Genomic DNA, 70,723 nt, shown 5'->3' with positions numbered 1-70,723 from the left:
CTGTGTCCCGCGCTGTGTCCCTGCTGTGTCCCGCTGTGTCCCTCTGTGTCTCCCCTGTCCCCCAATGTGTCCTCGCTGTCTCCCACTGTGTCCCCCACCATGTCCCGCTGTGTCCCTGCTGTGTCCCCGCTATGTCCCGCTGTGTCCCGCTGTGTCCCCGCTGTGTCCACCGCTGTGTCCAAGGTGTGTCCCGCTGTGTCCCGCAGTGACCACCGTTGTGTCCCACGCTGTGTCCCGATGTGTCCTCCGCTGTGTCCCGCTGTGTCCCGCTGTGTCCAGCTGTGTCCCGCTGTGGCCCCCGCTGTGTCCCACTGTGTCCTGCTGTGTCCCGCTATGTCCCCGTTGTTTCCCACTGTGTCCCGCTGTGTCCCTCTGTGTCCCTCGCTGTGTCCCGCTGTGTCCCCTACTTTGTCCTGGTTGTGTCCTGCTGTGTCCTGCTATGTCCCGCGCTCTGTCCTCCGCTGTGTCTGGCTGTGTCCTCCGCTGTGTCCCCGCTGTGTCCCGCTGTGTCCCAGCTGTGTCCCGCTGTGTCCTCGCTGTGTCCCGCTGTTCCCGCTCTGTCCTCGCTGTGTCCCCTGCTGTGTCCCCGCTGTGTCCCAGCTGTGTCCTGCTTTGTCCCGCTGTGTCCCGCTGTGTCCCGTTGTGTCCCCCGCTGTGTCCCCCACTGTGTCCCCATTGTGTTCCACACTGTGTCCCTCGCTGTGTCCCGCTGTGTCCCCCGCTCTGTTCCCTGCTGTGTCCCCCGTTGTGTCCCACTGTGTCCTCCGCTGTGTCCCCACTGTGTCCAGTGTGTCCAGCTGTGTCCTCGCTGTGTTTCCCGCTGACACCACATTGTCCCCGCTGTGTCCCGCTCTGTCTGCGCTGTGTCCCCCGCTGTGTCTCGCTGTGTGCTCCGCTGTGTCCCGATGTGTCCCCCGCTGTGTTCCTTGCTGTGTCCTGCTGTGTCCCGCAGTTTCCCCTGTGTCCTCAGTGTGTCCCCTGCTGTGACCCCCCTGTGTCCCGCTCTATCCCCGATGTGTCTATCGCTGTGTCCCACGCTGTGACCCTCTGTGTCCTGCTGTGTCCCCGCTCTGTCCCGCTGTGTCCCCGCTGTATCCCCCGCTGTGTCCCTGCTGTGTCCCCGCTGTGTACCGCTTTGTCTTCGTTGTGTACCCCGCTGTGTCCCGCTGTGTCCCCGCTGTGTGCCGCTGTGTCCCTTTGTGTCCGCCTGTGTCCCGCTGTGTTCCCCCTGTGTCCCGCAGTGTGCCTTTGTGTCCCGCTGTGTCCCGCTGTTTCCCGGCTGTGTCCCCCTCTGTGTCCCCGCTGTGTCCCCTTCTGTGTCCCCGATGTATCCCGCTGTGTCCCGGCTGTGTCCCGCTGTGTCCCCACTGTGTCCCGCTTTGTCGCTTTCTGTCCCGCTGAGTCCCGGCTGTGTCCCCCTATGTGTCCCCCCTGTGTACCCCTCTGTGTCCCCACTGTGTCTCGCTGTGTCCCGGCTGTGTCCCGCTGTGTCCCGGCTGTGTCCCGCTGTGTCCCACTGTGTCCCGCTGTTTCCCCCACTGTGTCCCGCTGTGTCCCTACTTTGTCTCCGCTGTGTCCCGCTGTGTCCCACTCTGCCCCGCTGTGTCCCCCGTTATGTGCCACGCTGTGTCTCGCTGTGTCCTCCGTTGTGTCAAGCTGTGTCCCGCTGTGTCCCGCTGTGTCCCCCGCTGTGTCCCGCTGTGTCCTCCACTTTGTCCCGGTTGTGTCCCGCTGTGTCCCCCTGTGTCCCGCTGTGTCCTCGCTGTGTCCCCTACTGTGTCCCGTTGTGTCCCCGCTGTGTCCCTCGCTGTGTCCCCGCTGTGTCCTGCTGTGTCACTCTGTGTCCCCGCTCTTCCCCTGAGTGTCCTTGCTGTCCCCCACTGTGTCCCCACCATGTCCCGCTGTGTCCCTGCTGTGTCCCCGCTGTGTCCCACTGTGATCCGATGTGTCCCACACTGTGTCCCGTTGTCTCCCCCGCTGTGTCCCCGCTTTGTCCCGCTCTGTCCCGGGTGTGTCCCGCTGTGTCCTCGCTGTGTCCCAGCTGTGTCCCGCTCTGTCCCGCTGTGTCCTTGCTGTGTCCTCACTGTGTCCCCCGTTTTGTACCTCGCTGTGTGCCGCTGTGTCCCGCTGTGTCTTGCTGTGTACCTGCTGTGTGCCGATGTGTCCCCGGCGTTTCCCCAGCTGTGTCCCGCTGAGTCTCCCGCTGTGACCCGCTGTGTCCCGCTGTGTACTGCGCTGTGTCCCGATGTGTCCCCGGCGTGTCCCCAGCTGTGTCCCGCTGTGTCCCCCTGTGTCCCCCGCTTTGCCCCCGCTGGGTCCTGCTTTGTCCCTGCTGTGTCCCACTGTGTCCCCTGCTGTGTCCCGCTGTGTCCCTCACTGTGTCCCGCTGTGTCCCCCGATGTGACCCGCTTTGTCCCACTGTGTTCCCCGCTGTGTCCAGCTTTGTCCCCCGCTGTGTCTCCCGCTGTGTCCCGCTCTTTCCCTGCTGTGTCCCTCTGTGTCCCGCTGTGTCCCGCTGTGTGCCCCCTGTGTCCCCGTTGATTTCCCCACTGTGTCCCTCGCTGTGTCCCCCGCTTTGTCCCCGCTGTGTCCCCCGTTGTGTCCCACTGTGTCCCCCGCTGTTTCCCCGCTGTGTCCAGTGTGTCCGGCTGTGTCCTCGCTGTGTCTCCCGCTGACACCACTGTGTCCCCGCTGTGTCGCGCTGTGTCCTCGCTGTGTCCCCAGCTGTGACTCGCTGTGTCCTCCGCTCTGTCCCGCTGTGTCCCCCGCTGTGTTCCTTGCTGTGTCCCCTTGTGTCCCGCTGTTTCCCCTGTGTCCTCGCTGTGTCCCCTGCTGTGACCCTCCTGTGTCCCTCTCTATCCCCACTGTATCCCTCGCTGTGTCCCATGCTGCGTCCCCTCTGTGTCCTGCTGTGTCCCCGCTCTGTCCCTCTGTGTCCCCGCTGTGTCCCCCGCTGTGTCCCCGCTGTGTCCCCGCTGTGTACGGCTTTGTCTTCGCTGTGTACCCCGCTGTGTCCCGCTGTGTCCCGCTGTGTTCCCTGTTGTGTCCCGCTGTGTCCTACGCTGTGTCCCACTGTGTCCCGCTTTGTCCCCGCTGTCCCCCAGAATGTCCTCGCTGTCCCCCTCTGTGTCCCCCGCAGTGTCCCTGCTGTGTCCTGCTGTGTACCGCTGTGTCCCGCTGTGTTCCCTGTTGTGTCCCGCTGTGTCCTCCACTGTGTCCCCCACTGTGTCCCGCTGTGTCCCCGCTGTGTCCTGCTGTGACCCGATGTGTCCCCGCTGTGTTCCCTGTTGTGTCCCGCTGTGTCCTCCGCTGTGTCCCCCACTGTGTCCTGCTGTGTGCCCGCTGTGTCCCCGCTGTGTCGCGCTGTGTCCATATATGTCCCAGCTGTGTCCTCGCTATCTCCTGCTGTGTCCCGCTGTGTCCCACTGTGTCCCGCTGTTTCTTCGCTGTGTGCCTCGCTGTGTCCCCCGCTGTGTCCCGTTGTGTCCCCGATGTGACCTGCTGTGACCCAGCTGTGTCCCCGCTGTGTCCCACTGTGTCCCGTTGTCCCCCAGAGTGTCCTTGCTGTCCCTCACTGTTTCCCATGCTGTGTCCCCCTGTGTCCCGCTGTGTCCCGCTGTGTCCTCGCTCTGTCTCCCGCTGTGTACCCGCTGAGTCCAACTGTGTTCCCTGTTGTGTACCGCTGTGTCCTCCGCTGTTTCCCACTGTGTCCCGCTGTGTCCCCGCTGTCCCCAAGAATGTCCTCGCTGTCCCCCGCTGTGTCCCCCGCTGTGTCCCCGCTGTGTCCCGCTGTGTACCGCTATGTCCCGCTGTGTTCCCTGTTGTGTCCCGCTGTGTCCTCCGCTGTGTCCCACTGTGTCCCGTTGTACCCCAGAGTGTCCTCGCTGTCCCTCACTGTGTCCCATGCTGTGTCCCCCTGTGTCCCGCTGTGTCCCGCTGTGTCCTCGCTCTGTCTCCCGCTGTGTACCCACTGAGTCCAACTGTGTTCCCTGTTGTGTCCCGCTGTGTCCTCCGCTGTTTCCCACTGTGTCCCGCTGTGTCACCGCTGTCCCACAGAGTGTTCTCCGTGTCCCACGCTGTGTCCCCCGCTGTGTTTCTGCTGTGTCCCGCTGTGTCCTGCTGTGTCCCGCTGAGTCCACCTGTGTCCCACTGTGCCCCGCTGTGTCCCCGGCTGTGTCCCGCCGTGTCCCGCTATGTCCCCTGCTGTGTCCCTGCTGTGTCCCGCTGTGTTCTGCTGTGTACCCGCTGTGTCCCGCTGTGTCCCGCTGTGTCCCCGCTGTCACCCAGAGTGTCCTCGATGTCCCGCAATGTGTCCCTTGCTCTGTCCCGCTGTGTCCCTCTGTGTCCCGCTGTTTCTTCCCTCTGTCTCCCACTGTGTCCCCACTGTGTCCCCGTTGTGTCCCGCTGTGTCCCCACTGTGTCCCCGTTGTGTCCCGCTGTGTCCCGCTGTGTCCCGCTGTGTTCCGCCGTGTCCCACGCTGTGTCCCGCTGTGTCCCCGCTGTATCCCCCTCTCTGTCTCCCGCTGGGTCCCGCTGGATCCCTGCTGTGTCCCGCTGTGTCCCCCGCTGTGTCTCGCTGTGTCCCCCGCTTTGTCCCCCATTGTGTCCCCCACTGTGTCCCCGGCTGTGTCCCTGCTATGTGCCGCTGTGTGCGCACTGTGTCCCCACTGAGTCCTGCTGTGTCCCATTGTGTCCCCTTGTGTCCCGCTGTGTCACCCTCTGTGTCCTCGCTGTGTCTCCCGCTGTGTCCCCACTGTTTCCCCGCTGTGTCCCACTGTGTCCCTCTTTGTCCTCACTTTGTCCCCCGCTGTGTCCCGCTGTGTCCCGCTGTGTCCCCCGCTGTTTTCCCCGCTGTGTCCCGCTGTTTCCCCTGTGTCCTCGCTCTTTCCCTGCTGTGTCCCCCGCTGTGTCCCACGCTGTGTCCCCTCTGTGTCCTGCTGTGTCCCCGCTCGGTCCCACTCTGTCCCCGCTGTGTCCCCCACTGTGTCCCTGCTGTGTCCCCGCTCTGTCCAGCTATGTCTTCGCTGTGTACCCCGCTGTGTCCCCCGCTCTGTCCTGGTGTTTCCCCGCTGTGTCCCTCTTTGTCCTCGCTTTGTCCCCCGCTGTGTCCCACTGTGTCCCCGCTGTGTCCCTGCTGTGTCCCGGTCTGTCTCCTGCTGTGTGCCCCGCTGTGTCCCCGCCGTGTCCCGCTGTTTCCCACGCTGTGTCCAGCTGTGTCCCCCGCAATGTCCCCCTCTGGGTCCCGCTGTGTCCCCTGCTGTGTCCTGCATTGTCCCCGCTGTCCCCCACTGTGTCCCCCCTGTGTCCTCCTCTGTGTCACGCTCTGTCCCCCGCTCTGTCCCACTGTGTCCCGCTGTGTCATGCTGTGTCCAAACTGTGTCCCGCTCTGTCCCCCGCTTTGTCCTTGCTGTGTCCTGCTGTGTCCCGCTGTGTCCCGCTGTGTCACCCCTGTGTCCCGCTGTGTCCTCGCTGTGTCCCAGCTGTCCCGCTGTGTCCCCCGCTGTGTCCCCGGGTGTGTCCCCGCTGTGTCCCCGCTGTGTCCCGCTGTGTCCCTCTGCGTCCTTGCTGTGTCCTCACTGTGTCCCACTGTGTCCCCCGCTGTGTCCCCGCTGTGTCCCCGCTGTGTCCCCGCTGTGTCCCACTGTGTCCCGTTGTCCCCCAGAGTGTCCTCGCTGTCCCTCACTGTGTCCCATGCTGTGTCCCCCGCTGTGTCCCCGCTGTGTCCCCGCTGTGTCCCCGCTGTGTCCCACTGTGTCCCGTTGTCCCCCAGAGTGTCCTCGCTGTCCCTCACTGTGTCCCATGCTGTGTCCCCCTGTGTCCCGCTGTGTCCTGCTGTGTCTTCGCTCTGTTTCCCGCTGTGTACCCGCTGAGTCCAACTGTGTTCCCTGTTGTTTCCCGTTGTGTCCTCCACTGTGTCCCACTGTGTCCCGCTGTGTCACCGCTGTCCCGCAGAGTGTCCTCGCTGTCCCCCGCTGTGTCCCCCGCTGTGTTCCCGCTGTGTCCCGCTGTGTCCCGCTGAGTCCAACTGTGTCCGACTGTGCCCCGCTGTGTCCCCGGCTGTGTCCCTCCGTGTCCCGCTATGTCCCCTGCTGTGTCCCCGCTGTGTCCCAGCTGTGTCCCGCTGTGTTCCACTGTGTACCCGCTGTGTCCCACTGTGTCCCGCTATGTCCCCGCTGTCACCCACAGTGTCCTCGATGTTCCGCAATATGTCCCTTGCTCTGTCCCGCTGTGTCCCTCTGTGTCCCACTGTTTCTTCACTTTGTCTCCCGCTGTGTCCCCACTGTGTCCCCGTTGTGTCCCGCTGTGTCCCGCCGTTTCCCACGCTGTGTCCCGCTTTGTCCCCGCTGTGTCCCCCTCTCTGTCTCCCTCTGGGTCCCGCTGGGTCCCTGCTGTGTCCCGCTGTGTCCCGCTGTGTCCCCCACTTTGTCCCCAGTTGTGTACCCCACTGTGTCCCCCGCTGTGTCCCCGCTATGGGCCGCTGTGTGCGCACTGTGTCCCCACTGAGTCCTGCTGTGTCCCCTTGTGTCCCGCTGTGTCCCGCTGTGTCACCCTCTGTGTCCTCGCTGTGTCTCCCGCTGTGTCCCCATTGTTTCCCCGCTGTGTCCCACTGTGTCCCTCTTTGTCCTCGCTTTGTCCCCCGCTGTGTCCCACTGTGTCCCTCTTTGTCCTCGCTTTGTCCCCCGCTGTGTCCCGCTGTGTCCCCGCTGTGTCCCCACTGTGTCCCGCTGTGTCCCCCACTGTGTCCCCGCTGTGTCCCCGCTCTGTCCAGCTTTGTCTTCGCTGTGTACCCCGCTGTGTCCCGCTGTGTCCCCCCCTCTGTCCTGCTGTTTCCTAGCTGTGTCCTTCTTTGTCCTCGCTTTGTCCCCCGCTGTGTCCCACTGTGTCCCCGCTGTGTCCCTGCTGTGTCCCGGTCTGTCTCCTGCTGTGTGCCCCGCTGTGTCCCCGCCGTGTCCCGCTGTGTCCCCGCTGTGTTCCGCTGTGTCTTCCGCTGTTTCCCGCTGTGTCCCGATGTGTCCCCGCTGTGTCCCACGCTGTGTCCAGCTGTGTCCCCCGCAATGTCCCCCTCTGGGTCCCGCTGTGTCCCCCGCTGTGTCCTGCAATGTCCCCGCTGTCCCCCACTGTGTCCCCCCTGTGTCCTCCTCTGTGTCACGCTCTGTCCCCCGCTGTGTCCCACTGTGTCCCGCTGTGTCACGCTGTGTCCCCACTGTGTCCCGCTGGGTCCCCCGCTGTGTCCTTGCTGTGTCCTGCTGTGTCCCGCTGTGTCCCGCTGTGTCACCCCTGTGTCCCGCTGTGTCCTCGCTGTGTCCCAGCTGTCCCGCTGTGTCCCCCGCTGTGTCCCCCGCTGTGTCCCTGCTGTGTCCCGCTGTGTCCCCCGCTGTTTCCCACACTGTGTCTCGTCTGTGTCCCCCGCTGTGTCCCCGCTGTGTCCCGCTGTGTCCCCTGCTCTCTTCCCCGCTGTGTCCCCCGGTGGTTCCCACTCTGTCCCCCGCTGTGTCCCCGCTGTGTCCCGTGTGTCCCGCTGTGTCCCTCTGTGTCCTCGCTGTGTCCCCCGCTGTGTCCCGCTGTCTCCCGCTTTATCCCCCGTTGTGTCCCCCATTGTGTCCCCCGCTGTGTCCCTGTTATGTGCCACTGTGTGCGCACTGTGTCCCCACTGTGTCCCGCTGTGTCCCTTTGTGTCCCGCTGTATCCCGCTGTGTCACCCTCTGTGTCCCCGCTGTGTCCCGCTGTGTCCCGGCTATGTCCCGCTGTGTCCCTGGCTGTGTCCCGCTGTGTCCCGCTCTTTCCCACTGTGTCCCGCTGTGTCCTCGCTGTGTCCCCGCTTTGTCCTGCTGTGTACCCCGCTGTGTCCAGCTGTGTCCCCGCTGTGTCCTGCTGTGTCTCCTTCTGTGTCCCGCTGTGTCCACCATTGTGTCCCACGCTGTGTCCCGCTGTGTCCTCCCTGTGTCCCAGCTGTGTCCCGCTGTGTCCCGCTGTGTCCCGCTGTGTCCCGTTGTGTCCCGGTGTGTCCAGCTGTGTCTTCACTGTGTCCCGCTGTGTCCCTGCTGTGTCCCGATGTGTCCCCCGCTGTGTCCCGATGTGTCCCGCTGTGTCCCTCTGTGTCCCGCTGTGTCCACCGTTGTGTCCCACGCTGTGTCCCGCTGTGTCCTCCGCTGTGTACCGCTGTTTCCCGCTGTGTCCTGCTGTGTCACACCTGTGTCCTGCTTTGTCCTCGCGGTGTCCCAGCTGTCCCGCTGTGTCCCCCGCTGTGTCCCCCGCTGTGTCCCCGCTGTGTCCCTCTGTGTTCCCTGTTGTGTCCCGCTGTGTCCCGCTGTGTCCCGTTGTGTCCCCCGCTGTGTTTCCCGCTGTGTCATGCTGTGTCTCCCGCTGTGTCCTGTTGTCTCCCCCGCTATGTCCCCGCTGTGTCCCGCTGTGTCCCGGCTGTGTCCCTCTGTGTCGCTCTGTGTCCTGCTGTGGCCCCTCTGTGTCCCGTTGTGTCCCGCTGTGTCCCCGCTGTGTCCTCGCTGTGTCCCCCGCTGTGTCCCGTTGTGTCCCCGCTGTGTCCCTGCTGTGTCCCCGCTGTTTCCGGCAGTGTCCCGCTGTGTCCCCGGTGTGGCCCCGGCTGTGTCCCAGCTGTGTCCCGCTGTGTCCCGCTCTGTCCACCATTGTGTCCCACGCTGTGTCCCGCTGTGTCCTAAGCTGTGTCCCGCTGTGTCCCGCTGTGTCCCACTGTGTTACGCTGTGTCCCCGCTGTGTCCCGCTGTTTCCCGCTCTGTCCCACTGTGTCACACCTGTGTCCCGCTGTGTCCTCGCTGTGTCCAAGCTGTCCCGCTTTGTCCCCCGCTGTGTCCCCGCTGTGTCCCGCTGTGTTCCCTGTTGTGTCCCGCTGTGTCCTCCGCTGTGTCCCACTGTGTCCCGCTGTGTCCCGTTGTGTCCCCCGTTGTGTCCCCCGCTGTGTCAAGCTGTGTCCTGTTGTCTACCCCGCTATATCCCCGCTGTGTCCCGCTGTGTCCCGGCTGTGTCCCGCTGTGTCCTCGCTGTGTCCCGCTTTTCCCGCTGTGTCCTCCCTGTGTCCCCTGCTATGTCCCCGCTGTGTCCCAGCTGTATCCCGCTGTGTCCCCGCTGTGTCCCCCGCTGTGTCCCAGCTGTGTCCCGCTGTGTCCCGCTTTGAGTCCGTTGTGTCCCCCACTGTGTCCCCCGCTGTGTCCCCGCTTTGTGCCGCTGTGTGCGCACTGTGTCCCCACTGTGTCCCCCTGTGTGCCTTTGTGTCCCGCTGTGTCCCGCTGTGTTCCCTGTTGTGTCCAGCTGTGTCCTACGCTGTGTCCCACTGTGTCCCGCTGTGTCTCCGCTGTCCCCCAGAATGTCCTCGCTGTCCCCCGCTGTGGCCCAGGCTGTGTCCCCGCTGTGTCCCGCTGTGTACCGCTATGTCCCGCTGTGTTCTCTGTTGTGTCCCGCTGTGTCCTCCGCTGTGTCCCCCACTGTGTCCCGCTGTGTCCCCGCTGTGTCCTGCTGTGACCCGATGTGTCCCCGCTGTGTTCCCTGTTGTGTCCCGCTGTGTCCTCCGCTGTGTCCCCCACTGTGTCCCGCTGTCTCGTGCTGTGTCCCGCTGTGTCCCTCCGTGTCCCGCTGTTTCTTCCCTGTGTGCCTCGCTGTGTCCCCCGCTGTGTCCCGTTGTGTCCCCGCTGTGACCCGCTGTGACCCCAGCTGTGTCCCCGCTGTGTCCCACTGTGTCCCGTTGTCCCCCAGAGTGTCCTCGCTGTCCCTCACTGTGTCCCATGCTGTGTCCCCCTGTGTCCCGCTGTGTCCCGCTGTGTCCTCGCTCTGTCTCCCGCTGTGTACCCGCTGAGTCCAACTGTGTTCCCTGTTGTGTCCCGCTGTGTCCTCTGCTGTGTCCCACTGTGTCCCGTTGTACTCCAGAGTGTCCTCGCTGTCCCTCACTTTGTCCCATGCTGTGTCGGCCTGTGTCCCGCTGTGTCCCGCTGTGTCCCGCTGTGTCCCGTTGTGTCCCGGTGTGTCCAGCTGTGTCTTCACTGTGTCCCGCTGTGTCCCTGCTGTGTCCCGATGTGTCCCCCGCTGTGTCCCGATGTGTCCCGCTGTGTCCCTCTGTGTCCCGCTGTGTCCACCGTTGTGTCCCACGCTGTGTCCCGCTGTGTCCTCCGCTGTGTACCGCTGTTTCCCGCTGTGTCCTGCTGTGTCACACCTGTGTCCTGCTTTGTCCTCGCGGTGTCCCAGCTGTCCCGCTGTGTCCCCCGCTGTGTCCCCCGCTGTGTCCCCGCTGTGTCCCTCTGTGTTCCCTGTTGTGTCCCGCTGTGTCCCGCTGTGTCCCGTTGTGTCCCCCGCTGTGTTTCCCGCTGTGTCATGCTGTGTCTCCCGCTGTGTCCTGTTGTCTCCCCCGCTATGTCCCCGCTGTGTCCCGCTGTGTCCCGGCTGTGTCCCTCTGTGTCGCTCTGTGTCCTGCTGTGGCCCCTCTGTGTCCCGTTGTGTCCCGCTGTGTCCCCGCTGTGTCCTCGCTGTGTCCCCCGCTGTGTCCCGTTGTGTCCCCGCTGTGTCCCTGCTGTGTCCCCGCTGTTTCCGGCAGTGTCCCGCTGTGTCCCCGGTGTGGCCCCGGCTGTGTCCCAGCTGTGTCCCGCTGTGTCCCGCTCTGTCCACCATTGTGTCCCACGCTGTGTCCCGCTGTGTCCTAAGCTGTGTCCCGCTGTGTCCCGCTGTGTCCCACTGTGTTACGCTGTGTCCCCGCTGTGTCCCGCTGTTTCCCGCTCTGTCCCACTGTGTCACACCTGTGTCCCGCTGTGTCCTCGCTGTGTCCAAGCTGTCCCGCTTTGTCCCCCGCTGTGTCCCCGCTGTGTCCCGCTGTGTTCCCTGTTGTGTCCCGCTGTGTCCTCCGCTGTGTCCCACTGTGTCCCGCTGTGTCCCGTTGTGTCCCCCGTTGTGTCCCCCGCTGTGTCAAGCTGTGTCCTGTTGTCTACCCCGCTATATCCCCGCTGTGTCCCGCTGTGTCCCGGCTGTGTCCCGCTGTGTCCTCGCTGTGTCCCGCTTTTCCCGCTGTGTCCTCCCTGTGTCCCCTGCTATGTCCCCGCTGTGTCCCAGCTGTATCCCGCTGTGTCCCCGCTGTGTCCCCCGCTGTGTCCCAGCTGTGTCCCGCTGTGTCCCGCTTTGAGTCCGTTGTGTCCCCCACTGTGTCCCCCGCTGTGTCCCCGCTTTGTGCCGCTGTGTGCGCACTGTGTCCCCACTGTGTCCCCCTGTGTGCCTTTGTGTCCCGCTGTGTCCCGCTGTGTTCCCTGTTGTGTCCAGCTGTGTCCTACGCTGTGTCCCACTGTGTCCCGCTGTGTCTCCGCTGTCCCCCAGAATGTCCTCGCTGTCCCCCGCTGTGGCCCAGGCTGTGTCCCCGCTGTGTCCCGCTGTGTACCGCTATGTCCCGCTGTGTTCTCTGTTGTGTCCCGCTGTGTCCTCCGCTGTGTCCCCCACTGTGTCCCGCTGTGTCCTGCTGTGACCCGATGTGTCCCCGCTGTGTTCCCTGTTGTGTCCCGCTGTGTCCTCCGCTGTGTCCCCCACTGTGTCCCGCTGTCTCGTGCTGTGTCCCGCTGTGTCCCTCCGTGTCCCGCTGTTTCTTCCCTGTGTGCCTCGCTGTGTCCCCCGCTGTGTCCCGTTGTGTCCCCGCTGTGACCCGCTGTGACCCCAGCTGTGTCCCCGCTGTGTCCCACTGTGTCCCGTTGTCCCCCAGAGTGTCCTCGCTGTCCCTCACTGTGTCCCATGCTGTGTCCCCCTGTGTCCCGCTGTGTCCCGCTGTGTCCTCGCTCTGTCTCCCGCTGTGTACCCGCTGAGTCCAACTGTGTTCCCTGTTGTGTCCCGCTGTGTCCTCTGCTGTGTCCCACTGTGTCCCGTTGTACCCCAGAGTGTCCTCGCTGTCCCTCACTTTGTCCCATGCTGTGTCGGCCTGTGTCCCGCTGTGTCCCGCTGTGTCCTCGCTCTGTCTCCCGCTGTGTACCTGCTGAGTCCAACTGTGTTCCCTGTTGTGTCCCGCTGTGTCCTCAGCTGTTTCCCACTGTGTCCCGCTGTGTCACCGCTGTCCCACAGAGTGTCCTCCCTGTCCCCCGCTGTCTCCCCCGCTGTGTTCCCGCTGTGTCCCGCTGTGTCCCGCTGAGTCCAACTGTGTCCTACTGTGCCCCGCTGTGTCCCTGGCTGTGTCCCGCCGTGTCCCGCTATGTCCCCTGCTGTGTCCCCGCTGTGTCCCAGCTGTGTCCCGCTGTGTTCCGCTGTTTACCCGCTGTGTCCCGCTGTGTCCCGCTGTGTCCCCGCTGTCACCCAGAGTGTCCTCGATGTCCCGCAATGTGTCCCACGCTCTGTCCCTCTGTGTCCCTCTGTGTCCCCTCTTTCGTCGCTTTGTCTCCCGCTGTGTCCCCGCTGTGTCCCCGTTGTGTCCCGCTGTGTCCCGCTGTGTCACGCCGTGTCCCACGCTGTGTCCCGCTTTGTCCCCCGTTGTGTCCCCCACTGTGTCCCCCGCTGTGTCCCCGCTATGTGCCGCTGTGTGCGCACTGTGTCCCGCTGTGTCCCGCTGTGTCCCGCTGTGTCCTGCTGTGTCACCCTCTGTGTCCACGCTGTGTCCCGCTGTGTCAGGGCTCTGTCCCGCTGTGTCCCGGCTGTGTCCCACTGTGTCCCTCTGTGTTCCGCTGTGTCCCCGCTGTGTCCTCTCTGTGTCCCCCGCTGTGTCCTGTTGTGTCCCCGCTGTGTCCCCTGCTGTGTCCCCGCTGTGTCCCTGCTGTGTCCATGCTGTGTCCGGCAGTGTCCCGCTGTGTCCTCCGCTGTGTCCCCCACTGTGTCCCGCTGTGTCCCCGCTGTGTCGCGCTGTGTCCATATATGTCCCAGCTGTGTCCTCGCTGTCTCCTGCTGTGTTCCGCTGTGTCCCTCTGTGTCCCGCTGTGTCCTCGCTCTTTCTCCCACTGTGTACGCGCTGAGTCCAACTGTGTTCCCTGTTGTGTCCCGCTGTGTCCTCTGCTGTGTCCCACTGTGTCCCGTTGTACCCCAGAGTGTCCTCGCTGTCCCTCACTTTGTCCCATGCTGTGTCGGCCTGTGTCCCGCTGTGTCCCGCTGTGTCCTCGCTCTGTCTCCCGCTGTGTACCCGCTGAGTCCAACTGTGTTCCCTGTGTCCCACTGTGTCCTCTGCTGTTTCCCACTGTGTCCCGCTGTGTCACCGCTGTCTCACAGTGTCCTCCCTGTCCCCCGCTGTCTCCCCCGCTGTGTTCCCGCTGTGTCCCGCTGTGTCCCGCTGAGTCCAACTGTGTCCCACTGTGCCCCGCTGTGTCCCTGGCTGTGTCCCGCCGTGTCCCGCTATGTCCCCTGCTGTGTCCCCGCTGTGTCCCCGCTGTGTCCCAGCTGTGTCCCGCTGTGTCCCCGCTGTGTCCCCCGCTGTGTCCTAGCTGTGTCCCCGCAACGTGCCGCTGTGTGCACAGTGTGTCCCCACTGTGTCCCGCTGTGTCCTGCTGTGTCCCGTTGTGTCCCGCTGTGTCACCCTCTGTGTCCACGCTGTGTCCCGCTGTGTCAGGGCTCTGTCCCGCTGTGTCCCGGCTGTGTCCCACTGTGTCCCTCTGTGTCCCGCTGTATCCCCGCTGTGTCCCGTTGTGTCCCCGCTGTGTCCTTGCTGTGTCCCCCGCTGTGTCCCGTTGTGTCCCCACTGTGTCCAGCGCTGTGTCCCCGCTGTGTCCCTGCTGTGTCCCCGCTGTGTCCGGCAGTGTCCCGCTGTGTCCCCGCTGTGTCCCCGGCTGTGTCCCAGCTGTGTCCCGCTGTGTCCTGCTGTGTCCACCATTGTGTCCCACGCTGTGTCCCGCTGTGTTCCGCTGTGTCCCACTGTGTCACGCTGTGTCCCCGCTGTGTCCCGCTGTTTCCCGCTGTGTCTCGCTGTGTTACACCTGTGTCCCACTGTGTCCACGCTTTTTCCCAGCTGTCCCGCTGTGTCCCCTGCTGTGTCCCCCGCTGTGTCCCCGCTGTGTCCCGCTGTGTTCCCTGTTGTGTCCTGCTGTGTCCCGCTGTGTTCCCTGTTGTGTCCCGCTGTGTCCTCCGCTGTGTCCCACTGTGTCCCGCTGTGTCCCCTCTGTCCCCCAGAATGTCCTCGCTGTCCCCCGCTGTGTCCCCCGCTGTGTCCCCTCTGTGTCCCGCTGTGTACCGCTGTGTCCCGCTGTGTTCCCTTTTCTGTCCCGCTGTGTCCTCCGCTGTGTCCCCCAATGTGTCCCGCTGTGTCCCCGCTGTGTCCTGCTGTGACCCGATGTGTCCCCGCTGTGTTCCCTGTTGTGTCCCGCTGTGTCCTCCGCTGTGTCCCCCACTGTGTCCCGCTGTGTCCCCGCTGTGTCCCCGCTGTGCCGCGCTGTGTCCATATATGTCCCAGCTGTGTCCTCGCTGTCTTGTGCTGTGTCCCGCTGTGTCCCTCCGTGTCCCGCTGTTTCTTCGCTGTGTGCACCGCTGTGTCCCCCACTGTGTCCCGTTGTGTCCCCGCTGTGACCCGCTGTGTCCCCAGCTGTGTCCCCGCTGTGTCCCACTGTGTCCCGTTGTCCCCCAGAGTGTCCTCGCTGTCCCTCACTGTGTCCCATGCTGTGTCCCCCTGTGTCCCGCTGTGTCCCGCTGTGTCCTCGCTCTGTCTCCCGCTGTGTACCCGCTGAGTCCAACTGTGTTCCCTGTTGTGTCCCGCTGTGTCCTCTGCTGTGTCCCACTGTGTCCCGTTGTACCCCAGAGTGTCCTCGCTGTCCCTCACTTTGTCCCATGCTGTGTCGGCCTGTGTCCCGCTGTGTCCCGCTGTGTCCTCGCTCTGTCTCCCGCTGTGTACCCGCTGAGTCCAACTGTGTTCCCTGTTGTGTCCCGCTGTGTCCTCAGCTGTTTCCCACTGTGTCCCGCTGTGTCACCGCTGTCCCACAGAGTGTCCTCGCTGTCCCCGCTGTGTCCCCCGCTGTGTTCCCGCTGTGTCCCGCTGTGTCCCGCTGTGTCCCGCTGAGTCCAACTGTGTCCCACTGTGCCCCGCTGTGTCCCTGTCTGTGTCCCGCCATGTCCCGCTATGTCCCCTGCTGTGTCCCCGCTGTGTCCCAGCTGTGTCCCGCTGTGTTCCGCTGTGTACCCGCTGTGTCCCGCTGTGTCCCGCTGTGTCCCCGCTGTCACCCAGAGTGTCCTTGATGTCCTGCAATGTGTCCCACGCTCTGTCCCGCTGTGTCCCTCTGTGTCCCGCTGTTTCGTCACTTTGTCTCCCGCTGTGTCCCCGGTGTGTCCCCGTTGTGTCCCGCTGTGTCCCGCCGTGTCCCACGCTGTGTCCAGCTGTGTCCCCGCTGTGTCCCCCTCTCTGTCTCCCACTGGGTCCCGCTGAGTCCCTGCTGTGTCCCGCTGTGTCCCCCACTGTGTCCCGCTGTGTCCCCCGCTTTGTCCCCCGTTGTGTCCCCCACTGTGTCCCCAGCTGTGTCCCTGCTATGTGCTGTTGTGTGCGCACTGTGTCCCCACTGAGTCCTGCTGTGTCCCTTTGTGTTCCTTTGTGTCCCGCTGTGTCACCCTCTGTGTCCTCGCTGTGTCTCCCGCTGTGTCCCCATTGTTTCCCCGCTGTGTCCCACTGTGTCCCTCTTTGTCCTCGCTTTGTCCCCCGCTGTGTCCCGCTGTGTCCCCGCTGTGTCCCCCTGTGTCCCGCTGTGTCCCTCGCTGTTTTCCCCGCTGTGTCCCGCTGTTTCCCCTGTGTCCTCGCTCTGTCCCCGCTGTGTCCCCGCTGTTTCCCCGCTCTGTCCAGCTTTGTCTTTGCTGTGTACCCCGCTGTGTTCCCCTGTGTCCCCCGTTCTGTCCTGCTGTTTCCCCGCTGTGTCCCTCTTTGTCCTCGCTTTGTCCCCCGCTGTTTCCCACTGTGTCCCCGCTGTGTCAATGCTGTGTCTCGGTCTGTCCCTTGCTGTGTGCCCCGCTGTGTCCCCGTTGTGTCCCGCTGTGTACCCCGCTGTGTCCCCTGCTGTGTCAGGCTGTGTCTCCCGCTGTGTCCTGTTGTCTCCCCCGCTATGTCCCCACTGTGTCCCGCTGTATCCCGGCTCTGTCCCGCTGTGTCCTCGCTGTGTCCCGCTTTTCCCGCTGTGTCCTCCCTGTGCCCCCTGCTATGTCCCCGCTGTGGTCCCGCTGTGTCCCCGCTGTGTCCCTCTGTGTCCCGCTGTGTCCCCTGCTGTGTTCCCCGCTGTGTCCCGCTGTGTCCCTCTGTGTCCCCTGTGTCCTCGCTCTCCCCCACAGTTTCCTCGATGTCCCACACTGTGTCCCTTGCTGTGTCCTGCTCTGTCCCTCTGTGTCCCGCCGTGTCCCGCTATGTCCCCTGCTGTGTCCTCACTGTGTCGCGCTGTGTCCTCGCTGTGTCCCCTCTGTGTCCTGCTGTGTCCTCGCTGTGTCCCAGCTGTGTCCCGCTGTGTCCCGCTGTGTCCCGCTGTGTCCCGCTGTGTCCCGCTGTGTCTTCACTGTGTCCCGCTGTGTCCCCACAGTGTCCCGATGTGTCCCCCACTGTGTCCCGCTGTGTCCCGCTGTGTCCCGCTGTGTCCCGCTGTGTCCCGGCTGTGTCCTGCTGTGTCCCGCTGTGTCCACCGTTGTGTCCCACACTGTGTCCCGCTGTGTTCTCCGCTGTGTACCACTGTTTCCCGCTGTGTCCTGCTGTGTCACACCTGTGTCCTGCTGTGTCCTCGCGGTGTCCCAGCTGTCCCGCTGTGTCCCCCGCTGTGTCCCCCGCTGTGTCCCCGCTGTGTCCTTCTGTGTTCCCTGTTTTGTCCCGCTGTTTCCCGCTGTGTCCCGCCGTGTCCCCTCTGAGTTCTGCTGTGTCCCGCTGTGACCGGCTGTGTCCCGCTGTGTCCCAAGCTGTGTCCCCCGCTGTGTTCCGCTGTGTCCCCAGCTCTGTTCCACACTGTGTCCCCCGGTGTATCCCACTGTCTCCCCCGCTGTGTCCCCGCTGTGTCCCGCTATGTCCCGCTGTGTCCCCGCTGTGCTCCAGAGTGTCCTCGATGTCCTGCACTGTGTCCCTTGCTGTGTGCCGCTGTGTCCCTCTGTGTCCCGCTGTTTCTTCGCTTTGTCTCCCGCTGTGTCCCCGCTGTGTCCCCGTTGTGTCCTGCTGTGTCCCGCTGTGTCCCGCCGTGTCCCACGCTGTGTCCCGCTGTTTCCCCGCTGTGTCCCCCTCTCTGTCTCCCGCTGGGTCCCGCTGGGTCCCTGCGGTGTCCCGCTGTGTCCCTCGCTGTGTCCCGCTGTGTTCCCCGATTTGTCCCGCTGTGCCCCGCTGTGTCCCCTGCTGTGTCCCGCTTTGTCCTGCTGTGTCACCCTGTGTCCCGCTGTGTCCCCCGCTGTGTCCCGTTGTGTCCATCGTTGTGTCCTTCTGTGTCCCCCGCTCTGTCCCCGCTGTGTCCCCACTGTGTCACGCTGTGTCCCCTTGTGACCCCGCTGTGTCCCCGCTGTGTCCCGCTGTGTCCCCCACTGTGTCCCACTGTGTCCCGCTGTGTCCTTCTGTGTCCCGCTGTGTCCCCCGCTGTGTCCCGCTGTGTGCCCTGCTGTGTCCCTCTGTATCCGCCGCTGTGTTCCGCTGTGTTCCACGCTGTGTCCCCCGTTGTGTCCCCCGCTGTGTCTCCGGCTGTGTCCGTACTGTGTCCCCACTGTGTCCCGCTGTGTCCCTTTGTGTCCCGCTGTGTCCCGCTGTGTACCTCTCTGTGTCCCCACTGTGTCCCGCTGTGTCCCGGCTGTGTCCCGCTGTGTCCCCCACTGTGTCCCCGCTGTGTTCTCGCGGTGTCCCCCGCTGTGTCCCGTTGTGTCCCCGCTGTGGCCCCCGTTGTGGCCCCGCTGTGTCCCGCTGTGTCCCTCTGTGTCCCCGCTGTTCCCCAGAGTGTCCTCGCTATCCCCCACTGTGTCCCCCACCGTGTCCCACTGTGTCCCTGCTGTGTCCCCGCTGTGTCCAGCTGTGTCCCGCTGTGTCCCCGCTGTGTCCCCCGCTGTGTCCCAGCTGTGTCCCGCTGTGTCCCTCTGTGTCCCACGTTCTGTCCCACGCTGTGTCCCGATGTGTCCTACGCTGTGTCCCGCTGTGTCCCCCTTTGTCCCGCTGTGTCTCCCGCTGTGTCCCACTGTGTCCCGCTGTGTCCCGCTATGTCCCCGTTGTGTCCCGCTGTGTCGCGCTGTGTCCCTCTGTGTCTCCCGCTATGTCCTGTTGTCTCCCCCGCTGTGTCCCCGATGTGTCCCTCTTTGTCCCTGCTATGTCCCGCTGTGTCCTCTCTGTGTCCCTCTTTTCCCGCTGTGTCCTCGCTGTGTCCCAGCTGTGTCCCGTTGTGTCCCCGCTGTGTCCCCCGCTGTGTCTCTGCTGTGTCCTGCTGTGTCCCCCAATCTCTTCCCCGCTGTGTTCCCCGGTGTGTCCCTCTGTGTCCCCCGCTGTGTCCCCGCTGTGTCCTGTGTGTCCGTCTGTGTCCCGCTGTCTCCCGCTGTGTCCTCGCTGTGTCTCCCGCTGTGTCCCCACTGTGTCCCCGCTGTGTGCTGCTGTGTCCCTCTGTTTCCTCGCTGTGTCCCCCGCTGTGTCCCGCTGTGTCCCCGCTGTATCCACGCTGTGTCCTGCTGTGACCCGCTGTGTCCCCCTCTGTGTTCCCCGTTGTGTACCGCTGTGTCCTGCTGTTTCCCCTGTGTCCTCGCTCTGTCCCCGCTGTGTCCCCCGCTGTGTCCCACTCTTTTTCCCTTCTGTGTCCCGCTGTGTCCCTGCTCGGTCCCGCTCTGTCCCCGCTGTGTCCCCCGCTGTGTCTCCGCTGTGTCCCCCGCTGTGTCCCGCTGTGTCCCCCGCTGTGTCCCCCGCTGTGTCCGGCTGTGTCCCCAGCTTTGTCCCAGCTGTGTCACTCTGTGTCCCGGCTGTGTACCGCTGTGTCCTCGCTGTGTCCCAGCTGTGTCCCGCTGGGTCCCCCGCTGTGTCCTCATGTGTCCCCGGCGTGTCCCCTGCTGTGTCCCGCTGTGTCCCCCATGTGTCCCCCGCTCTGTCCCCTGCTGGGTCCCGCTTTGTCCCTGCTGTGTCCCTCTGTGTCCCCTGCTGTGTCCAGCTTTGTCCCCCGCTGTGTCCCGCTGTGTCCCGCTGTGTCCCCGCTGTGTCCTTGCTGTGTCCCCGCTGTGTTCCACTGTGTACCCCGCTGTGTCCAGCTGTGTCCCCGCTGTGTCCAGCTATGTCCCCGCTGTGTCCCCCGCTGTGTCCTGCTTTGTCCCGCTGTGTCCCGCTGTGTCTCCGCTGTGTCCCCTACTATGTCCCACTCTGTCCCCGCTCTGTCCTCCGCTCTGTCCCCCATTGGGTCCCGCTGTGTCCCCCGCTTTGTCCTGCTGTGTCCCCGCTGTGACCCTCTGTGTGCCCCGCTGTGCCCCGCTGTGTCCCGCTGTGTCCCCGCTGTCCTCCAGAGTGTCCTCACTGTCCCGTAATGTGTCCCTTGCTGTGTCCCATGGTGTCCCTCTCTGTCCCGCTGTTTCTTCGCTGTGTCCCCCGCTGTGTCCCGTTGGGTCCCCGCTGTGTCCCGCTGTGTCCCCCGGTGTGTCCCCTCTGAGTCCAGCTGTGTCCCCCGCTGTGTCCTGCTGTGTCCCTCTATGTCCACTGCTGTTTCCCCGCTATGTCACAGCTGTGTCCCCGCTGTGTCCCGCTGTGTCCCTGCTGTGTTCCGCTGTGTGCCACTGTATCCCCACTGTGTCCCCGCTGTGTCCTGCTGTGTCCCCATCTGTGTGCCCAGCTGTGTACCCGGCTGTGTCCCGTTGTGTCGCCGCTGTATCGCTCTGTGTCCCCCGCTGTGTCCCGCTGTTTCCCAGCTGTGTCCCTGCTGTGTCCAACTGTATCCCCCGCTGTGTCCCGCTGTGTCCCACTGTGTCCCGATGTGTCCCCGCTGTGTCCCCAGCTGTGTCGCTCTCTGTCCCCCGCTCTGTCCCCCGTTGGGTCCGCTGTGTCCCCCGCTGTGTCCTGCTGTGTCCCCGCTGTGCCCCGCTGTGTGCCCCGCTGTGCCCCACTGTGTCCTTCTGTGTCCCCGCTGTCCCCCATAGTGTCCTTGCTGTCCCGGACTGTGTCCCTTGCTGTGTCCGCTGTGTCCCACTGTATCCTGCTGTTTCTTCGCTGTGTGCCCCGCTTTGTCCCCCGCTGTTTCCCGATGTGTCCTCGCTGTGTATCGCTGTGTCCCCCGCGGTGTCCCCGCTGTGTCCCACTGTGTCCCGCTGTGTCCCCGCTGTCCCCCAGAGTGTCCTTGCTGTCCCGCACTGTGTCCCCTGCTGTGTCCCCCTTTTTCCCGCTGTGTCCCGCTGTGTCCTTGCTCTGTCTCACGCTGTGTACCCGCTGAGTCCAACTGTGTCCCACTTTGCCCCGCTGTGTCCCCCACTGTGTCCCACTGTGTCCCGCTGTGTCCCCGCTGTCCCCCAGAGTGTCCTCGCTGTCCCCCGCTGTGTCCCCGCTGTGTCCCCGCTGTGTCCCGCTGTGTCCCGCTGTGTCCCGCTGTGTTCCCTGTTGTGTCCCCCTGTGTCCTCTGCTGTGTTCCCCACTGTGTCCGGCTGTGTCCTCGCTGTGTCCCGCTGTGTCCCGCTGTGTCCCTGCTGTGCTCCCTGTTGTGTCCCGATGTGTCATCCACTGTGTCCCCCACTGTGTCCCGCTGTGTCCCCGCTGTGTCCCCGCTGTGTCCTGCTGTGTCCATATATGTCCCTGCTGTGTCCTCACTGTGTCCTGCTGTGTCCCGCTGTGTCCCTCTGTGTCCCGCTGTTTCTTCGCTGTGTGCACCGCTGTGTCCCCCACTGTGTCCCGTTGTGTCCCCGCTGTTTCCCGCTGTGTCCCCAGTTGTGTCCGCGCTGTGTCCCACTGTGTCCCGCTGTGTCCCCGCTGTCCCCCAGTGTGTCCTCCCTGTCCCGCATTGTGTCCCTGGCTGTGTCCCCCTGTGTCCCGCTGTGTCAGGCTGTGTCCTCGCTCTGTCCCCCGCTGTGTACCCGCTGAGTCCAACTGTGTCCCACTGTGCTCCCCTGTGTCCCCCGCTGTGTCCCGCTATGTCCCTTCCTGTGTCCCCGCTGTGTCCCAGCTGTGTCCCGCTGTGTTCCGCTGTGTACCCACTGTGTCCCGCTGTGTCCCCGTTGTCCCCCAGAGTTGCCTTGATGTCCCGCACTTAGTCCTTTTCTGTGTCCAGCTGTGTCCCTCTGTGTCCCGCTGTTTCTTGGCTGTGTCTCCTTCTGTGTCCCCGCTGTGTCCCCATTGTGTCAAGCTGTGTCCCGCTGTGTCCTTGCTCTGTCCACCGCTGTGTCCCCGCTGAGTCCAACTTTGTCCCACTGTGTCCCGCTGTGTCCCCGCTGTCCAGCAGACTGTCCTTGCTGTCCCGCACTGTGTCCCCGTTTTGTCCCCGCTGTGTCCCGTGCTGTGTCCCCGCTGTGTCCCGCTGTCTCCCTCTGTCTCCCCGCAGTCCCCCAGAGTGTCCTCGCTGTCCCCCACTGTGTCCCCCACCATGTCCCGCTGTGTCCCTGCTGTGTCCCCGCTGTGTCCCGCTGTGTCCAGCTGTGTCCCCGCTGTGTCCCCGCTGTGTCCCAGCCTTGTCCTGCTGTGTCCCGCTGTGTCCCCGCTGTGTCCCGCTGTGTGCCACTGTGTCCCTGCTGTGTCCTGCTGTGTCTGCAGGTTTGTGTCCAGCTGTGTCCCCCGCTGTGTCCCGTTGTGTCACCGCTGTGTCCCGCTGTGTCCCCCGCTGTGTCCCGCTGTGTCCCGCTATGTCCCCTGCTTTGTCCCCGCTGTGTCCCACTATGTCCCCTGCTGTGTCCCTGCTGTGTCCCAGCTGTGTCCCGCTGTGTTCCGCTGTGTACCCGCTGTGTCCAGCTGTGTCCAGCTGTGTCCCTCTGTGTCCCGCTGTGTCCCCGCTGTCCCCCAGAGTGTCCGAGATGTCCCGCACTGTGTCCCTTCCTGTGTCCCGCTGTGTCCCTCTGTGTCCCACTGTTTCTACGCTGTGGCCCCGCTGTGTCCCTGTTGTGTCCCACTGTGTCCCGCTGTGTCCTCGCTCAGTCCCTCGCTGTGTCCCCGCTGAGTCCAACTGTGTCCCACTGTGTCCCGCTGTGTCCCCCGCTGTGTCCCGTTCTGTCCCTCTATGTCCACGGCTGTGTCCCCACTGTGTGCCCGCTGTGTCCCCCTGTGTCCCCGCTGTGTCCCGCTGTGTGCCACTGTGTCCCCACTGTGTCCCCGCTGTTTTCTGCTGTGTCCCCAGATGTGTGCCCAGCTGTGTCCCCCGCTGTGTCCCATTGTGTCCCCTCTGTGTCCTGATGTGTCCCCAGCTGTGTCCCCGCTGTGTCCCGCTGTGTCCCGCTGTTTCCACGCTGTCCCCCAGAGTTTCCTCACTATCTTCGCTGTGTCCCCTCTGTGTTGCCGTTGTGTCCCGCTTTGTTCGCGCTTTGTCCCCTGCTGTGTCCCCGCTGTGTCCCGCTGTGTGCCACTCTGTCCCCGCTGTGTCCTCGCTGTGTCCTGCTGTGTCCCCAGGTGTGTGCCCACCTTTATCCCCCGCTTTGTCCCATTGTGTCCCAGCTGTGTCCCTATGTGTCACCCACTGTGTCCACGCTGTGTCCTTGCTGTGTCCCGGCTGTGTCCCGCTGTGTCCCGTTGTGTACCGATGTGTCCCGCTGTTTCTTCGCTGTGTCCCCCGCTGTGTCCCCGCTGTGTCGCCGTTGTGTCCCGCTGTGTCCCGCTGTGTCCGCGCATTTTCCCCTGCTGTGTCCCCGCTGTGTCCCACCTTGTGTCCCCCGCTGTGTCCCGCTGCGTCCTTCGTTGTATCCTGCTGTGTCCCGCTGTGTCCCCCGCTGTGTCCCACTGTGTCCCGCTGTGTCCCGCTGTGTCCCCGATGTGTCCCGCTCTGTCCCGCTGTATCCCGCGCTGTGTCCCGCTGTGTCTCCCACTTTGTCCCGGTTGTATCCCGCTGTGTCTCTCTGTGTCGCCCGCTGTGTCCCCCGCTGTGTCCCGCTGTGTCCCCTGCTCTGTTCCCCGCTGTGTCCCTCGTTGTGTCCCACTGTGTCCCCCGTTGTGTCCCCGCTGTGTCCCGTGTGTCCGGCTGTGTCCCGCTGTCTCCCGCTGTGTCCTAACTGTGTTCCCGCTGGATCCCGCTTTGTCTTCGCTGTTTACCCCACTGTGTCCCCATCTGTGTCCCGCTGTGTCCCCCCCTGTGTCCCGCTGTGTCCCCCGCTTTGTCCCTCTGTGTCCACCGCTTTTTCCCTCTGTGTCCCTTTGTGTCCCACTGTGTCCCGCTGAGTCCCGGCTGTGTCCCCCTCTGTGTCCCCGCTTTGTCCCCCTCTGTGTTGCCGCTGTGTCCTGCTGTGTCCCTCTGTGTCCCCGCTGTCCCAGAGTGTCATCGCTGTCCCCCACTGTGTCCCCCACCCTGTCCCTCTGTGTCCCCCGCTTTGTCCCAGCTGTGTTCCTCTGTGTCCTGCTGTGTCCCCCGCTGTGTCCCACGCTGTGTCCCGCTGTGTCCCTCTGTGTCCACCGCTGTGTCCCACTGTGTCCCGCTGTGTCCCACTGTGTCACTGTTGTGTCCCGCTGTGTCCCGCTGTGTCCCGCGCTGTGTCCCGCTGTGTCCCCCACTTTGTCCCGGTTGTATCCCGCTGTGTCCAGCTGTGTCCCACTGTGTCCCACGCTGTGTCCCCCGCTGTGTCCCTTTGTCTTCCCCGCTGTGTCCCCGCTGTGTCCCGCTGTGTCCCAGCTGTGTCCCACTGTGTCCCGCCTTGTCGTTGCTGTGTCCTCACTGTGTCCCGCTGTGTCCCCCGCTGTGTCCCGCTGTGTCCCCCGCTTTGTCCCTCTGTGTCCACCGCTTTTTCCCTCTGTGTCACTTTGTGTCCCACTGTGTCCCGCTGAGTCACGGCTGTGTCCCCCTCTGTGTCCCCGCTTTGTCCCCCTCTGTGTCGCCGTTGTGTCCTGCTGTGTCCCTCTGTGTCCCCGCTGTCCCAGAGTGTCGTCGCTGTCCCCCACTGTGTCCCCCACCCTGTCCCGCTGTGTCCCCGCTGTGTCCCCCGATGTGTCCCAGCTGTGTTCTGCTGTGTCCTGCTGTGTCCCCTGCTGTGTCCCACGCTGTGTCCCGCTGGGTCCTCCGCTGTGTCCCGCTGTGTCCCGCTGTGTCCCTCTGTGTCCACCGCTGTGTCCCACTGTGTCCCGCTGTGTCACACTGTGTCACCGTTGTGTCCCGCTGTGTCCTGCTGTGTCCCCCGCTGTGTCCCGCTTTGTCTCCCACTTTGTCCCGGTTGTGACCCGCTGTGTCCCGCTGTGTCCAACGCTGTGTCCCCCGCTGTGTCCTGCTGTGTCCCCCGCTGTGTCCGGCTTTGTCCCCCGCTTTGTCCCGTTGTCTCCCCAGCTCTGTCCCCGCTGTGTCCCCGCAGTGTACCGGCTGTGTCCTGCTGTGTCTTCGCTGTGTCACGCTGTTCCCGCTGTGTCCTTGCTGTGTCCCCCGCTGTGTCCCCGCTGTGTCTCCGCAGTGTTCCGCTGTGTCCCCCGCTTTGAACCGCTGTGTCCCGCTGTGTCCCCTGCTGTGTCCCTGCTGTGTCCCATCTGTGTCACCCTTTGTCACGCTGTGTCCCGCTGTGTCCTTGCTGTGTCCTCACTGTGTCCCGCTGTGTCCCCCGCAGTGTCCCCGCTGTTTCACCACTGTGTCCCGCTTCTTCTTTGCTGTGTAACCTGCTGTGTCCCGCTGTGTCCCCCGCTGTGTCCCTCTGTGTCCCGCTGTGTCCCGCTGTGTCTCGCTGTGTTCCGCTGTGTCCCCTGCTGTGTCACTCTTTGTCCCGTTTTCTCACGGTGTGACCCCACTTTCCCCCACTGTGTCCCACGCTGTGTCCCTCTGTGTCCCACTGTGTCCCGCTGTGTCCCGCTGTGCCCTATCTGTGTACCCGCTTTGTCCCGCTGCATTCCGCGGTGTCCCCCGATGTGTCCCTGCTATGTCCCGCTGTGTCCCCAATGTGTCCCCGCTGTGTCCCGCCTGGTCCCTGCTGTGATCCCGCTGTGTCCTCGTGGTGACCCCAGCTTTGTGCTGCTGTGTCCCCCGCTGTGTCCCCCGCGGTTTCCCCCGCTGTGAACATGAGGTGTCCATGCTATGTCCTCGCTATGTCCCCCGCTGTGTCCCGCTGTGTCCCCGCTGTGTCCCCTCTGTGTCCACGCTGTGTCTAGCTGTGTCCCCACTGTGTCCTTGCTGTGTCCCCCGCTGTGTCCTGCTGTGTCCCCGCTGTACCCCGCTGTGTCCCCCGATATGTCCCGCTGTGTCCCGTTGTATAACGCTGTATCCCCGCTGTGTCACCTGCTGTGTCACCGCTGTGTTCCGCTGTGTCCCGCTGTGTCCTGCTGTGTCCCGCTGTGTCCTGCTGTGTCCCATTGTGTCACACTATGTCCTCGCTGTGGCACCAGCTGTGACACTGCTGTGTCCCGCTGTGTTCCGCTGTGTCCCGCTGTGTCCCCCTGTGTCCCCGCTTTGTCCCCTCTGTGTCCCACTGTTTTCCCCGCTGTGTCCACGCTGTGTCCCGCTGTGTCCTTGCTGTGTCCCACTGTGTCCCTGCTGTCCCCCGCTGTGTCCCGCTGTGTCCCGCTGTGTTGTCCGCATTGTCCCCGCTGTGTCCACCCTGTGTCCCGCTGTGTACAGCCTTGTCCCGTTCTGTCCCCGCTGTGTCCCACTGTGTCCCCCGCTGTGTCTCGCTGTGTCCATCTCTGTGTCCCGCTTTTTCCCCGATGTCCCGCGCTGTGTCCACGCTGTGTCCCGCTGTGTCCCCACTGTGTCCCACTGTGTCCCTGCTGTGCCCGGCTGTGTCCCGCTGTGTCCCGCTGTGTGCCGCTGTGTTGTCCGCAGTGTCCCCGCTGTGTCCACCCTGTGTCCCGCTGTGTACAGCTTTGTCCCACTCTGTCCTCTCTGTGTCCCACTGTGTCCCCCGCTGTGTCTCGCTGTGTCCCCCGCTGTGTTCCCCGCTGTGTCCCGCTGTGTCCTCCGGTGTGTCCCCTGCTGTGTCCCCCGCTGAGTCTCGCTGTGTCCCCGCTGTGTCCCCACTGTGTCCCCGCTGTTTCCCCACTGTGTGCCGCTGTGTCCCCGCTGTGTCCTCGTTGTGTCCAGCTGTGTCCCGCTGTGTCCCGCTGTGTTCTGCTGTGTCCCCTGCTGTGTCACTCTTTGTCCCCGTTTTCCCAACGGTGTGACCCCGCTATCCCCCACTGTGTCCCACGCTGTGTCACTCTGTGTCCCACTGTGTCCCGCTGTGTCCCGCTGTGTCCCCCGCTGTGTCCCCCGCAGTGTCCCCGCCTTGTCCCGCTGTGTCCCCGCTGTGTCCCCGCTGTGTCAGGCTGTGTCCCGCTGTGTCCCCCGCTGTGTCCCCGCTGTGTCCCGCTGTGTCCCTGCTGTGTCTCTGCTATTCCCCCCTTGTGTCCCTATGTGTCATTACGCTGTCCCCACTGTGTTCTCCTGTGTCCCTGCTGTGTCCCGCTGTGTCCCCATTGTGTCCCACTGTGTCCCGCTGTGTCCCCCGCTGTGTTCCCTGCTGTGTCCCGCTGTGTCCTGCTTTGTCCCGCTGTGTCCTCGCTGTGTCCCCGCTGTGTCCCGCTGTCTCACTCTGTCCCACTATGTCCCCGCTGTCCCCCGCTGTGTCCCTCGGTGTCCCCGTTGTCCCCTGGTGTGAACCCGCTGTTCCCCACTGTGTTCCCTGCTGTGTCCCGCTGTGTCTCGCTTTGTCCCCGCTGTGTCCCGCTGTGTCCCCGCTGTGTCCCCTCTGTGTCCCTCTGTGTACCCGCTGTGTCCTCCTGTGTCCCCGATGTACCCTGCTGTGTCCCCCGCTGTGTCCCGCTGTGTCCCGTTGTGTCACGCTGTATCCCCGCTGTGTCACCCGCTGTGTCACCGCTGTGTTCCGCGGTGTCCCGCTGTGTCCTGCTGTGTCCCATTGTGTCACACTATGTCCTCGCTGTGGCACCCGCTGTGTCACTGCTGTGTCCTGCTATGTCCCGCTGTGTCCCCCGGTGTGTTCCGCTGTGTCCCCCACTGTGTGCCCCGCTGTGTCCCCCGCTGTGTCCTCTTGTGTCCCTCTGTGTCCCCACTGTGTCCCAGCTGTGTACCGCTTTGTCACGCTGTATCCCCGCTGTGTCCCTGCTTTGTTCCCCCTTGTGTCCCCCTGTGTCCCCGCTGTGTCTGGCTGTGTCCCCCACTGTTTCTCGCTGTGTCCCCCGCTGTGTTCCGCTGTGTCCCCTTGTCTCCCCGCTGTGTCCCCCACTGTGTTCCGCTGTGTGCCCCGCTGTGTCCCACTGTGTCCGGCTGGGTCCTCCGCTGTGTTCCCCGCTGTGTCCCTCTGTGTCCGGTTGTGTCCCGTTCTGTCCCCCGCTGTGTCTTGCTGTGTCCACCACTGTGTCCCGCTGTTTCCCCGATGTCCCCCGCTGTGTCCACGCTGTGTCCCGCTGTGTCCCACACTCTGTCCCACTGTATCCCTGCTGTCCCCCGCTGTGTGCCGCTGTGTTGTCCGCAGTGTCCCCGCTGTGTCCACCCTGTGTCCCGCTGTGTACAGCTTTGTCCCGATCTGTCCCTGCTGTGTCCAGCTGTGTCCCCCGCTGAGTCTCGCTTTGTCCCCCACTGTGTCCCCCGCTGTGTCCCCCGCTGAGTCTCGCTGTTTCCCCACTGTGTCACGCTGTGTCCCTGCTGTGTCCCCGCTGTTCCCCGCTGTGTGCCGCTGTGTCTCCGCTGTATCCCCGCTGTATCCCGCTGTGTCCCGCTGGTTCCCGCTGTGTTCTGCTGTGTCCCGCTGTGTCCCTCTGTGTCCCCCACTGTGTCACGCTGTGTCCCCGTTTTCCCACGGTGTGACCCCGCTTTCCCCCGCTGTGTCCCACCCTGTGTCCCGCTGTGTCCCACTGTGTCCCGCTGTGTCCCGCTGTGCCCTATCTGTGTATCCGCTGTGTCCCACTGTGTGCTGCTTTGTCCCCAGCTGTGTCCCGCTGTGTCCCGCTGGGTCTCCTGCTGTGTTCACCGCTGTGTCCCGCTGTGTCCCCCGCTGTATCACGCTGTGTCTCTGCTGTGTCCCGCGCTGTGTCCCACTGTGTCTCCGCTGTGTCCCGCTGCGTCCCGCTGTGTCCCCTGCTGTGTGCCCCGCTGTGTCCCAGCTGTGTGCCGTTGTATCCCCGCTGTGTCCCCCGCTGTGTCCTGCTGTGTCCCCCACTGTGTCACACTGTGTCCCCGTTTTCCCACGGTGTGACCCCGCTTTCCCCCGCCGTGTCCCACCCTGTGTCCCGCTGTGTCCCACTGTGTCCCGTTGTGTCCCGCTGTGTCCTGCTTTGTCCCCAGCTGTGTCCCGCTGTGTCCCGGTGGGTCCCCCACTGTGTTCGCCGCTGTGTCCCGCTGTGTCCCCCGCTGTATCACACTGTGTCCCGCTGTGTCTTCGCTGTGTCCCGCGCTGTGTCCCGCTGTGTCCCCGCTGTGTCCCGCTGCGTCCCGCTGTGTCCCCCGCTGTGTCCCCCGCTGTTTCCCCGCTGTGTCCCGCTGTGTCCCCGCTATGTCCCCCGCTGTGTCTCTCTGTGTCCCTCGCTTTGTCCCCGGCTGTGTCAGCTGTATCCCGCTGAGTCCCCCGCTGTGTCCCCGCTGTGTCCCGCTGTATCCCCGCTGTGTCTCCCGCTGTGTCCCCGCTGTTCCCGCCTTGTGTCCCGATGTATCATCGTGCTGTCCCCACTGTGTCCTGCTGTGTCCCCGCTGTGTCACACTATGTCCCGCTGTGTCCCCGGCAGTGTTCCCTGCTGTGTCCTTCTGTGTCCCCCTGTGTCCCCGCTGTGTCCCGCTGTGTCCCTCTGTGTCCCGCTGTGTCCCCCGCTGTGTCCATGCTGTGTCCCCCGCTGTGTCCACGCTGTGTCCCGCTGTGTCCCCACTGTGCCGATGCTGTGTACTGCTATGTCCCGATGTGTCCTGCTGTGTCCCCCGCTGTGTCACGCTGTGTCCTCCCTATGTCCCCGCTGTGTCCCATTGTGTCCCGCTGTGTCCCCAGCTGTGTCGCCCGCTGTGTCCCACTGTGTCTCCATTGTGTCCCGCTTTTTCCTCTCGTTATCCCGCTGTGTCCCCGCAGTGTCCCCGATGTGTCTTGCTGTGTCCGGCTGTGTCCCCACTGTGTCCCGCTGTGTCCCTGCTGTCCCCCGCTGTGTCCCGCTTTGTCGACCACTGTGATCCTGCTGTGTCCACCCTGTGTCCCTCTGTGTCCCGTTTGTCCCGCTCTGTCCCCGCCGTGTCCTGCTGTGTCCCCCGCTATGTCTCGCTGTGGCCCCGCTGTGTCCCGCTGTTTCCCCGATGTCCCCCGCTGTGTCCACGCTGTGTCCCGCTGTGACCCACAATGTGTCCCGTTGTGTCCCCATTGTCCCCCGTTGTGTCCCGAATGTCCCCCGCTTTGTCCCGCGCTTTGCTCCGTTGTGTCCCGCTGTGTCCCCGCTGTGTCCCCGCTGTGTCAGATTGTCACAGCGGGATACAGTGGGGGACACCGCGGGACGCAGCCCGACACAGCGGGTACACAGATAGGGCCCAGCGGGACACAGCAGGACACAGCGGGACACAGCAAGACACAGCGGGGGACACAGCGGGATGCAGCGTGACACAGCGGGGACACAGCAGGACACAGCGGTGGACACAGCGGGGACAAAGCGGGACACAGTGGGATACGGCAGGGTACAAAGCAGGAAACAAGGGGGAACACAGTGGGGGACCCAGCGGGACCCAGTGGGACACAGCTGGGGACACAGCAGGACACAGTGGGGACAAAGCTGACCACAGCGGGGACACACCGGGACACAGCGGGGTACACAGCGGGACTCGGCGCAGACACAACGGAACACAGCGGGGTACACAGAAGGGACACAGCAGTGTACACAGTGGGACACAGCAGGACACAGCGGGGGACACAGCGGGGGACACAGTGGGACATAACGGGGGACGCAGCGGGACACAGGGTGACACAACGGTACACACAGCGGGACACAGTGGGCACACAGCGGGGGACAGCAGGGACACAGCGGGACACAGTGGGGACACAGCCGGACACAGCAAGACACATCGGGACACTGCGGGGACACAGCGGGACACAGCGGGAGACACAGCGGGACACAACGGGGGACACAGCCGGACACAGCGGGACACAGCGGGGACACAGCGGGGACATAGCGGGGACACAGTGGGACACAGCCTGACACAGCGGGGGACACAGCGGTGGACACTGAGAGACACAGAGGGGGACACAGCGGGGACACAGCTGGACACAGCGGGACACAGCAGGGAACACAGCGGGGGACCCAAAGGGACACAGGGTTCACAATGGGACACACAGCGGGACACAGTGGGCACACAGCGGGGAAAGAACAGGACACAGTGGGACACAGCGGGGGACACAGCGGGACACAGCAGGGGACACAGCCGGACACAGCGGGGACACAGGGGGCCCAGGGAGGGACAAAGCAAGGACACAGAGGGGGCACAGCGCGACACAGCTGGACACCGCGGGGACACAGTGGGGACACAGAGGGACACAGCGGGACACAGCGGAGGACACAGCGGGACACAGCGTGGGACACAGTGGGGAACAAAGCGGGACAAAGCGGGAGACACAGCGGGACACAGCGGGGACACAGGGGAGGACAGAGTGGGGGACACAGAGGGGAACACAGCAGAACACAGCGGGGACATAGCTGGACACAGCAGAATACACAGTGAGACACATCGGGGACACAGCCGGGTACAAAGCGAGACACAGGGGGGACAAAGCGGGAGACACAGCTGGACACAGCCGGACACAGTGGAGGACACAGCGGCGACACAGCAGGGACACAGCGGAGACACAGCAGGGACAAAGCAGGACACAGCGTGGGACACAGGGGGGGACAGAGCAGGGGACACAGTGGGTCAGAGCGGGGACACAGCGTGACACAACGGGGAACACAATGGGGGACACAGCGGGACACAGCGGGGGAAAAAGCGGGACACAGAGGGGGACACAGCGAGGACACAGAGGGGGACACAGTGGGGACACAGTGGGACACAGCGGGACACAGTGGGGACACAGTGGGACACAGCGTGGGACAAAGCAGGGGACACAGCGGGACATAGCGGGACACAGCGGGGGACAAAGCGGGAAACAGCGGGGGACCAGGAGGACACAGCGGGGGACACAGCGGAACACAGCGGGTATCACAGCGGGGGACACAGCGGGTCACAGAGAGGACATAACTGGACACAGCGGGGTACACAGCAGGACACAGCGGGACACAACGAAGACACAGCGCGGACACAGTGGGGACACAGCGGAACACAGCGGGGGACACAGCGGAACACAGAGGGGGAGACAGCAGGGGACATAGTGGGGGACACAGCGAGGTCACAGCGGGGGACACAGCGGGACACAGCGGGTCAAACAGCCGGACAGAGTGGGGGCCACAGCGGGGGACACAGCGGGACACAGCGGGGACACAGCGGGACACAGCAGGACACAGGGGGGGACAGAGCAGGACAGAGCGGGACACAGCGGGACAAAACGGTGACACAGCAGGGGACACAGCGGGAAACAGCGGGACACAGCGGGGATACAGCAGGACACAGCGGGACAGAGCGGGGGACACAGCGGGGACACAGCGGGACACAGCTGGGGACACAGCGGGTACACATCGGGACACAGCGGGGGACACAGAGGGACACATCGGGGGACACAGCGGGACACAGCAAGGGACACAGCGGGGGACACAGCGGGACACGACGGGAACACAGCAGGTGACACAGCGGGACACAACGGGAAACAATAGGGACACAGCGGGACACAGCGTGGGACACAGCGGGACACAGAGGGGGACAAAGCGAGGACACAGCGGTGACACAGCAGGACACAGCGGGACACAGTGAGGGACAAAGCGGTACACAGCGGGGGACACAGCGGGACACAGCAGGGACACAGAGGGACCCAGCGGGAGACAGAGCGGGGGACACAGCGCGGAAACAGCAGGACAGAGTGGGGGACACAGCGGGTATACATCGGGAAACAGCGGGGGACACAGCGGGACACGTCGGGGGACACAGTGAGACACATCGGTGGACACAGCGGGGGACACAGCGGGAAACAGTGGGGACAAAGCAGGGGAAACAGCGGGACACAGCGGGACACAGTGAGGACACAGCGGGACACAGCGTGGGACACAGCGGGACACAGAGGCGGACAAAGCGAGGACAGAGCGGGGACAAAGCGGGAACACAGCGGTAACACAGCGGGGGATACAGCGGGACACAGTGGGACACAGCGGGGACACAGCGGGACAGAGCGGGACACAGCGGGGGACACAGCGATACACAGTGGGGGACACAGCAGGACACAGCGGGAGACACAGAGGGGACAGAGTGGGACACAGCGGGGACACAGTGGGGACACAGCGGGACACAGGGGGGAACACAGCGGGGGACACAGCGGGACAGAGCGGGACACAACGGGGACACAGCAGGAAACATCGGGGACACAGCGGGGACACAGCGGGACACAGCGGGACACAGCTGGGGACACAGCGGTACACAGGGGGTACACAGGGGGACACAGCTGGACACAGCGAAGACACAGCGGGGACACATTGGGGACACAGCGGGACACAGAGCGGGACACAGCGAGGACAGAGAGGTACACAGCGGGACACAGCGAGGACACAGCGGGTACACAGCGGGGGACTCAGCGGGACACAGCGAGGGACACAGCGGGACACAAGCTGGCACACGGCGGGACACAGTGGGACACAGCGGGACACAGCGAGGGACAGCAGGGAAACTCTGGGGCACAGCAGGGACACAGCGGGACACAGCGGGGGACAGCGGGGACACAGAGGGACACAGCGGGACAAAGCGGTACACATCGGGACACAGCGGGGCACAGCGGGACACAGCGGGACACTGCAGGGACACAGCAGGGACACAGCGGGGGACACAGTGGGGGAAACAGCGGGGAACACAGCGGACCACAGCGGAGACACAGCTGGACACAGCGGGATACACAGCAGGACACAGAGGGGACAGAGCGAGGACACAGAGGGACCCAGCAGGACACAGGAGGACACAGCGGGATACAAAGGGGACACATCGGGGACACAGCAGGGGATACCGTGGGACACAGCGGAACACAACGGGGGACACAGCGGGGGACACAGCGGGACACAGCGGGGGACACAGCGGGGGACACAGCGGGACACATCAAGGGACACAGCAGGGGACACAGCGGGGGACACAGCTGGGGACACAGCGGGGACAGAGTGCGGCACAGCGGGGGTCACAACAGGGGACACAGTGAGGACACAGCGGGACACAGCGCGACACAGCGGGACACAGCGGGGGACACAGCGAGGGACAGCGGGGAAAATCTGGGGCACAGCGGGGACACAGCAGGACACAGCGGGGGACAGAGGGGACACAGCGGGACATAGCGGGACACAGCGGGACACAGCGGGGACACAGCGGGGGACATCGGGGACACAGCAGGGGACAGCGGGGACATAGCGGGGCACAGCAGTACACTGCGTGGGACACTCCGAGGACACAGTGAGACACAGCGGGACATAGCGGGCAACATAGCTGGACACAGCAGGGGACACAGTGGGACACAGCTGGGGACACAGCTGGACAACGCGGAGTACACAGCCGGACACAGCGGGGACACAGCGGGACACAAGGGGGAACACAGCGGGGACACAGCGGGACATAGCGGGACACAACGGGGACACATGGTGAAACAGCGGGGACACAGCGGGGACACAGCGGGCCACAGCGTGACACAGCTGGGGACACAGCGGGACACAGCGTGGGACACAGGGGGACACAGCGGGGACACAGAAGGACACAGCAAGACACAGTGGGGGACAGAGCAGTACACAGAAGGGGACACAGCAGGGAACACAGCGGAACACAGCGGGGACACAGCAGGGCACAGAGGGGGACACAGCGGTACACAGCGGGGGACACAGCGGGACACAGCGGGGAACACAGCGGGACACAGCGGGGGACACAGCGGGCCACACAGCTGAACACAGCGGAGGACACAGCGGGACACGGCGGGACACAGCGAGGACACAGTGGGACACAGCGGGGTCACAGCGGGGACAGACCGGGGTCATAGCAGGGGACACAGTGAGGACACAGCGGGACACAGCGGGGACACAGTGGGACACAGCGTGGGACAAAGCAGGGGACACAGTGGGACATAGCGGGACAGGGCAGGCGACAAAGCGGGAAACAGTGGGGGACCAGGAGGACACAGCGGGGGACACAGCGGAAAACAGCGGGGATCACAGCGGGGGACACAGAGGGTCACAGAGAGGACACAACTGGACACAGCGGGGTAAACAGCAGGACACAGCGCGGACACAGCAGGGACACAGTGGGGGACACAGCGAGGACACAGCAGGACACGGGGGACACAGAGGGACACAGCGGGGATACAGCGGGACACAGTGGGGACACAGCGGGTACACAGCGGGACACAGCGGGGGACACAGCGGGCGACATCGTGGGACACAAGGAGACACATCGGGGGACACAGCGGGACACAGCGGGACTTAGCGGGGGACACAGCGGGACACAATGGGGGACACAGCGGGACACAGCGGGACACAGCCGGGACACAGCCGGGACACAGCGGGACACAGCCAGGACACAGCGGGGACACAGAGGGGGACACAGCGGGGACACAGAGTAGGACACAGCCGGGACTCAGCGGGACACAGCGGGACACAAAGGGACACAGCGGGACACAGTGGGGACACAGCGGGACACAGCGGGTCACAGAGGGACAAAGCGGGGGACATAGCGGGACACAGCGGGCCACAGCTGGGCCACAGCGGGGGACACAGCGGGACACAGCGGGGACAGCGGGGGAAACAGCGGGGGAAACAGTGGGTTACAAGTGGGAAAATACGGGACACAGCGAGACACAGCACGGACATAGTGGGGGACACAGCGGTACACAGCGGGGGACACAGGGGGACACAGTGGGGACACAGCGGGGGACACATCGGGGGACACAGCAGGACACAGCGGGGAACACAGCGGGGACACAGCGAGAATCAGGGGGACACAGCTGGGGACACAGCAGGACACAGCAGGACACAGCGGGACACAGCAGGGACATAGCGATGACTGAGGGGGTGAAACAGCGGGAGACAAAGCGGGACACCACGAGACATAGCGAACACAGCGGGACACAGCGGGGGACACAGGGATACACAGCGGGGGACACAGCGGGGGAAAGAGCTGAACACAGCAGGACACAGCGGATGACACAGCGGGGGACAGCGGAGACACACCAGGGGACAGCGGGTACACAGCGGGACAGAGCAGGGGACAGCGGGGACACAGCAGGGACACAGCTGGGACACAGCGGGACACATCGGGCACACAGCGGGGACACAGCGGGACACACTGGGGACACAGTGAGGACACAGCGGGGACACAGAGGGACACAGCGGGACACAGCGGGACACAGCAGGACAAAGCGGGGGACACAGTGTGGGACAGAATGCACACACTGGGGTACAATGGGTACACAGGGGGTTACAGCATGGGATAGCGGGGACAAAGAGGGACACAGAAGGACACAGCGGGGACACAGAGGGGTACAAAGCGGGACACAGCGGGACACAAAGGGACACAGCGGGGACACAGAGGGGGACACAGCGGGACACAGCGGGACACAAAGGGACACAGCGGGACACAGTGGGGACACAGTGCAGACACAGCGGCACATAGCGGGGACACAGCGAGACACAGCGCGGATATAGCGGAGGTCACAGCGAGGGACACAACGGGGGACACAGAGGGGAACACAGTGGAACACAGCGGCGGATACAGCGGGACAAAGCAGAGGACACAGCGGGACACAGCGGGGGACACAGCGGGACACAGCGGGACACAGCGGGGGACACTGCGGGACACAGCGGGGGACACAGCGGGACACAGCGGGGGACACAGCGGGACACAGCAGGGACAAAGCGGGACCCAGCGGGGGACAGAGCAGGGGACACAGCGGGGACACAGCGGCACAGAGGGGGGACACAGAGGGAAACAGAGGGGACACAGAATATGACACAGCGGGGGACACAGCGGGGACAGAGCGGGACAGAGGGGGGTCACAGCATGGGACACAGCGAGGACAAAGGGGAAAAAGCGGGACACAGTGGGACACAGCGGGGAACACAGCCGGGGACACAGTGGAGTCAGCGGGAAACACAGCGAGGACACAGCCGGACACAGCGGGAAACAGCTGGGACACAGCGAGGCACACAGCGGGGTAAACAGCGGGACACAGTGAGTACACAGCAAGGACACAGCGGGACACAGTGGGACACAGCCGGGACACAGCGGGACACAGCGGGGACACAGCGGCGGAGACAACGGGACACAGCGGGGGACACAGCCGGACACAGCGGGGGACACAGCGGGGGACACAGCGGGACACAGCGGGACATAGCGGGACACAACCGGGACAAAGTGGGGGAAACAGCGGGACACAGCGGGGGACACAGCGGGACACAGCAGCGGACACAGAGGGACACAGTGGGACACAGCGGAACACAGCGGAGGACACAGCGGGACACAGCGTGGGACACAACGGGGGACACAGCGGGACACAGAGGGGCACAGCTGGGACACAGCAGGGGACACAGCGGGGACACAGCGGGACACAGAAGGACAAAGCGGGGACACAGCAGTGACACAGCGGGACACGGTGGGGGACACAGTGGGGAACAGCGAGGACACTCTGGGGGATAGCGGTGACACAGAGGGTCATAGCGGGACACAGCGGGGACACAGCGGGGGACACAGCGGGGACACAACGGGACACAGCAGGGGACACATCGGGGACACAGTGGGGACACAGTGGGGGACACAGTGGGACACAGCGGGGACACAGTGTGGGACAAAATGGGGGACACAGCGGGACACAGAGGGACACAGTTGGGACACAGCGGGGGACAAAGCGGGGACACAGCGGGACACAGCGGGACACAGAGGGGACACAGCAGGGACACAGCGGGACACGGTAGGGGAAACAGTGGGGGACAGCGAGGACACTCTGGGGGACAGCGGGGAAACAGATGGACAAAGCGGGACACAGCGGGGATATAGCGGGGGACAGAGCGGGGAAACAACGAGACACCGCAGGGGACACATCGGGGACACAGCGGGGACAGAGTGCGGGACACAGCGGGACACAGCGGGACACAGCGGGACACAGCGGGACAAAGCCGGGACACAGCGGGACACAGCCAGGACACAGCGGGACACAGCGGGGACACAGAGGTGGACACAGCGGGGACACAGAGGGGGACACAGCCGGGACTCAACGGGGCACAGCTGGACACAAAGGGACACAACGGGACACAGAGGGACACAGAGGGACACAGCTGGGACACAGCGGGGACACAGAAGGGGACACAGCGGGAACAGTGGGGGAGAGAACAGGACACAGCGGGGGACACAGCCGGACACAACGGGGGACACAACGGGGGACACAGCGGATCACAGCGGGACACACTGGAGGACACAGCGGGAAACAGCGTGGGACACAACGGGGGACACAGCGGGAAACAGAGGGGCACAGCTGGGACACAGCGGGGGACACAGCGGGGACACAGTGGGACACAGCGAGACACAGCGGGGACACAGCAGTGACACAGCGGGACACGGTGGGGGACACAGTGGGGGACAGCGAGGACACTCTGGGGGACAGTGGGGACCCAGAGGGACATAGGGGGACACAGCAGGGACACAGCGGGGACACAACGGGACACAGCAGGGGACACATCAGGGACACAGCAGGGACACAGTGGCAGACACATCGGGACACAGCGGGACACGCGGGACACAGCCGGGACACAGCGGGACACAGCCGGGACACAGCGGGGACACAGACTGGGACACAGCAGGGACACAGAGTGGGACACAGCCGGGATTCAGCGGGACACAGCGGGACACAAAGGGACACAGCGGGACACAGTGGGGACACAGAGGGACACAGCGGGTCACAGAGGGACAAAGCGGGGGACACAGCGGGACACAGAGGGGGACACAGCGGGACACAGCGGGGGACACAGCGGAACACAGCGGGGTACACAGCGAAGACAATGCGGGACACAGTGGGGATACAGCGGGGACAAAACGTGGGACAAAATGGGGGACACAGCGGGACACAGATGGACACAGCTGGGACACAGCGGGGGACAAAGCAGGGACACAGCGGGACACAGCGGGGACACAACGGGGGACACAGTGGGACACAACGGGGGACACAGCGGGGAACAGAGCGGGGGACACAGCGGGACACAGCGGGGGACACAGCGGGGGACACAGCGGGACACAGCGGTGGCACAGCGAGGACATAGTGAGACACAGCGGGACACAGCGAGGACACAGTGGAGACAGCGGGAGACACAGGAAGGACACAGCAGGAGACAGCGGGAAACAGCCGGACACACGGGAAACAGCAGGGACACAACGGGGGACACAGTGGGACACAACGCGGACACAGCGGGGAACAGGGCGGGGGACACAGCGGGACACAGCGGGGGACACAGCGGGGGACACAGCGGGGACACAGTGGGGGACACAGCGGGACACAGCGGACACAGCGGGACACAGCGGGGGACAGAGCGGGACACAGCGGAGGACACAGTGGGACACAGCAGGGACAAAGCGGGACCCAGCCAGGGACAGAGCCGGGGACACAGGGGGGACATAGCGGGACACAGCGGGGCACACGCCTGGGACACATCGGGACACAGCGGGGTACACAGCGGGACACAGCAGGACAAAGCGGGGGACACAGCGGGACACAGCGATGCACACAGCGGGGGACACAGCGGGACACAGTGAGGACACAGCAAGGACACAGCGGGACACAGCGGGACTCAGCGGGACACAGCTGGGACACAGCGGGGACACAGCAGGGGACACAGCGAGGACACAGAGAGAACAGTGGGACACAGCGAGGACACAGAGGGACACAGCTGGGACACAGTGGGACACAGCGGGACACAACCAGCACAAAGTGGGGGACAAAGCGGGACACAACGGGGGACAGAGCGGGACACAGCGAGACACAGCGGGACACAACGGGGACACAACGGGGACACAGTGGGGACACAGGGCGGACACAGCGGCACATAGCGGGGTCAAAAGGGGACACAGCGGGACACAGCGGGGTACACAGCAAAGACAAGGCGGGACACAGCGGGGACACAGCGGAGGACACAGCGGGACACAGTGAGGACACAGCAAGGACACTGCGGGACACAGCGGGACACAGCTGGGACACAGCGAGGACACAGCAGGGGACACAGCGGTTCAAAGGGGGGGACACAGCGGGACAGTGCGGCGACACAGCGGGGACACAGCGGGGAACACAGCAAGGACACAGCGGGAACAGCGTGACACAGCAAAGACACAGCGGGACACAGCCGGGACACAGAGGGACAAAGAGGGGGACATAGCGCGGGACACAGCGTGACACAGCGGGACACAACGGGGACACAGCGGTACACAGCGGGACACAGTGGGACACAGCGGGGGACACAGCGGGACACAACGGAGGACGCAGCGGGACACAGCGGGGGACACAAGGGGGGACACAGCGGGACACAGCGGGGACACAACAGGGACACAGCAGGACACGGTGGTGGACACAGTGGGGGACAGTGAAGACAGTCTAGGAACAGCGGGGGACACAGCGGGGACACAGCGGGACACAGCGGCGACACAGCAGGGACAAAGCGGGACACGGTGGGGGACACAGTGGGGGAGAGGACACTCTGTGGGACAGTGAGGACCCAGCGGGACACAGCGGGACACAGCGTGGACACAGCGGGGACACATTGGGACACAGCGGGGACACAACGGGACACAGCGGGGGATATAGCTGGGCACACACCTGGGTACACAGCAGGACACAGCGGGCAAACAGCGGGGACAGAGTGGCACACAGCGGGACACAGCGGGACACAACGGGGACACAGCGGGGACACAGCGGGGGACACAGCGGGACACAGCGGGACACAGCGGGACACAACGGGGACACAGCGAGGACACAGAGGGACACAACCGGGATACAGCGGGACACAGCGGGGACACAGTGGGGGAGACAACGGGACACAGCGGGAGACACAGCCGGACACAGCGAGGACACAGCGGGACACAACCGGGGAACAGCGGGACACAGCGGGCACACAACGGAGGACGCAGCGGGACACAGTGTGGGACACAAGGGGGGACACAGCGGGACACAGCGGGGACACAACAGGGACACAGCGGGACACGGTGGGGGACACAGTGGGGGAGAGGACACTCTGGGGGACAGTGAGAACACAGCGGGACACAGTGGGACACAGCGTGGACACAGCGGGGACACATCGGGACACAGCGGGGACACAACTGGACACAGCGCGGGATACAGCTGGGCACACACCTGGGTACACAGCAGGACACAGCGGGGAAACAGCGGGTACAGAGTGGCACACAGCGGGACACAGAGGGGACACAGCGGGGGACAGAGCGAGGACACAGCGGGACACAGCGGGACACAACGGGGACACAGCGGGGACACAGCGGGACACAGCGGGACACAACGGGGACACAGCGGGACAAAGCGGGACACAGCGAGGATACAGCGGGACACAACCGGGATACAGCGGGATACAGCGGGAAAACAGCAGGGGAGACAACGATACACAGCGGGAGACACAGCCGGACACAGCGGGTGACACAGCGGGGGACACAGCGAGACACAGCGGGACACAGCGGGACACAACCGGGACAAAGTGGGGGACAAAGCCGGACACAGCGGGGGACACAGCGGGACACAGTGACGACACAGCAAGGACACAGCGGGACACAGCGGGACTCAGCGGGACACAGTGGGACACAGCGGGGGACACAGCGGGACACAGCAGAGGACAAAGCGGGACACAGCCGGGACACAGCGGGACACAGCAGGGACACAGAGGGGGACACAGCGGGACACAGCCAGGACACAGCGGGACACAGCCGGGACACAGCGGGACACAGCGCGGACACAGAGGGGGACACAGCGGGACACAAAGGGACACAGCGGGACACAGTGAGACACAGTGCGGACACAGCGGCACATAGCGCGGGGACACAGAGAGACACAGCGTGGACACAGCAGGGGACACAGCGGGGGACACAAGGGGGGACACAGCGGGTAACACAGCAGAACACAGCGGTGGATACAGCGGGACACAGCAGGGGACACAGCGGGACACAGCAGGGGACACAGCGGGACACAGCGGGACACAGCGGGCAAAAGCAGGGGACACAGCGGGACACAGCGGGACACAGTGGGGTACACAGCGAAGAAAAAGCGGGACACAGTGGGGACACAGCAGGGACACAGCGGGGACACAGCGGGACAGAGCGAGGACACAGTGGGACACAGAGGGGACACAGTGTGGGACACATCGGGGGACACAGCAGGGACAGAGCGGGACACAGGGGGTCACACAAGGGGACACAGTGAGGAAACAGGGAAACAGCGGGACACAGTGGGGAACACAGCGGGGACACAGCGGGACACAGCGGTGGCACAGCGAGGACATAGTGAGACACAGCGGGACACAGCGAGGACACAGTGGGGACAGCGGGAGATACAGCAAGGACACAGCAGGAGACAGCGGGAAACAGCCAGACACACGGGACACAGCGGGGACACAACGGGGGACACAGTGGGACACAACAGGGGACACACCGGGGAACAGAGCAGGAGACACAGCGTGGAACAGAGCGGGGGACACAACGGGACACAGCGGGGGACACAGCGGGGGACACAGCGGGGCACACAGCGGGGAACAGAGCGGGGGACACAGCGGGACACAGCGGGGGACACAGCAGGGGACACAGCGGAACACAGCGGGACACAACGGGGACACAGCGGGACACAATGGAGGACGCAGCGGGACACAGCGGGGGACACAAGGGGGAACACAGTGGGACACAGCGGAACACAGCGGGGACACAACAGGGACACAGCGAGACATGGTGGTGGACACAGTGGGGGACAGCGAAGACAGTCTGGGAAACATCGGGGGACACAGCGGGGACACAGTGGGACACAGCGGGACACAGCGGGGACAAAGCAGGGACACAGCGGGACACGGTGGGGGACAGAGTGGGGGAGAGGACACTCTGGGAGACAGTGAGGACACAGCGGGACACCGCGGCTACACAGCAGGGGACACAGCGGGACACAGCGGGGGACACAGCGGGACACAGCGGGACACAGCAGGGACACAGCGGGGACACAGCGGGGGACACAGCGGAGGACACAGCGAGACACATCGGGGAAACAGCGTGACACAGCGGGGACACAGCGTGGGACACAGTGAGATGATCCAGCGGGGGACACAGCGGGACACAGCGGGGGACAGAGTGGGCACACAGCGGGACACAGCTGGACACAGCGGGACAAAGCGTGGTCATAGCAGGGACACAGCGGGACACAGCTTGTGACACAGCGGAATACAGCGGGACAAAGCGGGGATACAGCTGGATACAGGGGGACACAGCGGGACACAGCGGGGACACAGCGGGGACACAGCGGGGACTCAGCGGGGAACAGAGCGGTGGACAAAGGAGGACACCACGGGACACAGGTGGACACAGAGGGACACAGCGGGGACACAGCGGAGACACAGCTGGGACACAGTGGGACACAGCGGGTGACACAGTGGGTCATAACGGGGGACACAGCAGGACACAGCGGGATACAGCGGAACACAGCGAGGACACAGCAGGGGACACACCATGGGACACAGCGGGAAACATCGGGGGACACAGCGTGGACACAGAGGGCCACAGCGGGGACAAAGCGGGGACACAGCGGGGCACACAGTGGGATACAGCAGGGGACACATCGGGGAAACAACGGGGTACTCAGCGGGGGACAGAGCGGGACACAGCGGGGGACAGAGTGGGCACACAGCGGGACACAGCCGGGGACACAGCTGGACACAGCGGGACACAGCAGGGACACAGCGGGGATACAGCGGGACACAGCGAGGACACAGCGGGACACAGCGGTGACACAGCCGGGACACAGCGGGACACTGCGGGACACAGCGAGGGACACAGCGGGGACACAGCGGGAAATAGCGGGGACACAGTGCGGGACAGCGTGGACACAGCGGGGACATATCGGGGCACACAGCGGTGGACACAGTGGGACACAGCGGGGGACACAGCGGGACACAGTCGGACACAGCGGGGGACACAGCGGGACACAGCGGGGGACAGAGCGGGACAGAGCCGGACACAGCGGGAAATAGCGGGGAGCACAGCGAGGACACAGCGGGACACAGAGAGACACAGCGGGGACACAGCGGGACACAGCTGGGAGCACAGCAATGACACAGCGGGACACAGGGAGACACAGCGGGGACACAGCGGGACACAGCGGGGGACACAGCCGGACACAGTGGGACACAGCAGGACACAGCGGGACACAGCAGGACACAGCGGGACACAGCGGGGACACAGCGGGACACAAATGGACACAAAGGGACACAGAGGGACACAGCATGGGACTGAGTGAGGACACAGCGGGACACAGCGGGAAACAGTGGGACACAGCGGGAAACAGTGGGACACAGCGGGGACAAAGCGGGGACACAGCGGGGGACACAGCGGGATACAGCGGGGCACAAAGCGGGACCCAGGGGGGGACACAGAGGGACACAGCTGGTAACACAGCGGGACACAGCGGGACAAAGCGGGGACACAGCTGGACACACGGGGACACAGTGGGACACAGCGGGGACACAGCGTGTACTCAGAGGGGAACAGAGCGGGGGATAAACCGGGACACAATGGGACACAGCAGGACACAGCGGGACACAGCGGGGACACAGGGGGACAGAGCGGGTGACACAGCGGGGGACACAGCGGGACACAGCGGAAACACAGTGGGGACACAACTGGGACACAGCGGGGACACAGCGAGACACAGCGGGGGACACAGCGGGCTAAACAGTGGGACACAGCTGGGGACACAGCGTGGACACAGCGGGACACAGCGGGGACATAGCGGGCACTCAGCGGGGCCACAGCGGGGGATAAACTGGGACACCACAGGACAAATCGGGACACAGCGGGACACAGTGGGGACACAGCGGGGACACAGCGGGGGACACAACGAGGACACAGCGGGAAAGAGCGGGACAAAGCCGGGACACAGCGCAGACACAGCGGGACACAGCGGGGGAAACAGAGGGACAGAGCGGGACACAGCGTGGGACACAGCGGGAAACTGGCTGACACAGTGAGGACACAGCGAGACACAGCGGGACATACCGCAGTCAAAGCGGGACACAGCGGGGGACAGAGAGGGACAGAGCGGGGGACAGAGTGGGCACACAGCGGGACACAGCTTGGGACACAGCTGGACACAGCGGGACACAGCGGGGACAGAGCGGGGACACAGCGGGACACAGCGAGGACACAGAGGGACACAGCGGGGGCCACAGCAGGACACAGCAGGCACACAGCGGGGGACACAGTGAGGACACAGCGGGACACAGCGAGGAAATAGCGGGACACAGCGGGGGACAGCGGGGACACAGTGGGGACAAAGCGAGGGACACAGCGGGGACATAGCGGGACACAGCGGGACCCAGCGGGACACAGAAGGGGACACAGCCGGTGACACAGCAAGGACACAGCGGGGGACACAGCGAGGACATACCGGGACACAGCGGGGACTCAGCGGGGGAGAGAGTGGGGACACAGCGGGACACAGCGGGGGACAGCGGGGACACATCGGGGGACAGCGTGGACACAGCGCGACAGAGCAGGGACACAGCGGGGGACACACTGGGACACAGCGGGGGACACAGCGGGACACAGCAGGACACAGCGGGGGACACAGCGGGGGACACAGCGGGACACAGCGGGACACAGCACGACACAGGGGGACACAGCGAGGAGCACAGTGGGGACAGAGCGGGACACCACGGGACACAGTAGGGACACAGCGGGACACAGCTGGACAAAGTGGGGTGACAGTGGGGACACAGCGGGACACAGTGGGGACACAGCGGGGGACACAGCGGAGGACACAGCGGGACACAGCGGGACACAACGGGGGACACACCAGGGTACACAGCAGGCACACAGCGGGGGACAGCGGGGGCACAGCGAGGAACACAGCGGGGACACAGCAGTACACAGCGGGACACAGCAGGAACACAGCGGGACTCAGAGGGACACAGTGGGGGACACAACTGGACACAGCGGGGCGACAGTGGGGACACAGCGGGACACAGTGGGGACACAGCGGGGGACACAGTGGAGGACAAAGAGGGACACAGCGGGACACAACGGGGGACACAGCGCGAAACAGCGGGGACACAGCGGGGACACAGCGGGACCCAGCGGAGGACAAAGCGGGACACCTCGGGACACAGTGGGGGACACAGTGGGACAGAGTTGGAGACACAGAGAGGACACAGCGGGACACAGCGGGAAATAGCGGGACACAGCAGGGAATACAGCGGGGACAGCCGGGACACAGCGGTGGACAAAGATGGACACAGCGGGGCCACAGCGGGGACACAGCGGGGACACAGCGGGGGACATAGCGGAGGACACAGCGGGGACATATCGGGGCACACAGCGGTGGACACAGAGGGACACAGCGGGGGACACAGCGGGACATAGTCGGACACAGAAGGGGACACAGCGGGATACAGGGGGGACAAAGTGGGGACACAGCGGGGGACACAGTGGGACACAGCATGGACTCAGCGAAGGAGACAGTGGGGACACAGCAGGACACAGCGGGACACAGCAGGGAACACAGCGGGACACACCGGGACACAGCGGGGACACAGCGGAGACACAGGTGGGACACAGCGGGACACAGCGGGTGACACAGTGGGTCATAACGGGGGACACAGCGGGATACAGCGGGACACAGCGAGGACACAGCAGGGGACACACCATGGGACACAGCGGGAAACATCGGGGGACACAGCGTGGACACAGAGGGACACAGCAGGGGACACATCGGGGAAACATCGGGGGACACAGCGTGACACAGCCTGACACAGCGGGACACAGCGTGGGACACAGCCGTACACAGTGGGACACAGCGGGACACAGCGGGACACAGCGGGGACATAGCGGGACACAGCGGGGAGAAAGCAGGAACACAGCGGGGGACACAGCGGGACACAGCTGGGAGCACAGCGAGGACACAGCGGGACACAGGGAGACACAGCGGGGACACAGCGGGACACAGAGGGGGACACAGCCGGACACAGTGGGACACAGCAGGAAACAGCGGGACACAGCAGGACTCAGCGGGACACAGCGGGACACAGCGGGGACACAGCGGGACACAGAGGGGGACACAGCGGGACACAGCAGGCACACAGCAGGACACAGCAAGGACACAGCTGGACACATCAGGAAACAGCGGGGGACCCAGCGGAGGACAAAGCGGGACACAGCGGGACACAGTGGGGGACACAGTGCGACAGAGTTGGGGACACAGAGGGGACACAGCGGGACACAGCGGGAAATAGCGGGACATAGCGGGGAACACAGCGGGGACAGCCGGGACACAGTGGTGGACAAAGATGGACACAGCGGGGCCACATTGGTGACACAGCGGGACACAGCGGGAACACAGCGGGGGACACAGCGGGACACAGCTGGGAGCACAGCGAGGACACAGCGGGACACAGGGAGACACAGCGTGGACACAGCGGGACACAGAGGGGGACACAGCCGGACACAGTGGGACACAGCAGGACACAGCAAGGACACAGCTGGACACATCAGGAAACAGTGGGGGACCCAGCGGAGGACAAAGCGGGACACAGAGGGACACAGTGGGGGACACAGTGCGACAGAGTTGGGGACACAGAGGGGACACAGCGGGACACAGCGGGAAATAGCGGGACATAGCGGGGAACACAGCGGGGACAGCCGGGACACAGTGGTGGACAAAGATGGACACAGCGGGGCCACATTGGTGACACAGCGGGACACAGCGGGGACACAGCGGGGGACACAGCGGAGGACACAGCGAGACACAGCGGGGACACAGCGGAACACAGCGTGGGACACAGTGAGATGATCCAGCGGGGGATACAGCGGGGGACACAGCGGGACACAGCGGGGGACAGAGTGGGCACACAGCGGGACACAGCTGGACACAGTGGGACAAAGCGTGGTCATAGCAGGGACACAGCGGGACACAGCTTGTGACACAGCGGGATACAGCGGGACAAAGCGGGGATACAGCTGGATACAGGGGGACACAGCGGGACACAGCGGGGACACAGCGGGGACTCAGCGGGGAACAGAGCGGTGGACAAAGCAGGACACCACGGGACACAGGTGGACACAGAGGGACACAGCGGGGACACAGCGGAGACACAGCTGGGACACAGCGGGACACAGCGGGTGACACAGTGGGACATAACGGGGGACACAGTGGGTCACAGCGGGATACAGCGGGACACAGCGAGGACACAGCAGGGGACACACCATGGGACACAGCGGGAAACATCGGGAGACACAGCGTGGACACAGAGGGCCACAGCGGGGACAAAGCGGGTACACAGCGGGGCACACAGCAGGATACATCTGGGGAAACATCGGGGAAAGAGCGGGGGACACAACGCGGGACAGAGCAGGATACAGAGGGGGACAGAGTGGGCACACAGCGGGACCCAGCCGGGGACACAGCTGGACACAGCGGGGACAGAGCGGGGATACAGCGGGACACAGCGAGGACACAGAGGGCCAAAGCGGGGACACAGCCGGGACACAGCGGGACACAGCGGGACACAGCAGGGACACAGCGGGACACAGAGCGACACAGCGGGGGACACAGCTGGACAAAGCGGGGCGACAGTGGGGACACAGCGGGACACAGTGGGGACACAGCGGGGGACACAGCGGAGGACACAGCGGGACACAATGGGGGACACACCAGGGTACACAGCAGGCACACAGCGGGGGACAGCGGGGGCACAGCGAGGAACACAGCGGGGACACAGCAGTACACAGCGGGACACAGCAGGGACACAGCGGGACACAGAGGGACACAGCGGGGGACACAACTGGACACAGCGGGGCGACAGTGGGGACACAGCGGGACACAACGGGGGACACAGCGTGAAACAGCGGGGACACAGCGGGGACACAGCGGGACCCAGCGGAGGACAAAGCGGGACACAGCGGGACACAGTGGGGGACACAGTGGGACAGAGTTGGGGACACAGAGGGGACACAGCGGGACACAGCGGGAAATAGCGGGACACAGCGGGGAACACAGCGGGGACAGCCGGGACACAGCGGTGGACAAAGATGGACACAGCGGGGCCACATTGGTGACACAGCAGGACACAGCGGGGACACAGCGGGGGACATAGCGGAGGACACAGCGAGACACAACGGGGAAACAGTGAAACACAGCGGGGACACAGCGGAACACAGCGGGGGACACAGTGAGATGATCCAGCAGGGGATACAGCGGGGGACACAGCGGGACACAGCGGGGGACAGAGTGGGCACACAGCGGGACACAGCTGGACACAGCGGGACAAAGTGTGGTCATAGCAGGGACACAGCGGGACACAGCTTGTGACACAGCGGGATACAGCGGGACAAAGCAGGGATACAGCTGGATACAGGGGGACACAGCGGGACACAGCGGGGACACAGCGGGGACTCAGTGGGGAACAGAGCGGTGGACAAAGCAGGACACCACGGGACACAGGTGGACACAGAGGGACACAGCAGGGACACAGCGGAGACACAGCTGGGACACAGCGGGACACAGCGGGTGACACAGTGGGACATAACGGGGGACACAGCGGGACACAGCGGGATACAGCGGGACACAGCGAGGACACAGCAGGGGACACACCATGGGACACAGCGGGAAACATCGGGGGACACAGCGTGGACACAGAGGGCCACAGCGGGGACACAGCGGGGACAAAGCGGGGACACAGCATGGACACAGCGAGGACAAAACGGGACACAGTTGGACACAGCGGGACACAGCTGGGACACACCGGGGACACAGCGGGACACAGCGGGATACAGCGGGACACAGCGAGGACACAGCAGGGGACACACCATGGGACACAGCGGGAAACATCGGGGGACACAGCGTGGACACAGAGGGCCACAGCGGGGACACAGCGGGGACAAAGCGGGGACACAGCATGGACACAGCGAGGACAAAACGGGACACAGTTGGACACAGCGGGACACAGCTGGGACACACCGGGGATACAGCGGGGGACACAGCGGGACACAGCGGGGGACAGAGTGGGCACACAGCGGGACACAGCTGGACACAGTGGGACAAAGCGTGGTCATAGCAGGGACACAGCGGGACACAGCTTGTGACACAGCGGGATACAGCGGGACAAAGCGGGGATACAGCTGGATACAGGGGGACACAGCGGGACACAGCGGGGACACAGCGGGGACTCAGCGGGGAACAGAGCGGTGGACAAAGCAGGACACCACGGGACACAGGTGGACACAGAGGGACACAGCGGGGACACAGCGGAGACACAGCTGGGACACAGCGGGACACAGCGGGTGACACAGTGGGACATAACGGGGGACACAGTGGGTCACAGCGGGATACAGCGGGACACAGCGAGGACACAGCAGGGGACACACCATGGGACACAGCGGGAAACATCGGGAGACACAGCGTGGACACAGAGGGCCACAGCGGGGACAAAGCGGGTACACAGCGGGGCACACAGCAGGATACATCTGGGGAAACATCGGGGAAAGAGCGGGGGACACAACGCGGGACAGAGCAGGATACAGAGGGGGACAGAGTGGGCACACAGCGGGACCCAGCCGGGGACACAGCTGGACACAGCGGGGACAGAGCGGGGATACAGCGGGACACAGCGAGGACACAGAGGGCCAAAGCGGGGACACAGCCGGGACACAGCGGGACACAGCGGGACACAGCAGGGACACAGCGGGACACAGAGCGACACAGCGGGGGACACAGCTGGACAAAGCGGGGCGACAGTGGGGACACAGCGGGACACAGTGGGGACACAGCGGGGGACACAGCGGAGGACACAGCGGGACACAATGGGGGACACACCAGGGTACACAGCAGGCACACAGCGGGGGACAGCGGGGGCACAGCGAGGAACACAGCGGGGACACAGCAGTACACAGCGGGACACAGCAGGGACACAGCGGGACACAGAGGGACACAGCGGGGGACACAACTGGACACAGCGGGGCGACAGTGGGGACACAGCGGGACACAACGGGGGACACAGCGTGAAACAGCGGGGACACAGCGGGGACACAGCGGGACCCAGCGGAGGACAAAGCGGGACACAGCGGGACACAGTGGGGGACACAGTGGGACAGAGTTGGGGACACAGAGGGGACACAGCGGGACACAGCGGGAAATAGCGGGACACAGCGGGGAACACAGCGGGGACAGCCGGGACACAGCGGTGGACAAAGATGGACACAGCGGGGCCACATTGGTGACACAGCAGGACACAGCGGGGACACAGCGGGGGACATAGCGGAGGACACAGCGAGACACAACGGGGAAACAGTGAAACACAGCGGGGACACAGCGGAACACAGCGGGGGACACAGTGAGATGATCCAGCAGGGGATACAGCGGGGGACACAGCGGGACACAGCGGGGGACAGAGTGGGCACACAGCGGGACACAGCTGGACACAGCGGGACAAAGTGTGGTCATAGCAGGGACACAGCGGGACACAGCTTGTGACACAGCGGGATACAGCGGGACAAAGCAGGGATACAGCTGGATACAGGGGGACACAGCGGGACACAGCGGGGACACAGCGGGGACTCAGTGGGGAACAGAGCGGTGGACAAAGCAGGACACCACGGGACACAGGTGGACACAGAGGGACACAGCAGGGACACAGCGGAGACACAGCTGGGACACAGCGGGACACAGCGGGTGACACAGTGGGACATAACGGGGGACACAGCGGGACACAGCGGGATACAGCGGGACACAGCGAGGACACAGCAGGGGACACACCATGGGACACAGCGGGAAACATCGGGGGACACAGCGTGGACACAGAGGGCCACAGCGGGGACACAGCGGGGACAAAGCGGGGACACAGCATGGACACAGCGAGGACAAAACGGGACACAGTTGGACACAGCGGGACACAGCTGGGACACACCGGGGACACAGCGGGACACAGCGGGATACAGCGGGACACAGCGAGGACACAGCAGGGGACACACCATGGGACACAGCGGGAAACATCGGGGGACACAGCGTGGACACAGAGGGCCACAGCGGGGACACAGCGGGGACAAAGCGGGGACACAGCATGGACACAGCGAGGACAAAACGGGACACAGTTGGACACAGCGGGACACAGCTGGGACACACCGGGGATACAGCGGGGGACACAGCGGGACACAGCGGGGGACACAGCAGGGGACACAGCGGTTCACAACGGGGGACACAGCGGGGGACACAGCGGGGGACACAGCAGGACACAGTGGGGGACACAACGGGGGACACAGAGGGAATACAGCGCGGAAACAGCGGGGACACAGCGGGAAGACAGCGGGGGCATAGCGGCACACAGCGTGGACACAGCAGGTGACACAGAGAGAAACAGCGGGACACAGCAGGGACAGAACCAGACACAGCGGGGACACAGCGGGGACAAAGCGGGGACTCAGCGGGGGACACAGTGGGAAACACAGCGGGACACAGCAGGACACAGCCGGACACAGCGAGGAACACAGTGGGGACAAAGCGGGACACAGCGCGGGTCAGAGGGGACACAGCAAGACACAGCGGGACACAGCGGGACACAGTGGGACACAGCGGGGGACACAGCAGGGACACAGCTGGGGACACATGGTGACACAGCGTTGACACAGCGGGACACAGCGGGACACAGCAGGACACAGCGGGACACAGCGCGGACACAGTGGGGACACAGCGTTGGACACAGCCTGACACAGGGGCACAGCGGGACACACAGGGAACACAGAGGGACATAGCGGGACACAGTGGGACACAGGGTGGACCAGCGGTGACACAGCGGTGGACATAGCGGGACACAGCGGGACACAACGGGGGACACAGCGGGACACGCGGGGGACACAGCAGGGTACACAGTGGGCCACAGCGGTGCACACACCGAGGACACAGCGGGACACAGCGGGAAAAAGCGGAGACACAGTGGGGACACAGTGGGACACAGCGGGGGACACAACAGGTTACACAGCGCGACACAGCGGGACACAGAGGGGGACACACTGAGACACAGCAGGATACAGTGGTGACACAGCGGGACACAGCGGGACACAGCTGGGGACACAGCAGGGGACACAGCGGGGACACAGCGGGGGACAAAGCGGGACACCACGCAACACATGAGGACACAGTGGGACACAGCGGGGACACAGCAAGGACACAGCGCGGACACAGCGGGGACACAGCCGGGGACACAGCGGGGGACAAAGCAGGACACCACGGGAGACATCGGGACACAGTGGGACACAGCGGGGACACAGCGGGGACACAGCGGGGAACATAGCGAGATACAGTGGGGGACACAGCTGGGACACAGCCGGACACAGCGGGGACACAGCGGGGACTCAGCGGGGGACATAGCGGGGGACAAAGCGGGACACCACGGGACACAGCGGGACACAGCGGGGACACAGCGGGGACAAAGCGGGAGACACAGCGGGATACAGCGGTGGACACAGTGGGGACAAAGCGGAGACACAGCGGGACACAGCGTGGACACTGTGACACAGCGGGACACAGTGGTCGACACAGCAGGACACAGCGGGGACACAGCGGGACACAGCGGGGGACACAGCGGGGTACACAGCGGGACACAGAAGGGACAAGCGAGGATATGGCGGGACACAGCGGGACACAGCTGTGACACTGTGGGGACACAGCGGAACACAGCGGGACACAGAGGGGAGACAGCGGGGACAAAGCGGGGGACACAGCGGGAACACAGCGGGACACACCGGAGACAAAGCGGGGACACAGTGGTGGACACAGAGGGACACAGCGGGAAACTGCGGGACACAGCGTGGACACAGCGGGGAAACAGAGGGGGAAACAGCGGGACACAGAGGACACAGCGGGACACAGTGGGACACAAAGCGGGGAAAGAGCGGGACACAGCGGGGACACAGCGGGGGACACAGCGGGGTACACAGCGGGACACAGAAGGGACAAGCGAGGATATGGCGGGACACAGCGGGACACAGCTGTGACACTGTGGGGACACAGCGGAACACAGCGGGACACAGAGGGGAGACAGCGGGGACAAAGCGGGGGACACAGCGGGGACACAGCGGGACACACCGGAGACAAAGCGGGGACACAGTGGTGGACACAGAGGGACACAGCGGGAAACTGCGGGACACAGCGTGGACACAGCGGGGAAACAGAGGGGGAAACAGCGGGACACAGCGGACCACAGCAGAGGACACAGCGGGACACAGTGGGACACAAAGCGGGGAAAGAGCGGGACACAGCGGGGACACAGCGGGGACACAGCTTGACACAGCCGGACACAGTGGGACACAGCGGGGACACAGCGAGGACACAACGGGACACAGCGGGACACAGTGGGACACAGCGGGACACAGCAGGACACAGCGGGACACAGCGAGGGACACAGAGGGACACAGCGCGGGACACAGTGGAGGAAAGAGCGGGACACAGCAGGGAACAAAGCGTGACACAGCGGGACAAGGCGGGGGACAATGGGGACACAGCGGGACACAGCGGGGACACAGCGTGGGAGAGCGGGTACACAGCGGGGGACAACGGGGACACAGCGGTACAAAGCGGGTGACAGCGGGGACACAGCGTGACACAGCGGTGGACACACCGGGACACAGCGGGGTCACAGTGGGACACAGCGGGTGACACAGCGGGGGACACAGTGGGACACAGTGGGGGACACAGCGAGACACAGCCAGGGACACAGCTGGGACACTGCGAGACACAGCGGCAGACACAGAGGGACACAGTGAGAGACAGCGGGGGACACAGCGGGACACAGCGGGGGACAAAGCTGGTGACACAGCGGGACACAGCAGGGACACAGCTGGACACAGCTGGGTACACAGCGGGACACAGTGGGGACACAGCGGGGACACAGTGTGGGGCACAGCACGGGAAACAGCAGGACACAGCAGGGGACACAGCGGGTGACACAGCGGGACACAGCGGGTGACACAGCAAGGACACAGAGGGACACAGCGGGGACACAGCGAGGACACAGCGGGACACAGCGGAACACAGCGGGGCACAGGGGGGACACAACGGGGGACAGGTGGGACACAGCGGGACACAGCGTGATACAGCCGGAGACACAGCTGGGGACAGCGGGGACACAGCGGGGGACAACAGGGACACAGCATGTGACAGCAGGGACACAGTGGGACACAGCAGTGGACAAAACAGGACACAGCAGGGTCACAGCGCGACACAGCGGGTAACACAGCAGAGGACACAGCGGGACACAGCGGGACACAGTGGGACACAGCGGGGGACACAGCGGGGGACAGCGAGGACACACCAGGGGACAGCGGGGACACAACGTGACACAGCGGGGGACACAGCGGAGGACAGAGAGGGACACAGCAGGGGAGAAGCGAGGACACAGCGGGACACAGCGGGACACAGCGGGGATAATGCGGGACAGAGTGCGACACAGCAGGGACACAGTGGGGACACAGCGGAGACACAGGGCGATACAGTGGGGACACAGGACACAGTGGGAAACAGCGGAGGACACAGCAGGGACACAGCGGGGGACACAGAGGGACACAGCGGGGACACAGGGGGACACAGCGGGGGACACAGCCGGACACAGCGGGGACACAGCGGGTGACAGCGGGGGACACAGAGGGAAACAGCGGGGACACAGTGGGGACACATCAGGGGACACAGCAGGGACACAGTATGGACACAGCGAGGACACAACGGGGACATAGCGGCACACAGCGTGGACACAGCGGGTGACACAGCGTGAAACAGCGGGACACAGCAGGGACAGGACGGGACACAGCAGGGACACAGCGGGGAACACATCAGAGGACAAAGCAGGACACAGCGTGACACAGCGGGACACAGCGGAGGACACAGCGGGACAAAGCGGGGGACACAGCGTGTGACACAATGGGACACAGTGGGGTCACAGTGGGGGACACAGCGGGGACACAGCGGGACACAGCGAGCACACAGCCGGACACAGCGGGACACAGCGGGACACAGCGGGGGATACAGCGTGAAACAGTGGGACACAGCGGGGGACAAAGCGGTGACACAGTGGGGGACACAGCGGGGGACAGAGCGGGACATAGCTGGGACACAGCGGGGGACACAACGGGGGACAAAGCTGGACTCACCAGGACACAACAGAGGACACAGCAGGGGACACAGCAGGGGACAAGGCGGACTTACTCCTCAGGTTGATTAGAGTGTAGCCATCAAAGCTGGAATCAGTAGCCCTCAGGTGAGAAGAAGGGGAAGCAGATAAACCCAGTCAGCTGACTTTGTCCTATGGGGACAAGCCTATCTGGCTGCCACGCCTGAATATTTGCAACTGGGGCAGAGCTCTGCAGGCACAATTGGGCAGCAATGCAAACTCTGTACCATTGCCAAACTTCAGGGGGTTAGAAGAAACCACGGAGGATTTACAAGGAGACATTCAACCAGGACACCCGGAGGCCTGCCAGAAGGAAGATTCTGGAATTCTTCCTAAGAACCCTGGACAGCAGTGAAACAATCCTATGTTGCAATAACTCAGAACCTCATTCTGAGTGTTCCTGGCAAAGGTTATTCTGCTGAAAACAACCGTGAACTAATTAGAGCATGATATTGCCAGTGCCGTCCATAGGCCTGGATGGATAGTCATCGCGTGCCAAACAACTGAGGTTTGGTTCTCCAAACTTTCACAGAGTGCCATAAGTAGAGGTTCAACTTACTCCTCAGGTTGAGTAGAGTGTAGCCGTCAAAGCTGAAATCAGTAGCACTCAGGTGAAAAGAACGGGAAGGAGATATACCCAGTCAGCTGGCAGTGTTCTCCAGGGATAAGCCTATCTGGATGCCACGCCTGAATGTTTGCAACTGGGGCAGAGCTATGCAGGCACAATTGTGCAGCAATGCAAATTCTGTACCCTTGCCAAACTTCACCAGGGTAGAAGAAACCACGGAGGATTTACAAGGAGTTGTTCACCAGTTAAAACCGGAGGCCTGCCGACAGCATGATTCTGGAATTCTTCCTCAGAAACCTGGAAAGCAGTGAAGTGCTCCTGTGTTGCAATAACTCAGAACCTCATTCTGAGTGTTCCTGGCAGAAGTCATTCGGCTGAACACAACCGTGGACTAATTAGAGCCTGATATAGCCAGTGCCGTCCATAGGCATGGATGTACAGTGGTCACGTGCCAAACAACTGAGGTCTGGTTCTCCAAACTTTCAGAGTGCCATAAGTAGAGGTTCAACTTACTCCACAGGTTGAGTGTAACCATCAAAGCTGGAATCAGTAGCACTCAGGTGAGAAGATCTGGAAGCAGATATACCCAGTCAGCTGGCAGTGTCCTACCGGGAGAAGCCTATCTGGCTGACACGCCTGAATTTTTCCAACCACTGCAGAACTCTGCAGGAGCAATTGTGCAGCAATGCAAATTGAATACCCTTACCAAACTTCACGGGGGTAGAAGAAACCATGGAGGACTCACAAGGAGATGTTGACCAGGAACACCCAGAGGCCTGCCGGCAACAAGATTCTGGAATTCTTCCTAAGAAGGCTGCAAAGCAGTGAAACGCTCCTATGTTGCAGTAACTCAGAACCTACTTCTGAGTGTTCCCGGCAGAGGCCATTGGGCTGAACACAACCGTGGACTAATTAGAGCCTGATATAGCCAATGATTTCCATAGGCCTGGATGGACAAGGGTCGCGGGCCAAACAACTGATGTCTGGTTCTCCAAACTTTCACACACTACTCAGACTGAGTAGTGTGTAGCCGTCAAAGCTGGAATCAGTAGAATGCAGGTGAGAAGAACAGGAAGCAGATATACCCAGTCAGCTGTCAGTGTCCTATGGGGACAAGCCTATCAGGCTGCCACGCCTGAATGTTGGCAACCGCGGCAGAGATCTGGAGTCACAATTGTGCAGCAATGCAAACTGCTAACTGTTGCAAAGCTTCAAGGGGTTTGAAGAAACCACAGAGGATTTACAAGGAGATGTTCCCCTGGGACACCCAGAGGCCTGCCAGGAGCAAGGTTCTGGAATTCTTCCTAAAAAGCCTGGAAAACAGTGAAACACTGGTATATTTCAAAAACTCAGAACCTCATTCTGATTGTTCCCGGCAGAGGTCATTCGGCTTAACACTAACGTGGACTAATAGAGCCTGATTTTACAAGTTACGTCCATAGTTCTGGACGGACAGTGGTGGTGTGCCAAACATCTGAGGTCTGGTTCGCCAAATTTCCACAGAGTGCCATAAGTAGAGGTTCAACTTACTCCTCAGGTATAGTAGAATGTAGCCAGCAAAGCTGGAATCAGTAGCACTCTGGTGAGAAGAATGGAAGCAGATATACCCAGTCAGCTGGCAGTGTACTATGGGGACAAAACTATCTGACTGCCACGCCTGACTGTTTGCAACCATGGAAGAGCTGTGCAGGCACACTTAAGCAGCAATGGACACTATGTACCCTTGCCAAATTTCACGGGGGTAGAAGAAACCACGGAGGATAAACAAGGAGATGTTCACTGGGGACACCCGGAGGCCTGCCGGCAGCAAGATTCTGGAATGCTTCCTAAGAAGCCTGGAAAGCAGTGAAACGCTCCTATGTTGCAATAACTCAGAACCTCATTATGAGTGTTCACGGCAGAGATCATTCGGCTGAACACAACCGTGGACTAATTAGAGCCTGATATAGCCAGTGCCGTCCATAGGCCTGGATTGAGAGTGGTCGCTTGCCAAACAACTGAGGTCTGGTTCTCCACACTTTCACAGAGTGCCATAAGTAGAGGTTCAACTTACTCCTCAGGTTGAATAGAATGTAGCCGTCAATGCTTGAATGAGTAGCACTCAGGTGAGAAGAAGGGGAAGCAGATATATCCAGTCAGCTGGCAGTGTCCTACAGGGACAAGCCTATCTGGCTGCCACGCCAGAATGTTTGCAACCGCGGCAGAGCTCTTCAGGCGCAATTGTGGAACAATGCAAACTGCATACACATGCCAATCTTCACGGGGTAGAAGAAACCACGGAGGAGTTACAAGGAGATGTTCTCCCGGGACACACGGAGGTCTGCCCTGAACAAGATTCTGGAATTCTTCCTAAGAACCCTGGCAACAGTGAAACACACCTATGTTGCAATAACTCAGAACCTCATTTTGAATGTTCCCGGCAGAGATCATTCCACTGGCCACAACCATGGACTAATTAGAGCCTGATATAGCCATTGCATTCCATACGCCCGGATTTACAGTGTGCGCGTGACAAACAACTGAGGTCTGGTTCTCCAGACTTTCATAGAGAGCCATAAGTAGAAGTTCAACTTACTCCTGAGGTTGAGTACAGTGTAGAAATCAAAGCTGGAATCAGGAGCACTCAGGTGAGAAGAAGGGGAAGCAGATAAACCCAGTCAGCTGGCTTTGTCCTACGGGGACAAGCCTATCTGGCTGCCACGCCTGAATGTTTGCAACCACGCCAGAGCTCTGCAGGCGCAATTGTGCAGTAATGCAAACTCCAGACCCTTGCCAAACTTTACGGGGTTAGAAGAAACTACGGAGGATTTACAAGGAGACGTTCACCCGGGACACCCGGAGGCCTGACAGAACCAAGATTCTGGAATTCTTCCTAAGAAGCCTGGAAAGTTGTGAAACGTGCCAAACAACTATGGTCTGGTTGTCCAGACTTTCACAGAGTGCCATAAGAAGAGGTTCAACTTACTCCTCAAGTTGAGTAGAGTGTAGCCTTCAAAGCTGGAATCAGTAGCACTCATGTGAGAAGAACGGGAAGCAGATATACCCAGTCAGCTGGCAGTGTCCTACAGGGACAAGCCTATCTGGCTGATACGCCTGAATGTTTCCAACCACTGCAGAACTCTGCAGGGGCAATTGTGCAGCAATACAAACTGAGTACCCTTGCCAAACTTCACGGTGGTAGAAGAAACCACGGAGGATTAACAAGGAGATGTTCACCGGGGACACACGGAGGCCTGCCCTGAGCAAGATTCTGGAATTCTTCCAAAGAACTCTGGACAGCAGTGAAACAATCCTATGTTGCAATAACTCAGAACCTCATTCTGAGTGTTCCTGGCAAAGGTTATTGGGCTGAAAACAACCGTAAACTAATTAGAGCATGATATTGCAAGTGCCGTCCATAGGCCTGGATGGATAGTCATCTCGTGCCAAACAACTGAGGTCTGATTCTCCAAACTTTCACAGAGTGCCATAAGTAGAGGTTCAACTTAGTCCTCAGGTGGAGTAGAGTGTAGCCATCAAAGCTGGAATCAGTAGCACTCAGGTGAAAAGAACGGGAAGCAGATATACCCAGTCAGCTGGCAGTGTCCTACGGGGACAACCCTATCTGGCTGCCATGCCTGAATGTTTGCAACTGGGGCAGAGCTTTGAAGGCACAATTGTGCAGCAATGCAAACTCTTTCCAAACTTCACCGGGGTACAAGAAAACACGGAGGAGATATAAGGAGATGTACACCAGGGAAAGCCGGAGGACTGTCTGCAGCAAGATTCTGGAATTCTTCAAAAGAAGCCTGGCAAGCAGTGAAATACTCCTATTTTGGAATATTTCAGAAATTCATTCTGAGTTGTCCCGGCAGAGGTCATTTGGCTGAACACAACCATGGACTAATTAGAGCCTGATATACCCAGTTCCCTCCATAGGCCTGGATGGATAGTCATTGCATGCAAAACAACTGAGGTTTGTTTCTCCAAACTTTCACAGAGTGGCATAAGTGGAGGTTCAACTTACGCCTCAGGTTGAGTAGAGTGTAGCCTTCAAAGCTGGAATCAGTAGCACTCAGGTGAGAAGAACGGGAAGCAGATATACCCAGTCAGCTGGCAATGTCCTACGGGGACAAGCCTATCTGGCTGCCAAGCCTGAAAGTTTGCAACTGGGGCAGAGCTCTGCAGACACAATTGTGCAGCAATACAAACTCTGTACCTTTGCAAAACTTCACCGAGGTAGAAGAAACCACGGAGGAGATACAAGGAGTTGTTCGCACGGGACACACGGAGGCCTGCCAGAAGCAAGATTCTGGAATTCTTCCTAAGAAGCCTGGAAAGCAGTGAAAAGTTCCTATGTTGCAATAACTGAGAACCTCATTCTGAGTGTTCCCAGCAGAGGTCATTCGGCTGAACAAAACCGTGGACTAATTAGAGCCTGATATTGCCAGTGCCGTCCATAGCCTGGATGGACAGTGTTCGCAGGCCAAACAACTGAGGTCAGGTTCTCCAAACTGTCACAGAGTGCCATAAGTAGAGGTTCAACTTAGTCCTCAGGTTGAGAAGAGTGTAGCCGTCAAAGCTGGAATCAGTAGCACTCAGGTGAGTACGGGAAGCACATGTACCCAGTCAGCTGGCAGTGTCCTTTGGGGTCAAGCCTATCTGCCTGCCAAGCCTGAATGTTTGCAACCGCGGCAGAGCGCTCCAGGCGCAATTGTGCAAAAATGCAAACTGTGTATCCTTGCCAAACTTCACGTGGGTAGAAGAAACCACGGAGGATTTACAAGGAGATGTTCACCCGGGACACCCAGAGGACTGCCGTCAGCAAGATTGTAGAATTCTTCCTACGAAGCCTGGCAAGCAGTGAAACGCTCCTATGTTGCATTGACTCAGAACTTCACTCTGAGTGTTCCTGGCAGAGGTCATTCGGCTGAACACAACCATGGACTAATTAGGGCCTAATATATCCATTGCTGTCCATAGGCGTGGATGGACAGTGGTCGTGTGCCAAACAACTGAGGTCTGGTCCTCCAAACTTTCGCAGAGTGCCATAAGTAGAGGTTCAACTTATTCCTCAGGTCGAGTAGAGTGTAGCCGTCAAAGCTGAAATCAGTAGCACTCAGGTGAGAAGAACGGGAAGCAAATACAACCAGTCAGCTGGCAGTGTCCTAGGGGGACAAAAAAACCCGGCTGCCACGCCTGAATGTTTTTAACCGCGGCATAGCTCTGCATTCGCAATTGTGAAGCAATGCAAACTGCGTAGCCTTGCCAAACTTCACGGGGGTAGAAGAAACCACGAAGGAGTTACAAGGATACGTTCACCCGGGACATCCGGAGGCCAGTCGGCAGCAAGATTCTGAAATTCTTCCTAAGAAGACTGGAAAGCAGTGTAACGCTCCTGTGTTGCAATAACTAAGAACCTCATTCTGAGTGTTCCCGGCAGATGTCATTCGGCTGAACACAACCATGGACTAATTAGAGGCTGATATAGCCAGTGATATCCGAAGGCCTGGATGTACAATTGTTGCCTGCCAAACAACTGAGGTCTGGTTTTCCAAACTTTCAAAGAGTGTCATAAGTAGAGGTTAAACTTACTCCTCAGGTTGAGTAGACAGTAGCCGTCAAAGCTGGAATCAGGGGCTGGGAAGGTGGCTCAGTGGTAGAGCGCTTGCCTTTCATGCTCAAGGCCCTGGGTTTGATTCCTCAGCACCACATAAGCAAAAAGAAAAAGCAAGAAGTGGTGCTGTGGCTCAAGTGGTAGAGTACTAGTCTTGAGCTGAAGAGCTGAGGGACAGCACCCAGGGCCCTAGTTCTCGCCCCACAACCGGACCCCCCCCCCAAAAAAAAAAGCTGGAATCAGTAGCACTCAGGTGAAAAGAATGGGAAGTAGATATATGCAGTCAGCTGGCAGTGTCCTATGGGGACAAGCCTATCTGGCTACCATGCCTGAATATTTGCAACCGCAGCAGAGCTCTGCAAGCGCAATTGGGCAGCAATGCAAACTGCGTACCCTTGCCAAACTTCACGGGGGTACAAGAAACCAGCGAGGATTTAAAAGGCGATATTCACCCGGGACAACCGGAGTCCTTCTGGTAGCAAGATTCTAGAATTCTTCCTAAGAAGCTTGGAAAGCAGTAAACGCTCCTATGTTGCAGTAACTCAGAACCTCATTCTGAATGTTCCCGGCAGAGGTCATTCGGCTGAACATAACCGTGGACTAATTAGACCCTGATATATCCAGTGCCATTAAAAGGCCTGCATGGACAGTGGTCACGTGCCACACAACTGAGGACTGATCCTCCTAACTTTCGCAGAGTGCCATAAGTAGAGGTTCAACTTACTCCTCAGGTTGAGTAGATTGTAGCCGTCAAAGCTGGAATCAGTAGATGTCGGGTGAGAAGAACGGGAAACAGATATACTCAATCCGCTGGCAGTATCCTACGGGGACAAACCTACCTGGCAGCCACACTTGAATGTTTGCAACCACGGCAGAGCTCTGCAGTTGCAATTGTGCAGCAATGCAAACTGTGTACCCTTGCCAAACTTCACGGGGGTAGAAGAAACCACGGAGGAGTTACAAGGACATGTTCACCCCGGACACCCGGAGGCCTGCTAGCAGCAAGTTTCTGGAATTTGTCCTAAGAAGCCTGGAAAGCATTGAAACGGCCCTATGTTGCAATAACTCAGAAACTCATTCTGAGTGTTCCTGGCAGAGGTCATTCGGCTGAACACAAACGTGGACTAATTAGAGCCTGATATAACTAGTGCAGTCCAAAGGTCTGGATGGACAGTGGTCCCGCGCAAACCAACTGAGGTCTGGTTCTCCAAACTTTCACAGAGTGTCATAAGTAGAGGTTCAACTTACTCCTCAGGTTGAGAAGATTGTAGCTTTCAAACCTGGAATCAGTAGATGTCGGGTGAGAAGAACGGGAAGCAGATATACTCAATCCACTGGCAGTATCCTACAGGGACAAGCCTATCTGGCTGCCACACCTGAATGGTTGCAACGGCGGCAGAGGTCTGCAGGTGCGATTGTGCAGCAATGCAAACTGTGTACCTTGCCAACTTTCACGGGGGTAGAAGAAACCACAGAGGAGATTCTAGGACATGTTCACCCGGGACACACGGAGGCCTGCTAGCAGCAAGTTTCTGGAATTCTTCCTAAGAAGCCTGGAAAGCAGTGAAACGCTCCTATGTTGCAATAACTCAGAACCTCATTCTGAGTGTTCCTGGCAGAGGTCATTCGGCTAAGTACAACCGTGGACTAATTAGAGCCTGATATAAGCAGTGCAGTCCATAGGCCTGGATGGACAGTGGTCCCGTGCATACAACTGAGGTCTGGTTCTCCAAAATTTCACAGTGTGTCATAAGTAGAGGTTCAACTTACTCCACAGGTTGAGTAGAGTGTAGCCGTAAAAAAGCTGGAATCACTAGCACTCAAGTGAGAACGGGAAGCAGATATACCCAGTCAGCTGGCAGTGTCCTATGGGGACAAGCCTATCTGGCTGTCACTCATTAATGTTGGCAACTGCGGCAGAGCTCTGCCGGCATATTTGTGCACCAATTCAAACTGTGTACGCTTGCCCAAGTTCACGTGTGTAGACGGAACCATGGAAGAGTTACAGGAGATGTTCACCTGGGATACCTGGAGGACTGTCTGCAGCAAGATTCTGGAAATCTTCCTAAGAAGCCTGGAAATCAGTGAAACCTTCCTATGTTGCAGTAACTCAGAACCACTTTCTGAGTGTTCCTGGCAAAGGTCATTTGGCTGAACACAACCGAGGACTAATTAAAACCTGGTATATCCAGTGCCATCCATAGGCCTGGATGGACAGTGGTCGGTGCCAAAAAACTGAGGTCTAGTTCTCCAAACTTTCACAGAGTGCCATAAGTAGAGGTTCAACTTACTCCTCAGGTTGAGTAGAGTGTAGCCCTCAAAGCTGGCATCAGTAGCACTCAGGTGAGAAGAACGGGAAGCCGATATACCCAGTTAGCTGTCAGTATCCTACCGGGAGAAGCCTATCTGGCTGCCACGCCTGAATGTTTGCAATTGCAGCAGAGCTCTGCAGGCGCAATTGTGCAACCATGCAAACTGCGTACCCTTGTCACATATCACGGGGTAGAAGAAAACACGGAGGAGTTACAAGGAGATGTTTATCCGGGACACCCGGAGGCCTGCCGGCAGTAAGATTCTGGAATTCTTCCTAAGAAGCCTGGAAAGCAGTGAAACGCACCTATGTTGCAATAACACAGAACCTCATGCTGAGTGTTCCCGGCAGAGGTCATCCGGGTGTACACAACCGTGGAATATTTTGAGCCTGATATAGCTAGTGCTGCCTTTAGGCTTGGGTGGACAGTGGTCGCCTGCCAAACAACTGATGTCTGGTTCTCCAAACATTCAGAGTGCCATAAGTAGAGGTTCAAATTACTCCTCAGGTTGAGTAGATTGTAGCCGTCAAAGCTGGAATCAGTAGCACTCAGGTGAGAAGAAATGGAAGCAGATATACCCAGTCAACTGGCAATGTCCTATGGGGACAAGCCTACCTGGCTGCCATGCCTGAATATTTGCAACCGCGGCAGAGCTCTGCAGGCGCAATTGGGCAGCAATGCAAACTGTGTACCCTTGCCAAATTTCACGGGTGTACAAGAAATCAAGGAAGATTTACAAGAGGATGTTCACCTGGGACACACAGAGGACTGCCGGCAGCAAGATTCTGGAATTCTTCCTAAAAATCCTGGAAAGCCGTGAAACGCTCCTATGTTGCAATAACTCAAAACCTCATTCAGAGTGATCCTGGGAGAGGTCATTCGGCTGAAAACTACCATGGACTAATTAGAGCCTGATATAGCCAGTGGCATCCATAGGCCTGGATGGACAGTGGTCGCGTGCCAAATAAATGAGGTCTTGTTCTTCAAACTATCTCAGAGTGCTATAAGTAGAGTTTCAACTGACTCCTCAGGTTGAGTAGTGTGTAGGGGTCAAAGCAGGAATCAGGAGCACTGAGGTGAGAAGAACGGGAAGCAGATATACCGAGTAAGCTGGCAGTGTCCTATGGGGAAATGCCTATCTGGCTGCCACTCTTGAATGTTTGCAACTGTGGCAGAGCACTGCAGTCCCAATTGTGCAGCAATGCAAACTGCGTACCGATGCCAATATTCACGGGGGTAGAAGAAACCAGGGAGGATTTACAAGGAGATGTTCACCCAGGATACCAGGAGGCCTGCCGGCACCAAAGTTCTGGAATTCTTCCAAAGAAGCCTGGCAAGTGGGCTGGAATGGTGGCTCAGTGGTAGAGTGCTTGCCTTGCATGCAAGAGGCCCTGGGTTTGATTCCTCATCACCACAGAAGCAAAAAACAAAAAAAATGCGGAACTGGTGCTGTGGCTCAAGTAGTAGAGCAATAGCCTTGAGCTGAAGAGTTGAGGGATAGCACCGAAGTCCAGAGTTCAGACCTCACGACCGGACCCCCCCCCCAGCCGAAAAAAATGAAGCCTGGAAAGCAGTGAAACGCTCTATGTTGCAATAACTCAGAACCTCATTCTGAGTGTTCCGGGAAGATGTCATTAGGTTGAATGCAACCTTGGACTACTTAGAGCCTGATATAGCCATTGCTGTCCATAGGCCTGGATGGACAGTGGTCACGTGCAAAACAACTGAGGTCTGGTTCTTCGAACATTTACAGAGTGTCATGATTAAAGGTTCAACTTACTCCTCAGGTTTAGTAGAGTGTAGCCGTCAAAGCTGGAATCAGTAGCACTCAGGTGAGAATGGGAAGCAGATATACCCAGTCAGCTGGCAGTGTCCTATGGCGACAAGCCTATCTGGCTGTCACCCATTAATGTTGGCAACCGTCCCAGAGCTCTGCAGGCGCAATTGTGCAGCAATTCAAACTGTGTACGCTTGCCAAACTTCACGGGTGTAGAAGGAACCACCGAAGAGTTACAAGGAGATGTTCACCCGGGATACCCGGAGGCCTTCCCACGTCAAGATTCTGGAATTCTTCTTTAGTAGCCTGGAAAGCAGTGAAATGCTCCTATGTTGCAATAACTCAGAAGCTCATATTGAGTGTTCCCGGCATAGGTCATTTGGCTGAACACAACCGTGGACTAATTAGAGCCTGATATAGCCAGTGCATTACATAGCCCTAGATGGACAGTGGTCCCGTGCATACCAACTGAGGTCTGGTTCTCCAAACTTTCGCAGTGTGTCATAAGTAGAGGTTCAACTTACTCCTCAGCTTGAGTAGAGTGTAGCCATAAAAAAGCTGGAATCAGTAGCACTCAGGTGAGAAACGGAAGCAGATATACCCAGTCAGCTGGCAATGTCCTATGGGAACAAGCCTATCTGGCTGTCACGCAGTAATTTTGGCAACTTCGGCAGAGCTCTGCTGGTGCAATTGTGCAGCAATTCACCCTGTGTACGCTTGCCAAAGTTCACGTGTGTAGAAGGAACCACGGAAGATTAACTAGGAGATGTTCAACCAGGAAACCCGGAGGCATACTGGCAGCAAAATTCTGGAATTCTTCCTAAGAAGTCTGGAAAGAAGTGAAATGTTCCTATGTTGCCATAACAATAACTGAGAATCTCATTCTGCGTGTTCCCGCCAGAGGTCATTCGGGTTAACACAACTGTGTACTAATTGGAGACTGATATACCCAGTGTCATTCCATAGGCCTGGATGGACACTGGTCGCATGCCAAACGACTGAGATCTGGTTCTCCAAACTTTCAGAGAGTGCCATAAGTCGAGGTTCAACTTACTCCTCAGGTTGATTAGACTGTAGGTGTCAAAGGTAGAATCAGTAACACTCAGTTGAGTGGAACAGGAAGCCCATATACCCAGTCAGCTGGCAATGTCCTTCGGGACAAGCCTACCTGGCTGCCTCGCCTGAATGTTTGCAACCGCGGCAGAGCACTGCAGGCGCAATTGTGCAGCAGTGCAACCTGCTTACCCTTGCAAACTTCACGGGGGAAGAAGAAACCACGGAGGAGTTACAAGGAGAAGTTCACCCGGGACACCCAGAGGCTTGCCGGCAGAAATATTCTGGAATCCTTCCTAAGAAGCTTGGAAAGTATTGAAACACTCCTATGTTGCAATAACTCAGAACCTCATTCTGAGTGTTTCTGGCAGATCTCATTGGTCTGAACACAACCATGGACTAATTAGAGCTTGATATAGCCAGTGCCGTCCATAGGCCTGGATGGACAGTGGTCACGTGCCAAACAATTGAGGTCTGGTTCTCCAAACTTTCACAGAGGGCCATAATTAGATTTTCAACTTGCACCTCAGGTTGAGTAGAGTGTAGCTGTCAAAGCTGGATTCAGTAGCACTCAGGACAGAAGAACGGGAAGCCGATATACCCAGTCAGCTGGCAGTGTATTACTGAGACAAGCCTATCTGGCTGCCAGGCCTGAATGTTTGCAACCACAGCAGAGCTCGTAAGGTGTAATTGTAAAGCAATGCAAACTGCATACACTTGCCAAACTTCACGGGGGTAGAAGAAATCACGGAGGAGTTACAAGGAGATGTTCACCCGGGACAACCAGAGGCCTGCTGGCAGCAAGATTCTGCAATTCTTCCTAAGAAGCCTGGAAAGGAGTGAAACGCTCCTATGTTGCAATAACTCAGAACCTCATGCTGAGGGTTCCTGGCAGAGGTCATTCGGCTGAACACAACCGAGGACTAATTAGAGCCTGATATAGCCAGTGCCTACCAAAGGCCTGGATGGACAGTGGTCAAGTGCCAAACAACTGAGTACTGGTTCTCCAAACTTTCACAGAGTGCCATAAATAGAGGGTCCACTTACTCCTCAGGTTGAGTAGAGTGTAGTCGTCAAATCTAGAAACAGTAGCACTCAGGTGAGAAGAACGGGGAGCAGATATACCCAGTCACCTGGCAGTGTCCTACAGGGACAATCCTATCTGGCTGCCATGCCTGAATGTTTGCAACCACAGCAAATCTTTGTAGGCGGAATTGTGCAGCAATTCAAACTGCATACCCTTGCCAAACGTCATGGGGGTAGAAGAAACCACGGAGGATTTACAAGGAGATTTTCAACAGGAACAACCGGTGGCCTGCCTGCAGCAAGATTCTGGAATTCTTCCTAAGAAGCCTGGAAAGCAGTGAAACGTTCCTATGTTACAATAACTCAGAACCTCTTTCGTAGTGTTCGTGGCAGAAAAGAATTGGTTGAACACAACCGTGGACTAATTAGAGCCTGACATATCCAGTGCCATCCATAGGCCTGGAAGGATATTGGTCTTGTGCCAAACAACTGAGGTTTGGTTCTCCAACCTTTCACAGAGTGCCATATGTAGAGGTTCAAGTTACAACTCAGGTTGAGTAGAGTGTAGCCGTGAAAGCTGGAATCACTAACCGTCAGGTGAGAAAAACGGGAAGCAGATATACCCCGTCAGCTGGCAGTGTCCTAGGGGGACAAGCCTATCTGGCTGCCACTCCTGAATGTTTGCAACTGTGGCAAAGCTCTGCAGGCGCCATTGTGCAGCAATGCAAACTGCCTACCCTTGCCAAAGTTCACGGAGATAGAAGAAACAACATAGGATTTACAAGGAGATATTCAGCAGGAACACCCAGAGGCCTGCCGGCAACAAGATTCTGGAATTCTTCTTAAGAAGACTGGAAAGCAGTGAAATACTCCTATGTTGCAATAACTCAGAACCTCATCCTGAGTTTTCCCTGCGTTGGTCATTTTGCTGAATACAACCTTGGACTAATTAGAGCCTGATATATCCAGTGCCAGCCATAGGCCTGGAAGGACAGTGGTCGTGTGACAAACAACTGAGGTCTGGTTCTCCAAACTTTCACAGAGTGCCATAAGTAGAGGTTCAACTTACTCCTCAGGTTGAGTAGTGTGTAGCCGCCAAAGCTGGAATCAGTAGCACTCAGATGGGAAGAACGGGAAGCAGATATACCCAGTCAGCTGGCACTGTCCTAGGGGGACAAGACTATGTGGCTGCCATGCCTGAATGTTTGCAACCGCAGCAAAGCTCTGCAGGCGAAATTGTGCAGCAATGCAAACAGTGTAACCTTGCCGAATTTCACGGGGGTAGAAGAAACCACAGAGGAGTTACAAGGAGATGTTCGCCAGGAACACCTGGAGGCCTGCTGTCATCAAAATTCTGGAATTCCACATAAGAAGCCTGGAAAGCAGTGAAACGCTCCTATGTTGCAATAACTCAGAACCTCATTCTGAGTGTGCCCGGCAGAGGTCATTCTGCTGAACACAACCGTGGACTAATTAGAGACTGATATAGCCAGTGCCGTCCATAGGTCTGAATGGACAGTGGTCGCTTGCCAAACAACTGAGGTCTTGTTCTTCAAACTATCTCAGAGTGCCATAAGTAGAGGTTCAACTAACTCATCAGGTTGAGTAGAGTGTATGGGTCAAAGCGTGAATCAGGAGCACTCATGTGAGAAGGACAGGAAGCAGATATACCGAGTCAGCTTGCAGTGTCCTACGGGGACAAGCCCATCTGGCTGCCACGCCTGAATATTTGCATCCACTGCAAAGCTCTGCAGGCGCAATTGTGCAGCAATGCAAACTGCATACCCTTGGCATACTTCACGGCGGTAGAAGGAACCACAGAAGATTTAACAGGAGATGTTCACCCCGGTCACCCGGAGGTCTGCCGACAGCAATATTCTGGAATTCTTCCTAAGAAGCCTGGAAATCAGAGAAACGCTCCTATGTTGCAATAACTCAGAACCTCATTCTGAGTGTTCCCAGCAGAGGTCATTTGGCTAAGCACAACTCTGGACTAATTAGAGCATGATATAGACAGTGCTGTCCATAGGCCTGGATGGACAGTGGTCGGGTGCCAAACAACTGAGATCTGGTTCTCCAAACTTTCACAGAGTGCCACAAGTAGAGGTTCAACTTACTCCTCAGGTTGAGTAGAGTTTAGCCGTCAAAGCTGGAATCTGTAGCACTCAGTTGAGAAGAAAGGGAAGCTGATATACCAAGTCAGCTGGCAGTGTCCTACGGGGACAAGCATATCGGGCTGCCACGACTGAATAGTTGCAACCGTGGCAGAGCTCTGCAGGCCCAATTGTGCAGCAATGCAAAATGCGTACCCTTGCCAAACTTCCCCGTGGTAGAAGAAACCACGTAGGATTTACAAGTAGATGTTCAGCAGGTACACCAGGAGGCTTGCCGGCAGCAATATTCTGGAATTCTTCCTAAGAAACCTGGAAAACAGTGAAACGCTCCTATGTTGCAATAACTCAGGACCTCATTCTGAGTGTTCCCAGCAGAGGTTATTCGGCTGAACACAACCGTGGTCTAATTAGAGCCTAATATAGCCAGTGCTGGCCATAAGCCTGGATGGATAGTGGTCGCACCAAACATCTGAGGTCTGGTTCTCCAATCTTTCAAAGAGTGACATAAGTAGAGTTTCAATTTACTCCTCAGGTTGAGTAGACTGTAGCCGTCAAAGCTGGAATCAGTAGCCCTCAGGTGAGAAGAACGGGAAGCAGATATACTCAGACAGCTGGCACTGTCCTACGGGAACAAGCATATCTGACTGCCACGACTGAATATTTGCAACCGTGGCAGAACTCTGCAGGCACAATTGTGCAGCCATGCAAACTGCGTACCCTTGCCAAACTTCACTGGGGTAGAAGAAACCATGGAGGATTTACAAGGAGATGTTCACCCGGGACACATGGAGGCCTGCCGGCAGCAAGATTCTGAAATTCTTCCTAAGAAGCCTGGAAAGCAGTGAAACGCTCCT

At 61.2% G+C, this 70,723-nt stretch overlaps 1 protein-coding gene across 1 annotated transcript; it reads left to right on the top strand.

Annotated features, from left to right (window-relative positions):
• Positions 1 to 16,915: 16,915 nt before the first annotated feature.
• Positions 16,916 to 24,992, top strand: LOC138829683 (keratin-associated protein 10-5-like). The gene is made up of 7 exons (XM_070026157.1): positions 16,916 to 16,979; positions 19,677 to 19,775; positions 19,981 to 20,099; positions 20,759 to 20,900; positions 22,222 to 22,423; positions 23,879 to 23,958; positions 24,550 to 24,992. Exons 1-7 carry the CDS (start codon positions 16,916 to 16,918, stop codon positions 24,990 to 24,992), a joined length of 1,149 nt encoding a protein of 382 aa, XP_069882258.1.
• The last annotated feature ends 45,731 nt before the right edge of the window (positions 24,993 to 70,723 follow it).

The sequence above is a fragment of the Dipodomys merriami genome, unplaced genomic scaffold (genome assembly GCF_024711535.1).
Source record: "Dipodomys merriami isolate MVZ:Mamm:240054 unplaced genomic scaffold, mDipMer1.0.p SCAF_175, whole genome shotgun sequence".
Lineage (NCBI taxonomy): Eukaryota > Metazoa > Chordata > Mammalia > Rodentia > Heteromyidae > Dipodomys > Dipodomys merriami.
Note: the sequence above shows the minus strand (reverse complement) of the source record. Positions and strands in the feature narration are given on the sequence as shown.

Bases quoted from the DNA above. Each gene is read 5' to 3' on its own strand.
- LOC138829683 (XM_070026157.1), top strand. From the start codon at position 16,916: ATGTCCCGCTGTGTCCCCGCTGTGCTCCAGAGTGTCCTCGATGTCCTG. The intron at 19,776-19,980 runs GTATCCCCCGCT...TGTCCCCCATAG, and splicing joins TGTCCCTGCTGTGTCCAACT to TGTCCTTGCTGTCCCGGACT. The intron at 20,901-22,221 runs GTACCCGCTGAG...ATGTGTCCCCAG, and splicing joins CTCGCTCTGTCCCCCGCTGT to CTGTGTCCCCGCTGTGTCCC.